This window comes from Hypanus sabinus, chromosome 20 (assembly GCF_030144855.1).
Source record: "Hypanus sabinus isolate sHypSab1 chromosome 20, sHypSab1.hap1, whole genome shotgun sequence".
Taxonomy (NCBI): Eukaryota; Metazoa; Chordata; class Chondrichthyes; order Myliobatiformes; family Dasyatidae; genus Hypanus; species Hypanus sabinus.
This window is the reverse complement of record NC_082725.1, coordinates 18,326,904-18,398,992: the sequence shown is the minus strand read 5'-3', so window position 1 is coordinate 18,398,992 and position 72,089 is coordinate 18,326,904. Positions and strand designations below refer to the sequence as shown.

The following is a 72,089-nucleotide window of genomic DNA, read 5'->3' as shown; positions in this document are numbered from 1 at the left end:
AAAAACAGAACTCTTCTTTAAAATCACCACCTCTTGCCTTAAAGCCAGTGTATTTCTTCTAGTATCTGACATCTCTACCCTAGGAAAACCACTCTATCTACCCTATTGGCCCTACCTGTAACTTCATAAAATTCTCAAATTCAGAAGTTTCAAAAAAAAACAAACTAACTTCTCCTTATAGCTAATACCTTCTAGTCCAGCCAACTCCTGGTAAATCACCTCTGCATCCTCTTCAAAGCCTCCATATTTTTCCTGTAATGGGGTGACCAGAGTTGCACACAGTACTCTAAATGTGACCAAAGCAAAGTTTTATATAACAGCAATATGTCTTTCAACTATATTCATGTTCTCAGTGTTATTTTCTGTTTGCACAATTTATTTTCTTTTGTGCATCAGTTATTCATCAGTGTATTTTTTTCAGAAATTCTATTGTATTTCTTTATTTTCCTATAAGTGTCGTCATAAAAAAGAAACTCACGGTAGTATATAGTATCATTTATGTACTTTAATAATAAATTCACTTTGACTTGATATTCAATGCTCTGACTGATGAAGATTTATTTATGCATTTCAAGGAGTTACAGAGGTTATGGATGTCGACCCTCCCTGAAATAGTCAAGTTTTACTCACTCCCTATTTGGATGAGGAAAAATCTCATAGATCCATTTTAGCAGTTATATCCCATCTACCTCCCAATATTGTAAAGAAATGCCCCAGTACAAAAGGCTTTTTGATGTTACATCCTCTTGTAATCTGCCTGCATATGTCTTCTGCTTTTCACTGTCTATTGGGAAGCCTATAGTATAACCTCATCAAAGTTATTGCCCTGTCTTGTTCTGACATTCCAGCCATATAGGATACAATCCCTCCAGAATATCGTACCTGATTACTCCTATACTGCCCTCCCTGATCAAAAGCTTTAGATTCAATCTACTTTTTCGCCCGCTTCGGAAACCTTTATATCGCAGATAATGGTCGGACCCTGTGGAGTCATGCAGAACAGAGGGACCTTGAAGTTCAGGTAAGATGAGCCCCTGGAAGTGGTGTCATAGGTAGACATGGTGGTGAAAAAGGTTTTTGGCACGTCGGCTTTCAGCAGTCAGGCAATAGAAGCTGGGAGATTATGCCACAGTTGTACTGGATGTTGGCGAGGCTGCATTTGGAGTATTACCCTGCAAAAGGAGAGATGTTATTTAAGCAGAACGAGTGAAGAAAATATCTGCCAGGCTGTTGTCAGGAATTGAAAGACCTGGTTATAGGAAGGGGTTAGACAGGATTGCACTTTTTCCCCCTTGGGGTGTAGGACACTGCGAAGAGATCTTATAAAGATGTATAAAGTCAGAATGGACATTGACTGATAGGATGAATGCACTCATAATTTTTCCCACGGTTGGGGAATTGGGCACCAGAGGACCTAAGTTTAAATTGGAAGATTACAGTTTCTGGTTTTTTAAAAACGATTCCACCTGTTTTACAGTGTCAGCAAACTGAGGCAGGACTTTGCCAGGTGTTGACATTGCTTGCCCTGTTTGTTCCATACTGCCAAAATGCTGGAAGCAAAATGTGGGTGTGGGTAAATTGATTTATTATGGTTAGATGTACCAAAGTACAGTGAAAAAGTTTGTCTTGGATACTGTGCGTAGCAATCAATTTATTGCAATGGTGCATTGAGGTTGTGCAGGGTAAAACAATAACAGAGTGCAGAATAAAGTGTTACCGCACAGAGAAAGTGAAGTGTGGGTAGACAGGAAGTTACAAGGTCACATCAGGTTGTTTGTCAGGTCAAGAGTCCAACTTCTTGGAAGCATTCGATGGTCATAACTGTGGATGGAAGCTGTCATTGAGCCTAATTGTCCATGCTTTCAGGCTTTAGTATCATCTGTCCAGTGGGACAAGGGTGAAGAGAGAAAGTCCGGGGTGGGTGTGACTTTTGATTATACAGGTTGATTCACTGAGGCGGCGAGAAATGTTGACAGAGTCTATTGAAGGGAGGTTGGCTCTTTGTGATGTGCTGAAGTGTGTCCCCAACTCTGCAATTTCTTGTTGTCACATACTGAGCAGTTGCCATAGCAAGCTATGGTCCAGCCAGAGAGGATTCTTCTATGGTGCATCAATAACAATTGGTGAGGGTCAAAATGGACATGCCAGATGTATTTTATGTATTTTATTGGTGCATAATTGGGATGGCCTGTTGCCAATCTGATTCTGTCGAAGAAATTTCATTCTCAGTATTGCAGAATTTTCAGGTACGATGGTAGAAATGTGAATATGTTATGTAACCTTGCATACAGTCTTGAGCAATGGAATGTAGTGCAATAGAATATGACTCAGAATAAGTAAGAAACAACAAGCTTCAACAAGTTTCTCTCTGATATACTTCTGACATGTAAAATAATATGCCAAGTTATGGTGACTGTGCCAATATAAACTGAAACTCTCAAATTAATCAGAAGCATTTTTTAAAAATATCTTTTAATATCCTACATCTCTCAATTTACTCAGAGTGAATGAAGTGACCAGTTGGTCACTGCACAATTCTTTACACAGTTGTCCTGTTAGAGGGAACCTAGTCCAATTTTCACTCTATCTGCAAATTGAACACCATTTAGTTGGTCAGCTGTCAAAGTTAAGAGCTGGTACCATCCATCAATGATGTATTAATGAGTGTGAATTATTTAAATGATGAATACGTTGGTGAGACTAGAAAAGAGTTTAATTCAGCAAGATATGGAATGATTACATTTGTTTATATATGACTATATTAAACAATCAGCAAAAAGGCAAATAGGTGAAAATGAATCATATGCAGCACAGACTGGAAAAGATGTTTTAGGAGTCAGGGTGTGGTCCTGGTACTGAACTAACTTGGCAAGTTGGTAAGAAGTCATTCTGTAAATCCTTTATACAAAGAAATCAGAAGCGTTAGTCAATCTTTGAAGGTGAAATATGACTGAAGTTGCACCAGGTACAGAAAGGTTCTACTTGTTTGAAACAGTGGAATGTGATTCATCTCAGGCCTTGCTGCTGTTCAATTCAAGGAGAGAACTTGACTTTATTTATATCATTGAGCATCACGTCAGCAAAGCAGTTAGTGTGACGCTATGACAGCTCGGGGCATTCCAGAGTTCAGAGTTCAATTCTGGTGCCTTCTGTAAAAGTTAGTCTGTCAGCTCCTCCACTGCAGGGAGGGGCAATAGCTTCCCTGGCTCCCTAACATGTGGAATCTCTCGGCAGGAGTCTCTCTAATGGTCGGGGATGACCACATTCACATTTGAGATCCTTAGTAGGATCATTACCCACCTTTTGCCTGTGTGTGTGCTCCATTTGTCTGTCCAGTTGTTGACAAATATACCTTGATATATCACAATGGTGTGATTCAGTGGTTACCCTCCCTTTCAGACCTGCAGCCCTGACAGCTGCCAACATGGTTAAATGCAGCAGGTGTGTTGAATTCATGAAATTACTTTCACTTGATATGGATTCTTGGAGATCTGGCTGTGTTTTCTGATTCTACCATTTACTCTTGCTCAAATAGCTCATTACCAACAGCAGAAAATACTTGCATTTGTGTCCTTTTCAGGGCTGGTTGTGCAGATGATTATACCACGAGAGGATTTCTAGCATACCATATCTGAATCACACAGCTGTCTCCTGTTCTGAAACAGTTGCAATGTCTCAGAACTTTAATACATTCCTTGTTCATTTAAGTTCCTAATCTTCTCCTGTCTGGCACAGTTGTTAATACTTGAGAACACCAATGCCTGCTCTCCACTCCCTGCATTTCATTTTTTTGTGCTAATGATGGTGGCATATTTAAAGTGAAGCATCAGAAATCAATCTTGGCAGGATTTTCAAAAATTACTTTTTTTTAATTTTCAGTGCCACAGAACAGAAGGTGTTGTCTTTGCCATCTGCCATTTTCCATCCTTTACCTTTTTTACTACCATCCAATGCAGGTGGCTTTCTTGGAAGAGGGCAGGACACCATCAATTTATTTTTTTGGCGATTTAACGACAAACTGGCTCTTCCGACTCACTGAGCCACATGGGCCAGCGACCCATCCATTTAACACCAGCCTAATTGCAGGACAATCTGCAATGACCAATTAAACTACTAACTGGCATGTCTTCAGACTGTGGAAGGAAACCAGAGCACTACAGGGAACACACGCGGTCACGGGTCAACGTACAAACTTTTACAGAAGGCACCGGAATTGAACTCTGAACTCTGGAATGCCCCGAGCTGTCATAGCGTCACACTAACTGCTTTGCTGATGTGATGCTCAATGATATAAATAAAGTCAAGTTCTCTCCTTGAATTGAACAGCAGCAAGGCCTGAGATGAATCACGTTCCACTGTTTCAAACAAGTAGAACCTTTCTGTACCTGGTGCAACTTCAGTCATATTTCACCTTCAAAGATTGACTAACGCTTCTGATTTACAGAATGACTTCTTACCAACTTGCCAAGTTAGTTCAGTACCAGGACCACACCCTGACTCCTAAAACATCTTTTCCAGTCTGTGCTGCATATGATTCATTTTCACCTACTTGCCTTTTTGCTGGTTGTTTAATATAGTCATATATAAACAAATGTAATCATTCCATATCTTGCTGAATTAAACTCTTTTCTAGTCTCACCAACGTATTCATCATTTAAATAATTCACACTCATTAATACATCATTGATGGATGGTACCAGCTCTTAACTTTGACAGCTGACCAACTAAATGGTGTTCAATTTGCAGATAGAGTGAAAATTGGACTAGGTTCCCTCTAACAGGACAACTGCGTAAAGAATTGTGCAGTGACCAACTGGTCACTTCATTCACTCTGAGTAAATTGAGAGATGTAGGATATTAAAAGATATTTTTAAAAAATGCTTCTGATTAATTTGAGAGTTTCAGTTTATATTGGCACAGTCACCATAACTTGGCACATTATTTTACATGTCAGAAGTATATCAGAGAGAAACTTGTTGAAGCTTGTTGTTTCTTACTTATTCTGAGTCATATTCTATTGCACTACATTCCATTGCTCAAGACTGTATGCAAGGTTACATAACATATTCACATTTCTACCATCATACCTGAAAATTCTGCAATACTGAGAATGAAATTTCTTCGACAGAATCAGATTGGCAACAGGCCATCCCAATTATGCACCAATAAAATACATAAAATACATCTGGCATGTCCATTTTGACCCTCACCAATTGTTATTGATGCACTATAGAAGAATCCTCTCTGGCTGGACCATAGCTTGCTATGGCAACTGCTCAGTATGTGACAACAAGAAATTGCAGAGTTGGGGACACACTTCAGCACATCACAAAGAGCCAACCTCCCTTCAATAGACTCTGTCAACATTTCTCGCCGCCTCAGTGAATCAACCTGTATAATCAAAAATCACACCCATCCCGGACTTTCTCTCTTCACCCTTGTCCCACTGGACAGATGATACTAAAGCCTGAAAGCATGGACAATTAGGCTCAATGACAGCTTCCATCCACAGTTATGACCAGTGAATGCTTCCAAGAAGTTGGACTCTTGACCTGACAAACAACCTGATGTGACCTTGTAACTTCCTGTCTACCCACACTTCACTTTCTCTGTGCGGTAACACTTTATTCTGCACTCTGTTATTGTTTTACCCTGCACAACCTCAATGCACCATTGCAATAAATTGATTGCTATGCACAGTATCCAAGACAAACTTTTTCACTGTACTTTGGTACATCTAACCATAATAAATCAATTTACCCACACCCACATTTTGCTTCCAGCATTTTGGCAGTATGGAACAAACAGGGCAAGCAATGTCAACACCTGGCAAAGTCCTGCCTCAGTTTGCTGACACTGTAAAACAGGTGAAATCATTTTTAAAAAACCAGAAACTGTAATCTTACAATTCAAACTTAGGTCCTCTGTTGCCCAATTCCCCAACCGTGGGAAAAATTATGAGTGCATTCATCCTATCAGTCAATGTCCATTCTGACTTTATACATCTTTATAAGATCTCTTCGCAGTGTCCTACACCCCAAGGGGGAAAAGTGCAATCCTGTCTAATCCCTTCCTATAACCTGGTCCTTCAATTCCTGACAACAGCCTGGCAGATATTTTCTTCACTCGTTCTGCTTAAATAACATCTCTCCTATTGCAGGGTAATACTCCAAGTGCAGCCTCGCCAACATCCAGTACAACTGTGGCATAATCTCCCAGCTTCTATTGCCTGACTGCTGAAAGCCGACGTGCCAAAAACCTTTTTCACCACCATGTCTACCTATGACACCACTTCCAGGGGCTCATCTTACCTGAACTTCAAGGTCCCTCTGTTCTGCATGACTCCACAGGGTCCGACCATTATCTGCGATATAAAGGTTTCCGAAGCGGGCGAAAAAGTAGATTGAATCTAAAGCTTTTGATCAGGGAGGGCAGTACAGGAGTAATCAGGTACGATATTCTGGAGGGATTGTATCCTATATGGCTGGAATGTCAGAACAAGACAGGGCAATAACTTTGATGAGGTTATACTATAGGCTTCCCAATAGACAGTGAAAATTAGAAGACATATGCAGGCAGATTACAAGAGGATGTAACATCAAAAAGCCTTTTGTACTGGGGCATTCCTTTACAATATTGGGAGGTAGATGGGATATAACTGCTAAAATGCATCTATGAGATTTTTCCTCATCCAAATAGGGAGTGAGTGAAACTTAACTATTTCAGGGAGGGTCCACATCCATAATCTCTGTAACTCCTTGAAATGCATAAATAAACCTTCATCAGTCAGAGCATTGAATATCAAGTCAAAGTGAATTTATTATTAAAGTACATAAATGTTACTATATACTACCGTGAGTTTCTTTTTTATGACGACACTTATAGGAAAATTATGAAATACAATAGAATTTTTGAAAAAAATACACTGATGAATAACTGATGCACAAAAGAAAATAAATTTTGCAAACAGAAAATAACACTGAGAACATGAATATAGGAGTTGAAAGTCATATTGCTGTTATATAAAACTTTGCTTTGGTCACATTTAGAGTACTGTGTGCAACTCTGGTCACCCCATTACAGGAAAAATATGGAGGCTTTGAAGAGGATGCAGAGGTGATTTACCAGGAGTTGGCTGGACTAGAAGGTATTAGCTATAAGGAGAAGTTAGTTTGTTTTTTTTTGAAACTTCTGAATTTGAGAATTTTATGAAGTTACAGGTAGGGCCAATAGGGTAGATAGAGTGGTTTTCCTAGGGTAGAGATGTCAGATACTAGAAGAAATACACTGGCTTTAAGGCAAGAGGTGGTGATTTTAAAGAAGAGTTCTGTTTTTTCAGCACTGAGAGTGGTAGGGAGACTGGAATGCACCGCTAAGGTGGGGTGGTGGAAACAAACACAACAGTGGTATTTAGAAAGAGGTGAACATGCAGGAATTGAAGTTATATGGATCATATTAGGCAAATAGGTTTAGTTGAAAATGGCATTATGGTTAGCACACATATTGTGGGCCTTCCTGTGCTTGTGTTAAATTCTATGTTAAATATATCACTGTTATATGTGATCTCTGTAAATAAACACCATAAGGAATCACTCATCTTAAATCTCTGACTCTCTGATCTCACTTTTTTCTCTTACTTTTCCTCTTCTCTCTTGCCTTCCACCTTCCAGACCATCTGGACACCTTTAAGACCATCTAGTCTTAAATCTTGCTCACTACCCAACCTCCATCTGTCTCCTCCACCCTTTCTCAGCCACTATCCATCATCCTCACTACATTCCCCCCCCCTTCCCCTGCCCTCCCACCCTTGTCCAACCCTGATGTCCTAATTCTCACACCCACTGCTATATGAGCGATGAATCAGCAAGCCACAAAACATGTAACAATACCTAAGCGGATCAGCCCTGATATGTGCTTGTCACTCTTCCATAGCATTGACTTTGTTGTAAAATACACTGGAAAGTCATTTCATTAATGGATGACCTAGTTAGGAAAAAGCAAGACAAGCAATGGTATTGTGGTGAACTACATATACCTGTCTGGACACCCCACCCCACCCCCCCGCCCGCTGACTACTCCTGTGGCTCCTCCCACTGACCATGGCAACTCCCACAGACCCCGGTATAAAGGCGATTGGGGCCTGAGCCCTGCCTCTCAGTCTCCAGGATGTAGCATGGTGGTCAATTGCTGCTTGTTCTTTCTTCCAGTCTATAAAAGCCAATATCTCGCCTCACATCTCGGAGAGTTATTGATGGTGCATCAGGCATGTTATGATCAAACAAATTCAAATTTGTTTTAATCCTGCCGCTCCAGTACTGTTCCTGGAAAAGTCTTGTTCGTGACTCTGTTGAGAGTCCTTATCAACACTGATTTTGAATACACAGAATTCAAGGACACTCACTAACTATAACCACCCAGTAATAGGAAAGAAAATTCAAGGAAGTAGTCAGCTAAAACGATCCACTCTATCACTCCAAGCAACAGCTAACAGTATCTCAATATGCCTTTCTATCTAGGAAAGGGAAATATTGTCATCATTCCAAACAGGTGCATTGAAAGGGAGAAAATGGACAGGAAAAAATAAAATTTAAACTTGACAAATGAAGTTGTTTTGGAAATCTAACTGCACACACACAGTCACCTTACGTGCAGCCTATCCTGTGCTTAGTGCTACTTTATGGTTATAAAATCAAACTATGTATATAAGCTGTCTTATGTATTTACATATATTGTGTTTTTAAAAGTTAATTAATTTATTTGTATATCTATTGATCCATCTACTTATTTATTGATTGATTGAGAAACAGTGCAGAATAGGTTCTTCCATGGTCGGCTTTATTGGGCTGCAACCTTGTTTCAGGCCACTCCAGCACTTTGATTTTACTTGTTCCAGGTTACGTCCACAGACTCTTGTGTCTCTGACTATCACAGCCACCACACTCACACACAAACATGAGTAACATTCTTCACATTCACGAGCCAGAGAAAGTAATGTGCAAAAGGTGAGTGAAGCAGTAAATGGTAAGGGAATCCTTTCTGAGCTCGTTGGTTTTGCATCAATGAAGGAGAGTCATTTGCAGTCATGTGCTGAGATGTCATAGAGCTATTGATTTCAGTGACTGCCAGAAGGGCTTTGGGGACACTCATATCCAATTTGCCCTCTCATTTGTAATTTCACCTCATTCCGCAATCTATTTTACCTGATAACATCCAACAACATCAAACAAACACCTTGTTTTTGCTCTCTCACTTCAACATGACTCACCCTCCTGAACTAACGTGGATAACTTCACTCACCTCAGCAATGAGCTGATTCCACAAGCCATGGAGTCATGTTCAATGGCTTTACAACTCCTGATCTCAGTATTATTTTGTTTTTGTATTTGCACATTTTGCCTTCTTTTGCCCATAGGTTGTAGTCACTCTTAGTGTGTGATTTTTCATTGATGATATTGCCTTTCTTTGTTCTACTATGGATATCTATATTAAAATGGATCTCAGGGTGGTGTGTGGTGATCTGTATGTACTTTATAATAAATTAACTTTAATCCAATTTAAGATGTGCAGGACCTGAAAAGAACTGAGGAGAAATTAAACAACGAGACATCTACTAGTTGTTCAGCTGGATAAATTTTGAGAAATGGGGTAGAATAAACCCTCAAGATGTTTGAACACAAATGTGAGACTTTTAAATAGATCATTGCCAATGAATTAATTCCACAATCCATTTATCCGGGTTGTAATGTGGACCATCAAATTCATGCACTTTAGCAACTGTGCTGAGGCTCCTTCACCAGTTCCTGCACATGCTGCTCCACTTCTCAGATGGCTAAGAGCTGCAGGTTGATTGGAACACCTCCATTTGCAAGTCACCCATCCATCCTGTCTTGGCAATATGTATCATCATCCTTCATTGCTAGTTGACTCTCGTTGCAAATGTTTTCATAATAGTTCTGTATTTTGATAAGAAAACATGATGTCCAGAAAATATGCAAGGAACCAATATCAAGAAACCTGATGATACATATCTCCTTTTACTGGCCAGCTGTTTTTATGGAGAGGAAACATTCAACATTCATCAAATAGAGGACAACTGTTGGACATATGCCTTTAAAAGCATAGTTAATGCATGAATTTAATGAACTAATTGGAACATAAAATATAAATTCTCTGTTTTATTTTCTGTTCCTCTGCCGTTGCTGACCTGGTGGTTTTGATGATACTCAATAAATCCGATAATAGAATCAATGGAAGACCCCACCAACTGGGCATACAACCAGGGTGTAAAAGACAACAAACTGCAAATACAAACAGAAAGAAGAAATAGTAATAATAATAATAACAACTAATAAATAAACAATACATATCACGAACGTGAGTTGAAGAATCCTTGAAAGTGAGTCCATAGGTTGTGGGAACAGCTTAGTGATGGAGCAAGGGAATTTGAGTGAAGTTACCCTGTTTGGATCAAGAGCCTGGTGATGGAGGGGTAATAGCTGTTCCTAAACCTGGTGGTGTGGGTCCTGAAGCTCCGATACCTTCTAGCTGATGGCAGCAGCAAGAAGGAAGTGTGCCCTGGGCATTGGGGGGTCCCTGACTTTGGATACTGCTTTCCTGTGACAATGCTCCGTGTAGACGCAGTGACTTGCTTTCTTTGTAGTCGCACTTACGTGCCGGGTCCAGGTCAGATACTCTGTCAGGAATTTAAAGTTGCTGACGCCTTTTTCTTTATCATTATCATATATTATTCTTTTTTGATAAGTTTTTTTTCCAGCTTTATTATTTGCATACTTATCAACTTGTTAAAGTTTTGTATCATTTTATGGCTGTAGAAGATTATGTTTCAATAAAAAGATTCTAAAAATGAAAAAAATAAAGTTGCTGACCCTCTCCTCCTCTTACCCCTCGATGAAGAGTGGGTGGTGGACCTCCAGTTTGCTTCTCCTCAGGTCAATTATCAACTACTTGCCTCTGCTGACATTAAGTGAGAGGTTGTTGTGGCACCAGTCAGCAAAGTTTTCAAACTCCCTCCTATATGCTGATTTGGCACCACCTTCGATTCAGCTTCCATCAGTGTGTCACCAGCAGACTTCAATATGCATCAGAACTGAACTTAGCCACACAGTGACACGTATAAAGTGAGTAGAGTACGGGACCAAGCACACAGCCTTGTGTGCATGAACCCATGAACACTATCTCATTATTTTGCTCCAACGGGATCCCGGTGTGGCCTTTTATATATTGGTGAGACCCGACACAGACTGGGAGACCGTTTCGCTGAACACCTAGGCTCTGTCCCCCAGAGAAAGAAGGATCTCCCAGTGGCCACACATTTTAATTCCACATCATTCCCATTCCAATATATCAATCCATGACCTCCTCTACTGTCGAGATGAAACCACACTCAGGTTCGAGGAACAACACCTTATATTCAGTCTGGGTAGCTTCCAACCTGATTTCTCTAACTACAGTTAAGGCCCCTCCTCCCCTTCTTACCCCATCCCTAATTTTTAATTTTTAACAGTTCTTTTTCTCTCTTTCTTTCTTTCTTTCTTTCTTTCTTTCTTTCTTTCTTTCTTTCTTTCTTTCTTTCTTTCTTTCTTTCTTTCTTTCTTTCTTTCTTTCTTTCTTTCTTTCTTACTTTCTTTCTCATAATAGCTCCTTGCCTGTTCTCCATCTTCCTCTGGTGCTCCCCTCCCCCTTTCTTTCTTCCAAGGCCTTGCATCCTATGATACTCCCCCTTGTCCAGTGTTGTATCCCTTTTGCCCAATCAACTTCCTAGCGCTAGGCTTCATCCCTTCCCCTCCTGTCTTCTCCTATCATTTCGGATCTCCCCCTCCCCCTCCCACTTTCAAATATCTTACAATCTCTTTTTTCCATTAGTCCTGACGAAGGGTCTCGCCCATGAAACGTCGACTGTACTTCTTCCTATAGATGCTGCCTGGCCTTCCTATAGATTTTGTGTGTGTTGCTTGAATTTCCAGCATCTGCAGATTTTCTCGTCTTTGCGTCATTATTTTGCTCTCATTTTGTACAATGTATTTATTTACTAAATACTTCTTATTGTAACTTATAATAAGTTATGTCATGCACTGTACTACTGCTGCAAAGGAACAAGTTCATGACATATGTCAGTGATAATGAACCTGATTGTGATCTGTTTGTTTGGCATGTAAAACATAGTACTTCACTGTCTTGTGGTACAGGTAAATCAATTGCCAATAACCTACATTGCACTTTCTCCGTAGCTACACTGTATTCTGCATTCTTGTGCTTTTTAATAACCTCAATATACTTATAGATGTCACACAAACAAAAGCTTTTCTCTCTATCTGTACATGTAACAAAAAAAGATACAATTCAGGTAGATGTTTCATTGAAAAGAAATCCCAGGCCAAGCAGAATGCTTCTTTACTGATCTGTAGCCATGTAAACTTAGACCAGAGTTGTAAGATAGTTGGATTGGGAAAATGTGGAGCTGTAGATTAAAGTGACAGAACTGCACAGCACAGAAAACACGTCCCTTGACCCAATTGGTCCATGCCAACCAATTGCCTCATTCAGTTGGTCCCATTTGCTAACTGATGCACCATCAATAACTCTGAGACGTGGGTTAAGGTAGGCTTTTATTGGCTGGAAGAAAGCACAAGCAGCAAGTGACCACCACACAACATCCTGGAGACTGAGGAAGGGGCTTTATGCCCCTTTATCGCCTTTATGCCGGGGCTTGTGGGAGGAGCCACAGGAGCAGTCAGCGGGAGGGGGGCGTGTCCAGACAGGTATATGTAGTTCACCACACTAACATCTGGCCCATATCCCTTTACAACTTCCTTATCCATGTACCAGTCCAAATGACTCTGAAATATTGACTCAAGAGGCTGGAAATCCAGAGCAATACACACAATGTGCTGGAGGAGCTCAGTAGGTCAGGCAGCATCTATGGATGGGAATAATCACTAGGAGTTTCAGGCCGAGAATCTTCAACTGGAAGGGTAAGGGGAAAAAGTCAAAATTAGAAGCTGGGAGGAGGGTTGGAAGAAGGTGGCAGGTGTTAGCTGAAACTGGGAGAGTGGGAGGGGCTGACGCAAAGAGCTGGCAAGTTGATTGGAGGAGGAGATAAAAAGAGGGAGAAGGGTGGAATCTGATAGGAGAGCACAGAAAACCATGGAAGAAACGGAAGGGGGTTGAGCTTAAAAATCATGACAGTTCCAACCTCTGTGTTAAAAAGTTGCCCCTCAAGGGTCTTTCTCCTCTCGTTCTAACCTATGCCCACTAGGTTTAGACTGCTATACTTTGGAAAAAGACTGTGGATATTCATCTTATGTCACCCCTTCAAGCTTTTATCAACCCCTAATGTCACTTCTCAGCTTCCTATACTCCAGGGAAGAAGCTCGTAGCCTATCCAGCTTCATCTTACTACACAGACCTTGAAATCTCAGTAACATCTTCATGAATTGTTCTTTCACCTTTTCCAGTTTAATGACATCCTTCCAAAAACAGTGCAATCAGAACTGCATGTGGTGCTCCGGAAGTGGCCCCACCAAAGTCAGCAGCCAAGTAGCCCACGTGATTTACATTCTACTTGGAATTACAACCATTGCAAGCACTGTCGTAAATTATCTTCTGGTGCACGTCAATAGGGTGATGTAATCGGGGAGAAATGTACATAATTTACAACCATTAACGCTGAGTTGGGGCTTCGGCTTCAGAGGCTGGACTGACATGATGACGTTACAAGGTTTTTAGCGCACTTTTGTTGTCTAGGTTTTGGAGTTCAATAAAATGTGTTACGGGTTTCATTACATATAAAACGGCTCACTTCATTTTAATTGTGGTACCCTACATTGGAGACGCAAATGCTCTAGGATGATTCTGGCATTATTGAATATGTTGGCCAACACAGTTGCTTTGAAACTGTTGTAGATTTGGGAGCAAAATACTATCACTCGGTTCGTACAAGCCAAGGCCCAGTTTATTCTGCGAGAAACCTCTGCCGACAAGACCAAATATTTCTATGTGGTAGCATCGCGAGCAATTCCACAGCTGCAAGAGCAGTGAGTCTACTAGAACACCCGCCTGAACACAATAAATACTGATCACTGAAAGCTCTCCTTTTACAGACTTTTGGACTACCAGGGTCTGAGCACACCAAACAGTTGCTCTCCTTGCCCGACCTCAGCGATGGTAATCTCTTGGAGTTAATGCTGGAGAGACATGTCTTGGAGAGACATGCTGTCTCTCCTGGGAAATCACCATCCTTGTTTTATTTTTTTAATTAACTCTTGATGCAGCAAACTGCTGAGCAAGGTCATATCGCCCTCACTAATACACCTGTGAAGGACTACAGAGAGCTCGTTAAAATGGCTGACAGTCTGCACTCAGTAGGGAACCGGCACATCATTCCTCCTCCTTTCTCTACTCCTATAAGCCCAATCAGCAAGGCCCCAACATAAAGACGCCCGCACAGCAGGGCTTCCGATGGCTGATGGACTCTGGATTAAAAAACTTTGATTTTCTTTTTGTTTACCTGGATGACATACTTGTCCCCAGTGCCGCCAAATCCGAACCCGTATCTCATCTCTGCACACTTTTTGAGCGCCTAAGCCAACTTGGGTCGATAATTAACCCTGCTAAATACCAGTTTGGGTTGTCAACCATTGATTCCTCGGCCTTTGCTTCTCCGGAGAAGGTGTGAAATCCCTCCCATCAAAGGTAGTTGCTATTATGGATTTCCCATGGTGCACCCATATCCATTCCAACTGATTCCTGATATTATGCTGTGGGTGCTGTGCATGAACAGCTGGGTGAAACTGTGTGTCAGCCACTTGCTTCTTCAGTCGACAGCTCTATCCCTCACCCCACCCCCCGACCCCCAAAAGGAAGTAGAGTACTTTTGACTGTGCGTTTCACGATCTCTGGCTATCCTTGGTCTGCACGGCAGCAACACCACCTGGCCTACATATCCAAGTTCACAAGGGATATACAACATGATTTTGTTTGAGGCCTCCATCACTCAGAGTTGACCGTGGATATTGCGTCCTCGCTGTCTAATTACACAAGCCTGGGCAGTATGGTATGGAGAACAAGCTGTTGCCCATGTAGTAAACTCCGCTTTGTCACTCATCTCATGAACCCAAGGGAATGACAGAGACCGATACAGTTTGATACCAGCAGCATCACAGGAGTTGTCAGTCAGCATTGAACTCAATATTGGACTGCCTTGGGGTCTCCAGCTCCGGATTTTCCCTTGGGGTTTACTGCCTGAGCCTTCTCCATAGAACATTACAGCACAGAAACAGGCCCTTCGGCCCTTCTTGGCTATGCCGAACCATTTTTCTGCCTAGACCCCCTAACCTGCACCTGGACCATATCCCTCCATACACCTCTCATCCATGTACCTGTCCAAGTCTTTTTTAAATGTTAATAGTGAGTCCGCATTTACCACTTCATCTGGCAGCTCATTCCACACTCACAGCACTCTCTGTGTGAAGAAGCCCCCCCCCAATGTTCCCTTTAAACTTTTCCCCCTTCACCCTTAACCCGTGTCCTCAGGTTTTTTTCTCCCCTAGCCTAAATGGAAAAAGCCTGCTTGCATTCACTCTATCTATACCCATCATAATTTTATATACCTCTATCAAATCTCCCCTCATTCTTCTATGCTCCAGGGAATAAAGTCCTAACCTATTCAACCTTTCTCTGTAACTCAGTCTCTCAATTCCTGGCAACATCCTTTTAAACCTTCTCTGCACTCTTTCAACCTTATTAATATCCTTCCTGTAATTCGATGACCAAAACTGCACACAATACTCCAAATTTGGCATCACCAATGTCTTATACAGCCTCACCATAACATTCCAACTCTTATACTCTGTACTTTGATTTATATAGGCCAATGTACCAAAAGCTCTCTTTACGACCCTATCTACCTGTGACACCACTTTTAGGGAATTATGATTCTGTTTTCCCAGATCCCTCTGTTCTACTGCACTCTTCAATGTCCTACCATTTACCTTATATGTTCTACCTTGGTTTGACCTTCAGAAGTGCAATACCTCACACTTGTCTGCATTGTCCACTCCAAGATTGGAGATAGCCAGAAGGCAGCAGAGGTTTGAGATTAGAGGTTTCCTTCTCCTAAAGGAGCTGCCAGCCACGGCTGACAACCCCCATCTGCCCAAACTTATCAAGGGGAAAAATAATGCCGTGGTTGATTGCCTCTCACGGCCAGTCATTGAGGCTATACGCATAAGGATTGATTATGCTGGCATGGCAGCCAACCAAGTTACTGACCCAGAGGTCCAGGCTTTCTGAACAGTTGTCAAAGGACTGCGGTCGGCTGACATTAAGTTCGGGGAAGCTGGGGTTTCTCTCCCGTGTAATGTTTCAACCGGTTGCCCTCGCCGCAAACTAGAGACAGTCTGTTTTCAACTTCATACGTGGCCTCTTGCATCTGGGCCAGAAGGCCTCACTGTCTGCACTGACGTTGGTTTGGCACGGCCTCAGAAAGGACTTGTGTGTCCAGACTGCAGATTGTGTGCAGGGCCCGCAGGCAAATATTAAGCATTAAGTTCAGGCACCACTGGCATCCTTCAAGGTCCCTGAGTGACGGTTTGACCACGTCAACGTGTACCTTGTTGGTCCTCTTCCTCGCACCTGCGGTTTCACACATTTTCTCCATTCTGTGGTGCTCCCATTAACCTGCTGCTCTTGTTCTTCTGGGAGGTCAAGCTGATAGGTAAAGCTGGTGGTGCACAAGGAGCCTGGCATGGTTGCTAAAGTGGGTGAATTTGATGGTCTACACAGCAATCAGGGTAAGTGAATTGTGGGATTGATTCATTTCAACATTTGCTTTAAATTTCTCACATTTCAATGTTCTGAGGATACGTTCTTTTCTACCTCTCAAAATGTCTTCTGTCAAACAATTGGTGGATAGTCATGAATGGCTATTTATGTTGTAACCTGGGGAAAAGTACATAATCAGGACAACTACTACTTTTTCAGGTTTTAATTCCTTTATCTGTTTTAGATGCTTAAGTGCCAGAAGAGAGTCTTAAAACTGTTATGATCCCAGCCCCCTCCTTTGTGAGAATCGCAAGAGCACCCGTTGAGGGGGGGGGGGGTCAGTAGACCCAGGAAGTGAGAGAGAGAGAAACGTGCCAAATTGCACGTCCCACCCGGGATACAGAATAAGACAACAGCGACTATTGTCTTATGGAGACCACGTGAAAAGCCCTCGGGCAAGGTGGGCTGGTTGAGAGAGAGATTGCATCATCCCAACCTGATTGACACCTGCGACCTCGTGAGGAAGTATAAAGGAGAGTCTCAGGGGGACAGCCCCTCAGACGCACCAAGAAGACACGAGAGAGTGTTCCCGCAGCAGCGGGAAGCCATTCTGAAGGAAGCCACGTGCGTTAGATTCCGAGATTGGAATTTGTGGCTGGAATCACAGAAAACCGCTTTTAACTAAGATCGGGGAGTGGAAACCAACGCTCCCCCGATTTCACAGAAGATTCATCGAGACTCGGCAAGTTCTTTCTCTTCTCCCCCAATCTCTCTCTCTCGGTCACCCCACGTGAAACCCAGCGACTTTCAAAGGGCTGAGGCCTGCAGACTTTCTGAGTGACTTTTATATTTCCAATGGACAATCTATTAACCCCTAGACAACAGCAGAGATCACTTCTTAATGATGATTATTACTATACCCGCGCTTTAGATTGAGTGTTGACGATGTGCACTATCTGAATGTATGTATTAACCCTACTTTTGTGTCCCTTTACAAATAAAACGTTTGAAAATAGTGACATCAGACTTCAACGGACCTCTCTATCTTTGCTGGTAAGTTCTCCAGTTATGGGATTCGTAACAGTTGAGGGGCTCGTCCAGGATTTGACACCAAATTGGGAGGCCGGTGAATCGGGCTTGTAAATCAAAAACTTGAATCTTGTTACGCGGGTAGCCAGACGGGAAACCAGCAAAGATGGAAGTGGGTGAATTTATGGAAAACCCGACGGTGGGGGTGCTAGAGGCGGCCACAAAATCAGACTTGTTAAATTTAGTGAAGGGGTTGAACCTCACAGAAGTGAGGTCGTCCATGAAAAAGCGGGAGGTACGAAGGGCCATAACTCAGTATGACGTTGAGAAGAATGTGTTTGTAGATGAGGTATTGGAAGATATCCCTGACAAAGTACCATCAAGTGGGACGGTTCAGTTAGAGGTAGAGAAATTAAAGTTGGAACGTGAAATTAAGTTAAAAGAGCTGGAAGCGGCTGAGAGACAGAGAGAAAGGGTTGAGAGAGAGAGAGAGAGAGAGAGAGGGAAAGGCAAGAGAGAGAGAGGGAAAGGCAAAGACAGCATGAAATTCATCTAAAGAAGCTAGAAGCAGAAGAGAAAGAGAGTGAACGGGCCGAGAAAGCAAGGGAACGGGCCGAGAAAGAGAAACAGAGGCAACATGACCGGGAAATTGAGAAGATGAGAAACGAGCGAAGAGATCAAGCGTTAGACCAAGCGGAGCGGTTTAATGTTAGTAGGGAGATTAGACTGGTGCCCCCGTTCGAGGAGACAGATGTCGATAGTTATTTCTTGCTTTTTGAAAAGGTAGCAGTAAATCAGAAGTGGCCAAAAGAGCAGTGGGTGGCATTGTTACAAAATATGTTAAAGGGGAAGGCCCAACGAGCATATGCGGCGTTGTCCCTGGAGGAGGGAGGAGCGGAGAATTATGATGAGGTAAAGAAGGCCATTCTCCAGACTTACGAATTGGTACCTGAGGCCTGTAGACAAAAGTTTAGAAATTTAAGGAAAGGGTGGAATCAAACGTATACCGAGCTAACCCATGAAAAGGGGGTGCTCTTGGACCGTTGGTGCACCACGGAAAGGGTGGACGAGGATTATGGGCGTCTCAGGGAGTTACTTTTGATCGAGGAATTTAAAAGTTGTGTTCCGGAGGAGATCCGGATGTATTTGAATGAGAAGCCGGATAAGTCCATATCAGAAATTGCTAGGTTTGCGGACGAATATGTCCTAACCCACAAGACAAAGACTTCCTCGAATAAAGGCCCCCAGAGAGACCGTGGGAACGATCGAGAAGGTCCGACGAGTGAGGCAGAGGTTCCACCAGGAGCTAGCGGTAAGGTTGAGGGGGAAAGGCAAGACGGCTGGAGGGTTCCGGGTTTGACCTGTTTTAATTGTGGATAGGAGGGGCACATTGCATCTCGACGCTTTGCTCCGAGAAAGGAGATAGGAAGAGGGAAAGCCGCAGTCCCTATCAGGTGTGCCGTGGTAATCAGCAAATCGACCAGAGAGCCGAGGGTAGACAGAGTACGAGAAGGCTCTGGGAGTTGTCTGTCACACGGAACCGTGTCTGTGATGGAGGGAGACACACCAGTTCCCGTAAAAATCTGGAGGGATACGGGCGCTGAACTATCCCTGGTTAGCCGTAAGGTACTAGAATTTGGTTGAGAAACGGGCCTGGTAATGGTGGAAGGAATAAATAAAAGGATAGAAATGGTGCCCTTATATAAGGTCATTCTGGATTGTGAGCTGGTGTATGGATCAGTTGAAGTGGGGGTGCCCTCAGAATTCGCGAGAGCTGACGTGGACATCCTGCTGGGGAATGACTTAGCAGGGGTAAGGTTTGGTCAGCCATGCTGACGACCTGGCGACCGGCGAGTATGGTGGCCCCGTCCCTAGCGCCCAAGGACCATCTCGCCGGCGCGGTCACTCGCAGCATGTCGAGAGAGAGAGCTGTGAACGAGAGCAGTTTAAATCTGGCCAGTTTTGATTTGGTCGAGACGTCTTTGCTGACCCTGTGCCGTGAGGGTTTTGAGGGTGGTAAGACAAAGAGTAGTAAAGTGAAAGGGCGTAAGAGAAAGGTCCTAAAGGTAGGAAATAAAGATGAGAAACAGATAAAGCTGTTAAAAGGTCCAGAGTTGGACATGGATGATCTGTCTGGTGTGGCAGAATTGTTTGAAGAACTTGAGAGTTCTAAAGGTGTTCCCGATAATGAGAGGAGGGCAGTCCTAGATGAAAAGGATACCCTTGCCTCAAAGGGATCTGCTGAAAGGGCCGAGGAGGTTGTTTCAGTTCGCAGGGTTGCGCCTTCCCCGGGTGGGAGCTGCCCAGAGAGTAACTAGGAGAATCGGGGAAAGTGAGAATTTGAAAAAGGTACGGGTGTTGAAAGCCTGGAAGAGGCCAATGTCCCGTTCGAGTGTGTCCGAGATGGGGATGCCCGAGGTGCTGAACCTGGTAACGGAGCTCAGAAGAAATCTGAGGTATCCGATTCAGTGGAACGGGGTGGCCGTCCTTGTGGGTCAGGTAGACTTGGTTCAGTGGGAAAAGGGTTAACCTTGGTAACCGGGGGAAGTGTGAGTTCCCCGGTGTTTGTACTCGAAGGTGGGTTCAAAGTTAACACCGAATTTAAGAATGGGGGGGTGAGGATTGTTAGCGAAGGAAACGAAAAGTCTGTAGTTTCCAAATCGAAGGAAGAAATCTTAAACCTGGCAGATCGCTCACAGAGTGAGCCGGGGAATAGCGGGGCCCCCCACTCTATTGTTATGCCAGGATGGGGTGTGAAAAGGCTGCCTTGAGCGAAGAGTTCGAATCAAACACCAATAGCCTGAAGGGGACTGATAAAAGGGCCAGCCACCTGGGTGAAATCAAAGAATTGGGTGGAGATGGTCTAAGTCTGGGGCATGGTGTTGCTAAAATAACCCCGATGAACGGGGCGGGTGGGAGTTCACCACGCAAAACTACTCAAGTTCCCCATGGGGGGGCTCGCCGAAAAAGAGGCGACGGTTAATGGGGATGCCCTTGTTAGACAGCCAAGCAGGTTGAACGGGTTTGTGCCAAAGCCTGTGAATAATAAAGACAGCCCTTTGGAGACCTGCCGGTTAAGTTAAATGACTGAAACGATTAGTATTCGCGTAAACTTTTGTAAATGCACCTAAGCTAAGGTCACACCTCCTTAGTTTTGTTGCTTAGGAGAAAAAAATAAATAGGTGGTTATTGAATTGAAGTCTGATGTACGGTTCGCAATGTTAAGATATTAAAGAAAGGGACACTGTAATCGTTAACTATTTAGATACTGACTTGAATGTATAACGGTAGTACTCTGTGAAAAGAAAAACTTGTGTATTGTGTTAGATTCAAAACTCCTGTAAGACTGTGTACCACTCCGTTTTAACCGCTGGTAAAAACGATTAAGAGGGGAGGTGTTATGATCCCAGCCCCCTCCTCTGTGAGAATCGCGAGCACCCGTTGAGGGGGGGGGGGGGTCAGTAGACCCAGGAAGTGAGAGAGAGAGAGAAACGTGCCAAATTGCACGTCCCACCCGGGATACAGAATAAGACGACAGCGACTATTGTCTCATGGAGACCACGTGAAAAGCCCTCGGGCAAGGTGGGCTGGTTGAGAGAGAGATTGCATCATCCCAACCTGATTGACACCTGCGACCCCGTGAGGAAGTATAAAGGAGAGTCTCAGGGGGACAGCCCCCTCAGACGCACCAAGAAGACATGAGAGAGTGTTCCCGCAGCAGCGGGAAGCCATTCTGAAGGAAGCCACGTGCGTTAGATTCCGGGATTGGAATTTGTGGCTGGAATCACAGAAAACCGCTTTTAACTAACATCGGGGAGAGGAAACCAACGCTCCCCCGATTTCACGGAAGATTCATCAAGACTCGGCAAGTTCATTCTCTTCTCTCCCAATCTCTCTCTCTCGGTCGCCCCACGTGAAACCCAGCGATTTTCAAAGGGCTGAGGCCTGCAGACTTTCTGAGTGACTTTTATATTTCCAATGGACAATCTATTAACCCCTAGACAACAGCAGAGCTCACTTCTTAATGATGATTATTACTATACCCGCACTTTAGATTGAGTGTTGACGATGTGCACTATCTGAATGTATGTATTAACCCTACTTTTGTGTCCCTTTATAAATAAAACGTTTGAAAATAGTGACATCAGACTTCAACGGACCTCTCTATCTTTGCTGGTAAGTTTTCCAGTTACGGGATTCGTAACAAAACAAAACGAATGACTGTACAATCAGGTGCTGTCGTTAAAATCTCCAATTAACCTTCGATCCACACACTTGTGTATCCACCAGTTCCGTATGCAGTATAAAAATACAAAGAAAACTGCACAAAGCTAATACAGTATTAATATGGTAGTGGCAATCCTGAAGAAACAAAATACAAACAACATTAGAATCCCCCCAACCCTGTACCTTACACACAGCAGTGGAAAATGTACATCTCATCTAAAAAGTCTACTACTCTTTAGTACACACGTGCTGAACGCACGAACGGAGACTGAACATTCACGTTAAGCGGTTACATGCACAATCAGTCATGATACAATAAAGTTAGACTAAAGGTACACTTTGGCACAACTTCTACAAGATATTGCCTGGCAGTTAAATTACAGGAAGACTGACCTGCTCGGCTGGTAAGGAACTTTGCAAGCCACGCTATCCAGCGTCGAGACCTTTACTCATGAAAATCTAAAGCGTCTACATGTAAAACATTTCAAATTACCGATACGCCCGATTCACCAACAAGCATAAACGAATTCACATGGATATTGTAAATTAATGCTCACCTTTCCTCACCATGCCCAGCATCCCTGGCAGGAACTTGATTCCAACGCCCTACCAGTTTCGGCAGCAGAAAGTGAAATGGTCTCTCCGCTATCCCGCACGAACATAATGACGTCACCATCTCCACTTAAAGGCACGGACAACTATTCTAGCATTACCTGGATGAGTGCCCAAGTACACTTTTAACGATACTGAATAAGATGCGACAGTCACCCAGTTACATTTATTTTCTCTGTATTCTGTAGGTCATGCCGGCACATCCCAAACTGTTAAAGACACGGGGTAGTGTTGTGAGGGGAGGGAGCAGACTATTGGTGTTTATTTGAAGCTATCAGGCAAAGGAAATTATAGGATGAGGGGAACTTGTAAAGTAAGATGGGAAATATCCAATTTGTCCTCTCATTTACTCTGAATGTCCTCAATATCCTTTCAGCAGTCACTGAAATCAGCAGAGCTCTCCAGCATCTCAGCACGATTTCAGATGACACTCTAGTTATGCAAAGCCACCGAGTTCAGAAAGTGTTCACATATTGCTCGTTGCTTCAGGCACCTTTTACGTACTACCTTTTACAGCATGTGAATGTGAAGGTATTCACCATGTGTGGTGGCCATGCAGATGCTGTAAACTGGATTTTATGAACTAAAAAATTTCTAGCCCACCACATCTGAATGAGACAGCTGCCTCCTGTTCTAAACCTGTTCCAATGGCTCAAAACTTAAGTATGTTCCTTTTTCATGTTAATTTTTCATTTGCATTCAGGTGCCTAGTCTTCTGCCCGTGTGGCACAATTGCTAATCCACAAGAATACCAACACCCGTTCTCCACTATCTGCTATTTGCTATACAGTTGAGGTAGTATATTTAATTGTTGCAAATCAATCTTGGCAGGATTTTCTAAGACATCACTTTTTTAAAATTTTCAGTACCATACCCAAAATTTGCGGTCTTTGCGATCTGGCATTTATCATCCTTCACCTACTTTTACTCCTCCCAATGCTGGAGGCTTTGAGGATGGAAACAATGATAGGAATAAAGTTCAGTTAACTTATCCTCACTAGTTTAAGAGACTGATGGAAGTTTGCAAAGTTTTCTTTTCTAGCTCAAGTTCCAGGGCCTCAGAAAATTATTCCTTACAAACTTGCGTTGTTGGTTTAGTAACAAGACCACACCCTGACTCCCAAACTATCTGGTGTCCTTTCAGCTTGTTATTTTCAGTTCATATGTCTCTTACTTAATTTTGTTGCTCTTTGTGTGCAGTGATATATTAACAAATGTAATTATCCTTCACCTTACTGAATTGAACACTTTTTTGCCTCAGTACTGTTTGCATTCTGTTAAATAACTTACTCCCATTAATATACCATTGGATGTTATCATCTTTTAACTTGGCCCAACTACTTGGTGTTCAATTTGAAGACTGGGTGAAAATTAGATTAAATTCCCTCCAAGAGGCAAAATGCACATGTATTGAACAGTGATCAACTTCAATCAGTGAGTGGAGAGATGCAGAATATAAAAAAAAAATGCATTTAAGATACACATCATAAGTTGACAGTTCCATGCTGATGGCACTGTCTAATAAATTTGTACATTATCTGGTCAGAAGCAATAAGATTTAGGATTTACGTCCTCTGAAGGGTCGAAATGTCAAATGTACTCTTTTCCATAGACGCTGCCTGGCCTGCTGAGTTCCTCCAACATTTTATGTGTGTGTTGCTAAGATTTAAGATTGGTTGGTTCTTGCATATTCTGAATCATTTTATTGCACAACACCCTTTCGCAAAACCACATAACACATTCACATTTCTAGTCATACCTGAAAATATTGCAGTATTTGCTGAACAGAATTTTCTTTCAACCAAACTGGATCGGTAACTGCCCATGCCAATGCTACACCCCATAAAGTACATAAATTAAGGAAGTATAAGTTAAGCAAATCATGAGATAATGGGTCTGCTTTTTTTCACTATATCTGGCTGATTTTAATGAAAACCACAGGTGAAATGTTATGCTGTGGCTTCAGATAATTTGGTGGATCAGCAGTGCAAGCATTAAAATTTGTAAAGTTACAAGAAGTAACTGTGTAATGTTGGATTGATAATTGTAGGAAGGGGCACATCAGAATTATGACTGCCCTTACAAATATATATTTGTGGCAGCATGAAATTCATTGATTTAAGCAGAAAAGAATGTTGATGGGGCATGTAACAAGTTGCTGTACATCTTTTGAAATGAGTAAACAGTTGACCCTTTGTGCCGACACCTCAGGACTGATGAAAGGTCTCAGTCTTAAATGTTTACTGTTTACTCTTTTCCATAGATGCCGCCTGACCTGCTGAGTTCCTCCAGCATTTTGTCTTCTTACCTTGATTTCCAGCATTTTGAGATTTTCTCTTGTTTGTGGTATATATATCTTTCTATACTTTGCCATCCAAGATGAACGTATTTCCATTAATTAATTAAAATTACAGGCACTGGTCAATTGATCTGAATTTCATCGTATGCTTGAAACTGGATGCAGTATGAAACACAATTGAGATTGAGGCTAAACACCAACTTCCATTTGACAGAATGTAAAATATTTCTGTTTTAGTGACAATTATTTCTGATGTTTAATCCAAGATGAAGTTATGCATTATTTCTCATAAACAGAATACAAGAGACTGTTGGAGAATATTGGATCTTTAACACATTCTAAATTCTACTATGTGGGCTTGGAGCACAATAGGTTTGAAGTGCTGGTATAAAAATCTTTAAAATGTGACACGTTGGGTTACAAGGCAGTCAACAACTTAGTATTCTAAAAGCAACTTTGAAGATGTTGGAATTTTGAAATAAAACTGGAATTTGCTGAAACAACTTAACAGGCCAGATAGCATTTGTGGGGAGAGAAACAGATTGCTTTTCAAGTTGATGTAAGAGAACCGGTAAGTGAACAACTATGGAGACAAATGACTGCAGATGCTGGAATCTGGAGCAACAAGCAACGCGCTGGAGGAACCCAGCAGACTGAGCTGCATTTATGGGAAGAAAGGAACTGATGTTTCCTGCCAAAACTCTGCCGCACAGTTTCAATGGTGACAAGTCCTTCTTTCTTCCTCATGTGCCGATCATGTCCCTCCTCCTTCCCTCTCTCCCATGGTCCACTCTTCACTCCTGTCAAAATGCTCCTCACCCCCATTACCCTTTCCACCTATCACCTCCCACCTTCTCATTTCATGTACGCTGTTTGTCTCTGTATCTGAAGAAGGATGCTCTTACTGCAGGAGTGCAGTGAAGGTTTACTAGACTGAATGCATAATGCGCAATGACTGTGGCGAGTTGTCAGGTTGGTACCTTTGTTAGATTCTCCGCCTCAGACCTGTTCCTGTAATCACAATAGGTGCCGCGGTTAGAAGTTAACACAACGCTATTCCAGGTCGGAATAGGTTCAATTGCAGCACCTATCTGGTAAAGAGTCTGTACTTCTTCCCCATGGAATGTGCGGATTTTCAACGGGTGCTATGCCCCCAGTCCAAAGGGTAGGTTAACTAACTGGTCATTGTAAATTCTCCCGAGATTAGCTTAGGGTTAAATCGAGGTTGTCGGGGGTTGCTGGTGCGGCGTGGCTAGAAGGACGGGGGGGGGGGGGGGGGGGGAGGGTCTCCTTCGTGCTCAATCGCTAAATTAAATAAAATCAGATGCTCTGGTGATTCCAGTCAAGTTTCTGGCTCTGAATGTTGAAGGTTAAGAGATTACTGCTAACACTGATGAAGACTTGTCTGAAGAAGCAAATGGGGCTTTGAGCATCAGTGAACAGCTGAACATTTGGCATTCTGGTAGGGAGCAGATCCTCGACCATTAATTACCATTTAATTATAATTTTTTTCCAGAGCCAAGGTGCAAAATATACACGGCGCAATTCCCGGTCATCCGCAGGCGAGCTGACTCACACAATTCAGCTTGCCATTCCACCGCTCGAACACTGGAGGGCAGCACCGATGAGAGCGGCCTTGCCTCCGAGCAAGTTTGAAGGCGGCCTTACACCAGTTCCAGCATCTGAACTCCTGTCGAGGGGAAGATCTAAACTTCTTCAGGGTAGGCATCCCTGGAAGCGACTTCGCAGTGTAGTAATCGGATCACAAACAGTGAAACCCTCTCTCACTGCCCCCCCCCCACCCCGTGATCTCTGCAGCCCTCTGACACTTTGACCCAGGCCCGTTACCACTGCCATGCCTTCCCTGCTCTTTGGTTCCGCCTTCCCCATCCCGGTTTCGCCTTTCACATTCTGTTTCTCCCTCCTCTCCCCCACCTTTTAACTCTAGTCCTCATCTTTTTCTTTCTCTGTTCCTGCTCAGGTGTCTTGGCCTGAACTATGGATTGCAATCTTTTCCATCGATGCTGCCTGACCTGTTGAGTTCCTCCAGCATTTTGTGTGCGTTGCTTGGACTTCCAGCATCTGCAGATTTTCTCTTGTTTGTGAGTGGACCCCTAATGAGGTGCTTGACTAGTCAGTGGACGTGACCAGGGCATTTGATGATACCAAACCAGTTCTTTCTAACTCGATGCTACTAGCACACGCTCCCAACGAAGGATGCCTCAGACTGTGCTGTGCATGAACAGTTAGTCAGAGGTGTGTGGAGGCCATTCACCTTCTTCGCCGGCAGCTCCGACTCTCTGAAAGGAAGTACAGCACTTTTGACTGTGAGCTTCTTGGTCTCCTCTGGCTGTGTGCCATTTTCGTCTTCTTCCAGATGGTCACCATTTCACAGCGTCGGTTAACCACCAACCCCTTGTGCTCGCGATAGCCAAAACATCAGAGCCTTGTCTTGCACGGCAGCAATGTCACCTGGCCTACGAATCCGAGTTTACAACTGATTTCCATCACACCAAGGGAAAAATAATGCCATGGCCGATTGCCTCTCATGCCCAGCCATTGAGGCCACACAAGTAGAGGCTGACAATGCCGCCAAGGCAGACGACCAAGTTACTGACCCAGAGGTCCAGGCTTAGCAAACAGCAGTCATGAGCCTGCGGTTGGCTGACATTAAGTTCAGGGAAGGTAGGGTCCTCTCCTGTGTGATATCTCAACCAGTTGCCCTCGCCCAATCGTGCTGTCAAACTGGAGTTGGACAGGTTTTGATTCCCTCCCTGGCCTCTTGCATCCGGGCCAGAAGGCCTCATAGAAACTGGCTGCACTAAAGTATGTTTAGCACAGCCTCAGAAAGGACTTGTGTGATTGGACTGCAGTTTGTGTGAAGTGCCAAAAGGCAAAAATTAACCATCATGTATGGCACCATTGATACCTTTTGAGGCCACTGAGTGACGGTTTGACCATGTCAATGTGTACCTTGTTAGTCCCCTCCCCCCTCCATGGTTTGACGCACCTTTTTACCATGGTGGACCGTACCACTGGGTGGCCAGAGGTTGTTCCTGTAGCATCGATGATGGCCACAGATGGGCTTGGACTTTGCTCAGCACCTGCGTTTCTCGGTTTGGCACCCCATCTGATATTTCCTCTGACTGTGGTCCCTAATTCATTTCAGACCTCTGGGTTGTGATGGCCCAGAACCTCGGCATTAGGATACACCACACCACAGCATATCACCTGTAGTCCAATGGCCTATGTGAACGGTTTCACCACTCCTTGAAGGCTGCTCTGAGAGCTTCCTCAAGAGATGAGCATTGGCGTGATTGTCTCCCATGGGTACTGCTGGGGCTTAGAACTGCTGTAGAGGAGGACCCGCAGTTGTCCATGGCTGAGTTGGTATATAGGCAGCCATTACAAGTGCCAGGTGATTTCATTCCTGATGCTGTGATCACCTGGTCAGCCTCTCAAGAGCATTCCACCCTTCTCAGTAAATGCAACTCTTTTTCACCTCTTCCTACTCTTATCAGGGTGTACAGCACTCTTGGGGACCTGTTGATCTACACTCCAACTGGTTTGTTTACGTCTGCCATGGCGCACACCAACATCCCCTTGGGCCCCTTATGATGGCCTTTTCCGTGGTTTGGAAAGGGGAGAAAAGACTTTTATCATGGTTAAGATGGTTAAACCTGAATGTATTTTGGCAGATCACCTTACAAAGGCAGTGAAGTATTTCACTGCTATGCCCCTCTGTTGTCACAAATATGACGGTGAGTGTGTTAATGCACTTCTGGACAAGCCAGAGGCACCTGCTGGTTCTTCCACCTATGGACACAGGACCTGAGCCAGGCAGCTTATCTGAGCTTCAGACAGGCTCACAATGTAAGTTTTAGTGAATTCTTGGGGGGGGGGGTGGAAAGAAGGGGGTTAACATAACTGAGAGAGAAGTACATAATTCACAACCACCGACATTGAGTTGGGGTTTCACTTTAGGAGGCTGGTCTGACTTGAGGATGTCGTTACGTAAAAGATTCTTACCGTACTTTGGTTGTATAGGTTTTGGAGTTCAATAAAATGTGTTACAGGTTTCATTAAAAATAAAGCATTACACTTTGTTTTATTTGTGGAAACCTACATGTCTGCCAAGCTCATGGACAGGTGCTTTGGGTAGTTCTACTGTGAGCCAATTCTATAGAGAAATACGACAGGCTGCTTTGGTGCAGATATTGTGCATGGGATGTATCTGGAAAAATATATCCTAATGTGTAGCTAGAATAAAATCCACAATATTCACTTTATTATTAAATTCAATTCTTTTATTCAATTATGATTGAATATTTTCCAAAGTAGTTCCAAAATCTTAGAGCTGTAATTTTTTTCAATTTCTTAATTTGAGTTACTGAACAAAATAATGTTCTGCAATTCATATTCGTGATAGTCCAAGCGTACCATTTTTAATCATCAAAATAGTGAAAGCAAAACATGCAGAAAGTTATTCACCTTAGAAGTGAGCTTAGAACTAAATTCCCAAAGAAACTACGAATATACAGCAGTCACCAGCAAGAGGATATTTTAAATGCATCATCCTAAGGTACATTAAAATGAGCCCAATACCAGATTGCCTCCATTCACAAATTGGCAACTGAGGTATTCCCTAGTGTGGCGTAATGCAATTATTTACTTGAAGCAGTAACTGGCTCTTTCCTGCTCTTGCTGTATCTATGTCTGGCTTTGGACCTGCTTTATCTGGCTTTGGATCTGCTGTGTCATGTTGCCTGTGTCCCGATTTTCCGCAGCATCAACCATTGGGTAACAGTATCGGCCAATGAACAAAATGTTTTGTGTTTTGTTGTGTTTGATGAAAAACATGAAGGGATGATCTGCTATAAAAGTTTTTGGTACAGAAGTGTTGCGTTTCATTGTTACTGCTGTGGCTGCAGCTGCTTCAGTCCCCTCTTCATTAACTTCCACGAAGGATTTATGAATAACCATTGACAGAGAGAGATTTTTCTCAAACATGCCAGAGAGATTGGCCTTTGATGGATCAAAGGCATCTATCATTCCCATTCCTGGAAGTTCACGTTCAAGATTAAACTGGTCCTCTATTTTAAATCTGGGTAGATGAACAGCAAGATTTATTTCCTCCATAGTTCCCAGCTTAATCGATTTGAGCAGAGTCTTGTTTGCAAGTGCCTTTTCAAGCTGTTCAAAAAGGGAACAGAAATGAACAAAATTGTTTATTGGACTGAATTGTTAGAACAAGATATCTTACTATTATACTGTACAATTTGGAGCAATTGCAGATGCTGAAAAACCAGAGTAACATCCAGAAAATGCTGGAGGAACTCAACCGGTCAGGCAACACCAATGGAGGAGTATGAACAGTTGAATAGTTGGGCTGGGGACTCTTCATCATGACAGGAAAGGAAGGAGGAGAAAGCCAGAAAAAAAGCAGAAAGTGGAGAGGAAAGACTACAAGCTGGCAGCTGATAGGCGAGACTGGGGGAGGGGGAAGGTGGGTGAGACTGGGGGAGGGGGATTGATGTGAGAAGCTGGCATGGGATTGATGGAACAGGTAAAGGGTGAAGTTAGTATCCCTCCGAGTCACATCAAATTCTGCAAATCTCTGGACACAAGATGGAAATAGAGGCTAATGCAAAATATTGGACGAACTCAGCAGGTGGGGGTGTCACATGATGATGTAGGCTCGAGACATTGGGAATCCAGCTCCCTCGTAAAAAGTAATGAAATAGGGTTTAAGTGAAGAGTTAACAAATACCTACTAGAAACTATTTATAAGCAACTCAGGATTATTTTTAGATATGGCTCATAAATCGAAATAGAAGAAAGCTACTACTTCGAAGACTGCGCGAATCGGTGGGGAAAAAGACCTAACCGTCTCGGCAAACCCTCAGACTCAAGTTGGATCTCCTCCCGGCGAAGTGCATGGCACTTCTGATGGTGTGGGACAGGAAGTTGCAGCAATGTCGGCGGTCTCCAAGAAGAAATGGCAAGAACAACGCATGCACGAAGAAACAAGTATGTATGAACATATCAACAAAACTACAAATCCCAAACTATGGCTGGAAGTGAATTGGAAGTGGAATCAGATTCTTTGGGAAACACAGATGAAGAAGAAGAGGAAAAGGAGGAGATTAAAGGAGACATAAGAGATATCCTGATTTATATGATGAATGAATTAAAAGCTATAAGAACAGATAGAAGACGAATGCAGATTACACTCGATAATGTGGTGGAAAAACAAAAGAAGATGGATAATAAAGTTAAAGAGATGGAAGTAAAAATGGAAGAAAACACTGAAAGAATAGATAAGATAGAAGACAATAATCTTGCCTGGACAACAGAAAGAAAACGGATGTTGGAAAAAATAGTTGCACTTGAAAACTCTAGTAAATGAAATAATATTAAAATTGTTGGTCTTATAGAAGGTACAGAGGGAGAAAATGCAATAAAATTCTGCCAAGAATGGATACCGTAAATTTTGGAAATGAAAGAAGAAAGTCAAGTAATTGAAATTGAAAGAGCACATGGAGCTTTAAGACCAAAACCTCAGCAAGATCAAAATCCAAGATCAATTTTGATATAATGCTTAAGGTACCAAGATAAAGAAATGATCTTGAAGGCAGCTACTCAAGGTGCTAAAAAGAGAAATGGGCCATTGATGATAGAAGGGAAAAGAGTTTTTTTTTAATCCAGACGTAAGTTACAATCTTCTGAAGAGGCGGAAGGAATTTAATCCAATGAAAAAATCTTTATGGGAAAAGGGCTATGAATTTTTATTGAGCTACCCAGCAAAATTGATAATTTTCCTGGATAATGAAGAAAGAAGATTTTTCGTTGACTACTGGAAAGCGGAGAAATTTGTACAAGAACTACCAGAATCCACGAGGGGGAGTAAAGAATTATAGAAATGAAGTGGACTAATGATGAAGACTGAAATAAGGTTGGACTTGACGGACATTTATAAGGAATAAGAAAAATATAGTTGAGGAGTATTAACTGGGAGTAGAGACATTAATTATTTTCTTTTTTTTTTCTTCACTAATATATTTTCTTTCTTTTTTTTTTGCGGGGGAGCTGAAGGAGCTCCTGATCGATGGCTGCGAGTTTCACGTGTACAATCATGGCGATTGCCATTACCCATAAAATGGGGGGGGGTAATGTTGTGTTTCCTTTTATTCACAACATTAGTGGGGGGTATTTTGTTTTTTTTTATATAGAATAGTTATCTTTCTTCTATTTTTCTTCTTTTTTGCCTGGATGGTTGGGGAGAGACTCATAGCAACATGGAGGATTTTAAAGAGTTCCCAAGATATTTTGAATGATTAATTTACTTAATTTTTAAAGTTTTAATGTTAATGGACTTAATGGACCTGTGAAAAGAAAGAGTTTTAACATATATTAAGAAAATGAAAGGAGATATAGCTTTTCTACAAGAAACACATTTAACAGAAACAGAACATAAGAAATTAAAGAGGGATTGGGTTGGAAATGTCATTGCAGCTTCATTTAATTCAAAATCGAGAGGAGTTGCAATTTTGGTTAATAAAACTTTACCAATTAAAATACAAAATGTAGTAATTGATTCTGTGGGGAGATATGTGATTATACATTGTCACATTTTTTTCAGAATTATGGACTCTTATGAACATTTATGCACCAAATGAAAATGTTGCAAAATTCATACAAGAAGTTTTTTTTTTAACTTGGCTGATGCACATGATAAAAATATTAATAGGTGGAGACTTTAATTTTTGTTTAGATCCAGTTTTGGATAGGTCAACTAAACTCGCTACAAAATCAAAAGTAATAAAACTATCATTAATGAAAGATTTAAACCTGATTGATAAATGGAGAAAAATTAATCCAAGAGAAAGAGACTATTCATTTTATTCAAATTGACATAATAAAAAAAATCAATCCTTGAATAAGTTTTATCAAAAAATATTCAGGATAGATTGAGAAGTGTGGAATAGAAAGCAAGAACACTGTCCGATCATTCCCCCTTGATAATGACAATGATAATGATGGATAAGGAGGAATTGATCTATAGATGGAGATTTAATTCAATTTTATTAAGACGTCAAGATTTTTGTGATTTTATGGAAAAACATTCAGTTTTTTTTTGGATACAAATTTACATTCAGCTGAGGATAAAATTGTATTATGGGAAGCAATGAAAGCATATTTAAGGGGTCAGATTATAAGTTATACATCTAAAATTAAGAAGGAATACATGGCAGAAATAGATCAATTGGAAAAAGATATAAAGTTAGAAAAAGAATCTCAAAGATATGACAGAAGAAAAACAAAGACAACTTGTTAATGAAAAATTACAATACACTCCAGATATATCATACAGAAAAAGTAATTATGAGAACTAAACAGAAATATTATGAACTAGGTGAAAGATCACATTAGATTCTGGCTTGACAGCTGAAAACAGAACAGGCTTCTAAAACAATTAGAACAAGTGCAAATAAGGTTACTTATAAACCTTTAGAAATTAATGAAACTTTAAAAAAATTTTATACTGAACTATATCAATCAGAATCACAAAATAAGATTGCTGAGATAGATAACTTTTTTATATCACAAATAACCCTTCCAAAATTAAATTTGGAAGAACAGAAAGGATTAGATATGCCCTTTACATTAAAAGAGGTTGAAGGAGCTTTCGGATCACTTCAGAGTAATAAATCCCCAGGAGAAGATGGCTTTCCTCCTGAATTTTATAAAAAATTGAAGATTTATTAATTCCACCTTTTATGGAATTAATATATCAAGTGGAAAGAATGCATAAACTCCCACAATCTTTTTTAACAGTGATCATAACTGTATTGCCATAAAAAAGATAGAGATCCTTTAAAACCAACATCATATAGGCCTATTTCTTTGTTGAATACAGATTATAAAATAGCAAAAATTTTATCTAATAGAATATCTAAATATTTACCAAAATTAATATGTATGGATCAAACAGGTTTTATTAAAAACAGACAATTAATGGATAATATAACTCAGTTACTTAGTATAATTCATCTGGCACAAAAAAAGAGGAAATGAGTGTGGCAGTTGCTTTGGATGCAGAAAAAGCATTTGATAGATTGGAATGGGATTTTTTATTTAAGGTATTGGAAAAATACGAGTTAGGAAAATCTTTTATACAATGGATTAAAACCTTAAATACTAATCCTCAAACTAAAGTAGTTACAAATGGCAAGATTTCAACACCATTTTGCTTAACGAGATCAATTAAACAAGGCTGTCCATTATCACCTGCTTTATTTGTATTGGCAATAGAACCATTAGCTGAATTAATTAGAACAGATTCAGACATTGGGGGCTTCAGAGTTAATCAAGAAGAATAGAAGATTAATTTATTTGCTGATGATGCTTTGATTTATTTAACAAACCCATTGCAATCTTTGCAAAGACTATCTTTTAGATTGGAAGAATATGGGAAAGTATCAGGGTATAAAGTAAATTGGGATAAAAGTGAAATTTTACCCCTTACCAAAGGGAATTACAATCAATGTCGATTAGTAACTCAATTTCGATGGTCAATAAATGGGTTAAAATATTTAGGTGTTAGAGTTGATAATGATGTAAAAAATTAATATAAAACAAAATTATTTGCCATTATTAAAAAACAAAAGAGGATCTCGATAAATGGATTCGTTACCAATAACATTAATAGGTAGAGTTAATGCTGTAAAAATGAATAATTTCCTAGATTGCAATATTCATTCCAAACTTTACCCATACAATTGCCTCAGAAGTTTTTTCAAGAACTGAATAAATGTAAGGAAATTTCTTTGGAAAAGAAAGATGTCAAGAATATCATTGGAAAAATTGACATGTAAATTTGATTTAGGAGGGTTACAACTCCCAAATTTTAAGAATTATTATAAAGCAAATCAACTTAGATTTATTGCGTCTTTTTTTGATGAAGAAAAACTGGCATGGATTAGAATAGAATTAGATAAGATAGGAGAAAACATACCAGAAGATTTTATATATAAATGGGAATCCAAATGGATACAGGAAAAAAAAGTATCTCTTATATTAAGACACTTGATTGATTTATGGAATAAGGTAAATATGGGCGATGAGATAAAGAAATCTTTATTAGCAAAAAGAACTTTAATTCAAAATAGGCTTATTCCTTTTACAATGGATAATAAACTTTTACATAATTGGTTCCAAAAGGGGATTAAATATATAGGTGATTGTTTTGGAGGTATATTGATGTCGTTTGATCAATTAAAAAATAAATATAAAATATCAAACACTCTTTTCTGTTATTTTCAATAAAAGGCTTATTTACAAGAAAAGCTGGGTCAAATAATGTTAATGCCAAAACCTAGTGAAATAGAAATATTAATTCAGAAAGGAAAAATTAAAAAATTTACATCCTGTATGTACAATTTGATTCAAAAACAGACAATTAAATCAGGAATTCATAAATCAAGACAAAATGGGAATCTGATTTGAATATTAAAATTGATGGAAAAAGCTGGTCAAGATTATGTTCTGATAGTATGATAAATACAATAAATGTTCGACTTAGATTAGTACAATATAATTTTCTACATCAATTATATATAACACCACAGAAAATAAATAGATTAAATTCAAATATGTCTGAACAATGTTTTCGATGTAATCAAGAAATTGGTACATTTTTACATTCTACTTGGTCTTGTTTTAAAATTCAATCATTTTGGATAAGTCTAAGACTTTTATTGGAACTAATTACTGGAGTACAACTCCCACATAGTCCAATATTATTTTTATTAGGAGACATTGAAGGGACAATACCGAAACTTAAATTGAATAAGTATCAGAAAAAATTTATAAAAATTGCATTGGCAGTAGCCAAAAAAGTTATCGCAGTTACTTGGAAATCTGATTTATATTTAACTATGGATCATTGGAATAATGAAATATATAGTTGTATTCCACTTGAAAAATTACATAAAATCTAAGAAATGAATATGGTATATTTTTGAAAATTTGGCTCCCATACCTACAAAAGATAGGATTAAATACATAGGTCCTTTGAAGATAAAATTATAAAGTAATTGGGGAAAGTAAAAATAAAAAAAATTCTTTTGAACACCATGGAGCATGTGGGGTTCCTCCGATATCCAGGCAATCTTTCTCTTCTTTCTTTTTTTTCTTTTTCTTTAGACAAGGGTTAAGGGGGGGAGGGATAATATTATTTTTTCTCTTTCTTACTATTTTATCATTACATTTATTCTTTGTAATTTTCTAAAAATTTAATAAATTAATTTAAAAAAAAAAGAACTCAGCAGGTCAGGCAGCATCTGTAGAGAAGAATAAAGGGTGGCCATATTGGGCAGAGGCCCTTCTTGCAGATGAAGGGTCTCTCTTAACCAGAAAGGTCATCTTTTTAATTACTGTCCTGAGATGCTGCCTGACCTGTAGAGTTCCTCCAACAGTTTGTGTACACGTTACTCTGAAAAATCTCTAAGGATAATTTACTTCATGCTTCCATTCCTGGTCTATTATCACCCATCAAAGTTTCTGTTGTAAGGATGTTCCTTAAGTTGATATACATCTTTTGCATCATGTTAATTCAACAAGCTGTGCTATCTGTGGTTAAGGGCCTCCATCATAATGTCAGTGTCATCTGGAGGAAAATTGAGTTCTTGCCTCAGACTTTGACTTGGAATGAGATCATCTGTTATAATGTCCCTGTTCATAGACAACTCATTGGGATTTTGATGTTACACATCCACCATTAGGTGACCATGGACATTGAAAGAAAGCACGAAAACCAAGGATAAAACTTTAGATTAAATTCTGTCTCCATATCTGGCATTTTTTTTAAAACTAAGATGTGCTCATGAAAGACATGCTGGTCCATCAGGTGGGAAAGCAACGCCATTTTGTATCTCACTGGTACAAACCGCTATGCGGACACCGTAAAAGAAGATAGAACTGGGAATAATCTGTGTCGTATATAGTATAATTTAGTGTTTAAGGGTTGAAGGTCACAATCAGACATAGGCTATTGGCTAATTTCTTCACCACCTGAAGCATCAGTGTTTAAATCCAAATATGAAAACGTTCAGGGCCTCCAAAACTTGCCTCAAACATATAACAATTTCAGCACGGAAACAGGCCATTTCGGCCCTTCTAGTCCATGCCGAACACTTACTCTCACCTAGTCCCGCCGACCCGCACTCAGCCCATAACCCTCCATTCCTTTTCTGTCCATATACCGATCCAATTTTACTTTAAATGACAATATCAAACCTGTCTCTACCACTTCTACTGGAAGCTCGTTCCACACAGCTACCCGAATAAAAAAGTTCCCCCTCGTGTTACCCCTAAAATTTTGTCCCCTAACTCTCAACTCATGTCCTCTTGTTTGAATCTCCCCTACTCTCAATGGAAAAAGCCTATCCATTTCAACTCTGTCTATCCCCCTCATAATTTTAAATACCTCTATCAAGTCCCCCCTCAACATGTGGTGCCACATACCACCAATCTTCAATTACAAAGTATGAAGTTATGTCTTTTGGTTAAAAAAAATTGATGAGTTGTGGGGAGAGGAATGGGGAGTAAGATAGGGTGATGAGGTGAAGGGATGCGTTTGACCATTGAGTGAGCTTCTTTGAGTGATGTCCTTAAATGAAAGTATACATCTCACCACGAGATGTCAAGGACTGAGTGCTCCACAAGGTTCCTCTTTAATTTTGTCACATCAGAGTTCACATTTATTGAAAAGACCTGTCCCTGCACAGGAGCCCCACAGCCTCTGTGGATCATGTATGTGCAGATGAACTTTGTGGAAATTCCATCCATACACCTGGTGCCATGTGTTTGAATCTCACTAAACATGATCAGATGCCTCTATGTATAAAGTGCCTCATATGAGCCAAGAACCCAAAAGGAACATCTACATCACAAACTATGCAGAAAACAGAACTTTTTTTTAATATAATATACACACACACACGCACGTTGAGCACAGAGAAATTGCAGTACACGTTAGAATTTCTACATCAAGGAATCCTATAAATACTGAAGAACATACTGGTCCAGTGGTCTTGATGAAATTGGATCAAAGATCATGCTGGTCATGATCAGATGGTGGGCAAATGGGACATTCCACTAGACAGGGTGCAGGAAAGAGTCTGGAATGGTGGTCAAGTCAGCAGAGCCAAAACAAAGTGATTTAAAGAGTTTAGAATGGGAGTGAACACCAAAGGACCTAGAAAGGTGAGAACATGCCTTTCGACACAGCTTTCCTTGTGTGGACTAAGAACAGCCTCTTAACTCTAATCCGTCTGGTCAATAACCTGCCTTGCTTTGATTGCTTGGCACTATCTGCAGATGAATGCCTAAAAACATATTGAGCTACTGATGACAATGTTTGTACCACCAGCAATTGACATTGAACATCTTGATGTTCTCCATAAATATATGCACCTGGATTAATATCCAGATGTGTGTGACCCTCACATTAAGAATCTGATTGCAATTTGAAGTTGGATTTGGATATTGCTAGTCCATGTACTTCTCTCAAAATTTCCCTCAAGCTCAAATATTCAGGCCTACGGAAAAAAAATTCAAAAGGGCTATTTGACTTCAGATTCTTAAATACACGATTGTAGTGTGGGGATCTGGCTGATTTGCCAGTTGAAAGATGTTTTCGTTGTGTCGATTGTGATTCATGAGTTTAAGAAGTGCAGCCACTCTTCTCATTGGTTGGCTTTTGTACCATGGTACCTGCATTCCAACTTCAAGCATCTCAGGGGTGTAAAGCATAGGACATAAGTGAGAGATTTGTTCTGTCTTCCTTTGTCTCTAAAGCACACTACACAGAACCTTTGGGAAGGTGTACTCTGTGTGCACTTTTATCTAACTATCTATTGAGCATTTAGTTCATGTAAATGGGGGGGGGGACTAAATATTTGGTCAAATTTTTTGCTGTTTGTAAATAAATGAATAAATATTTGCAGTCAGTTTTCTGTCTCACTCACTAAACCCATGAACGTACTTCAGCATTACAACATGTTAAGAATCCACCGATTAGAAACGAAGTGTTATTCAACCCCAGTTAGATAACACAAAAAAAATCAACTGTTTCTGAACATGAGATATTCAGGGAAATGTCTTGTTCTTGAGATATTGCATATGTATTTTCCAAAATGATCCAGAGACACCTCAAAGAAATTATGCAATCACTTCCTGATATTTAGAATTTAATGGAGAAAATTATTTTGATTAATAGAGATCAAAACTAGGAGGCACCATTCAAAAGTTCTATAGTTTTCAGAAGTTTGAAAACATTCCAACTGAAGACAACAGTATATATTTAGAACACACTTCCACAAGTTATAATTGATGGCTAATGATAATTTTAAATTTGAGACAAATAGCTTTGTTAACTATTAGTTTGAAAGGTACAAGGGTAACTGGAGTTCAGTTAGAGATGAGAGGTGCACTCATATTTCTATAATCTTTTGTATATTTATTTATTTAGCAATATGGAATGGAGTAGGTTCTTCTAGCCCTTAGAACCGCGCCACCCAGCAACCCCTGATAATCCCGATTTAATCCTAAACTAATCACGAGACAATTTACAATGCCCAATTAACCTACCCAGTAAGTCTTTAGACTGTGGGAGGTAACTGGAGAACTGGGGGAAAGCTTGTGCATTCCACAGGGAGGATGTACAGATTCCTTATTATGATTTTGGAAATGAACTCTGAATTCCAGCGTCCCGAGCTGTAATAGTGTTGTGCTAACCACTACGCAACTGTGCTGCCCACATTCCAAAGGTGTACGATTAAGGTTAGTGAGCAGTGGGCATGCTATGATGGTGTCACCACCGTGGCGACACTGGCAAGCTGCTCTGCACAATCCTCACTGATCTGTTTTGATGTAAACTATGCATTTCACTTTGTTTCGATATATGTGACAATGCTAACCTTCTTTAATCTTTAAGTTACCTTTTCCAATCCAGTTGAGTTGTCACTGATGTCATTGGGCAGAAAGATGAACATACTCAGATCCTTCTTTTCATAAGGAAGCTCAAGAACTTTGGTTTTGAATTCATCAATATAAGCAAAGTTAAAATTTCCCTCCTGGTGCATCATATTTACTGACGTGGACTTTTTCTAAGAAGAAAGTAATAATTAACATCAGTATGAATGTGACAGTACAAGAAGTGTAAAATATTGCAGGTAAATGCTTTATAAATGAACACACCTTGTTCATCTTGAACGTTGTTACATACGTGTTTTCTTCTTGAAATCTGTGGTTCCATTTTCCTTTAAAGTAGATGGCATTTACAAGAACAAGAACTGTGTTTGAAGTGATCGCACTCTCTGACAGTAAATCTTTGATTTTACCTAAATGATAAATCACAAATGATAGATTACAAACTCAAGGTCCATTAGCTAGTCCTGATTGGGGGGGGTGGGGAAAATCAGAGGTGGAGAGGGTCAGAAACTTAAAATTCCTCAGTGTTACCCTTCCAGAGCATCTGTCCTAGTTCCAGCACAGAACGGCCATTACAAAGAAAACATGGCAGAACCTCTAATTTCTTGGAAGCTTATGAAGATACAGCACATCTGAAATCTGTCGAACTTCTATAGATGCATGGTGAAGAGTATATTGACTGGTTGCATCACAGCCTGGTTTGGAAACACCAATTCTCTTGGACAGACAAACCTACAAAATGTAGTGGTATGTACCAGTCCATCATGGATAAAACCCAACCCACTATTGAGCATATCTACATGGAGCACTGTCAGAGGAAAGCAGCATCCATCATCAAGGACCCCCACCACACAGGCCATGCACTTCTTGCTACTACCATCAGAAAGGAGGTACAGGTGCCTCAAGACCCACACCAGAAGATGCTGGAACCATTATTACCCTCATCCATTAGGCTCTTGAACCAAAGGACCCACTGCTGAACTATGCCCACAATCTATCAACCCACTTTCAAAGACTCTTCATTTCACATTCTCGATATTTATTGCTTATCCATTTATTTATTTGTGTATTTGCATTGTTTGTAGTGTTTTGCATATTGGTTATTTATCCATTTTGAAGCAAACCTGGACCATGACTCTAAGGTATGGAATAGTGCTGCTAGAAAGACCATGAGCTTTGAACTGGGTTTGAGGACCATCTTAGAAAGCCTTGATCTTGAGTTAGACTCGTGTTGTATTGGCAATCTGCCTTCTACCAGTAAGCAAATCTTCTGTCCATATTGCTACCTTTCCTATAATACCATGGAAGCCTCTTGTGTGGCACCTTACCAGAGTCCTGTGAAAATCCTAGTAAAAAACATCCACTGACTTTCCTTTGTCTATCGTGCCTGTTATTTACCCAAAGAATTCCAATAGATTTGTTAGGCAAGATTTCCCCTTTAGGAAACCATGACTTGAGTTCGCCTCCAAGTATCCCGAAACTTCATCCTTAATGGATTATAACAGTTTACCAACCACTGAAGTCAGGCTAACTGGCCTATAATCTCCTGCCTCCCTTCCAAAAAGGTGGTGGGACCTTTGCAATTTTCCAGTACTCTTGGAACCATTCCAGAATCTAGTGATTCTTGCAAGATCATTACTAATGCCTCCACAATCTTTCCAGCCACCTCTTTCAGAACCCCATGGTGTAGTCTATCTGGTCCCAGTGACTTGCCTCGGTTCAGACTTTTCAGCTTCCAGTGCACCTTCTCCTTTGTGTTAGGAACTACACTCACTTCTGCTCCCTGACACTCAAATTTCTGCCATTCTGCTGGTGTCTTCCACAGTGAAGACTGAATCAAAGTACTTATACAGTTTGTCCACCATTCCTTTGTTCCCTATCTTTCCAGCATCATTTTCCATCAATATCCATTCTTGCCTCTTTTCCTCTATATTTATGAAAATACTTCTGGCATTCTTTTTTATTTATTGAAATACAGTGTGGAACAGGACTTCCCAGCCCTTTGAACCACACTACCCAGCAATTGCCCAATTTATCCCTGGCCTAATCACGGGACAGTTTACAATGACCATTTAACCTACCAACCGGTATGTCTTTGGACTGTGGGGGGAAGCCAGAGCATCTGGAGGAAACCCATGCAGTTACAGGGAGAAAGCCTTAACCCCTTATAGGCTGCATGGGAATTGGATCTGGATCACTGGCACTGTAAAGCGTTGTGCTAACCACTACAGCGCTGTGCCATCCTCTTTGTTCACTATTACTGACACTCCAACTTCATTTTCCATCAGCTCGATTTCCACTTTTGCCTCATTTATTCTATATTTCTGAAAATACTTTTAGTATTCCTTTATTATTGGAGAGCTTACCTTCATATTTCATTTTTTTAAAATTCTTCTCCTTATTCTTGAATTGCCTTCTTTTGGGTTTTATAAGCTTCCCCACTCTTCTAGTTTCTTACATCAGTTTACATGACTGTTTGTTCACCTTTTAAGACATTTTACTTTTAACCAACAGGGACTGTGGAACATTCAGTTCATGCTTGGCTGCCCTTAAAAATCTTTCCCCATTTTACATATACATGGTGGGATACAAGCTGCGAATCCACACTGGGGTTCCCCATAGATCTAGTCCCAGTACAGACTGGTGTCAAGCTGGGCCAAGTCATTGCTTCAACACTTTCATCAGTCTTTCCCCATGCAATTTTGGAGCTCACTTCCAATAAGCTCCCACTGGAATGGAGCAGATCTACTTGATGAATGGGAAATTAGTCAAATTGAAGTTAATCTCGGTCATTGAGCTGCAGTAAACCGATGGCAATCGCTCAGTGAAACTTATGTTAATAGGCCTTATACTAAACAGCAGTAAAACATGACCTCTACCAACCTGCCCTCACCATCCAAATCATTTTTATGAAGAGGCTAAAAACAAACGGGAAGAACATCTTGTTCTACTTAGGGAGCTTACAACTTTATGGTATGAACATTGAATTTTTCATTTTCCGATATCCACAGTCCTGGTGTTCTCAAAACATGTTTACCTCTCCACCTTATACTTTCCTCATCCATTCCCACCTCTTACCTACCAGCCTTTGCTTCACCCAATTTTAATATCATTAATTAGCAGAGTTTAACCAATTAACTTATGTCACCCGTACACATTTACATGGCTAACTGAAGTCTCATTGAAGTAATACTTTAATGCCAGAAGACAGCAATAAAATAATCTACAGAATGGACAAAATGGGAAAAAAAACCCTTTCAGTACTTGTTTAACCATCAGTTGTAATTTAAATTGTGTTCATACAGCAAATTAGGATTACAATTGATGTTGATGATCATTGATCAATGGTGACTGAAGAGTGGAGAACATAGTATTAAACCATAAAATGGATCTTACCTTCAGTCTTATTTTCTACATAAGTATTGATTTCATTCCTGACAGCATTTGGTTGTTTTACAAAACTGACTGCAGCCGTTTCTGCCTCATAGTATTTCAAGCTGGAGCTTTGAAATTCCTGCAGAACATTAAAAAAACCAAAGCATTATACATGAAGAAGAGAAGATAGCCCCTTAACTTCGAGTGGAGTCATCGGGACGCCATCGTGATGGCGTTGTTTTAGCAGGCTTTCTTGTTTTTACAAGGCCGAGTTGATAGCTCGATGCTCAACCCAGAAAGCGTGCAAGGGAGCCAGCTGGATTCGAACCCGGGAGTCTTTGCTCTGATGTCTGGCGCTGATGCCACTACGCCACCAGTCAGCAAAAGCATTATACACAGAGTGGTATGAAGTTTCTTTCCGCATAAGAGGGCAACAGGAGAAGTACAAGTTTGTCAATCTTACAAATGATTCTTATGCATTTAAAGAGCTTTTAGTGGAGAATGTGTGCACTTCTGCATTATGTTAAGGAATATGTGCACATGTTCATAACCTCAGTTAATATTTGTATTTGTTTTAAATTGACTATTGCCTTCTATTGGACCACGGTACCATGCTCACCAAACACCAACATGCGCTGGTTTTTTGATAATTAATTTAATCGGATTGATTTGAAATCTAGTATATGCATAAACTTCCATCCTGTTCTCAAGGAGATTTTCAACATTACCAAGTTAGCAACTACAGAGTAGAGAAATAGAACAGGAAAATTCTATATTTGAATTAATTAGTTGAATTCATGCATTAACCATATGCTTTTAAAGGCTGTTATGAGTGATGAACAGACCTGATGGACAATGGGGTACAGAGTTAACCATTCCCAACCTCCCGAGAACCACAAACTATTGCTGTTGCTATGCGGCTCATGAGAGAGAGAGAGAGAGAGATGGAAAACATGCAAGAACATCTGTTACAGATAAGAGAGGGGAAAAAGACTGTTGATTTACTGTATTATGACTTCTGCAAGGGTTATTTATCTTCTACTATTTTGCTCATTAACATTCCTCAGTGGACTGCAAAAGTGGGCTGGTTTGATAGACACAGGCATTCAGGATTGATGGTTAGCTGAGTCACCGTTAGTAGGAATAAAAAGACAGGTCTGGAGAACCACCCTCCAGACACGCCAGTGGACGCTGATTGAGTGTTGGAACCCACTAGAAAGGTGGGGGCTTCGAAGACTGAACCAGGAGGTCGGTCAGTAAAGCTTTCAGTGTAAAAGCAGGGCCGGTGGGGGCTTGGGTGCATGTCCACTCATGCCAGAGTGACGAGTCCACCACAGAAGAACGGTCCAGCAGAAGGATGGAGGGGTCACAGCTGAATGACCATCATAACAACGGTGCAATGGAATCAAAAGGCAACAGGAAGGTTTGCTGACTGCAACTGCTTAATCGCTTGCTCGCTCTCTCTCTCCCCAACGATTACAACTCAACAAGCATAACTACCTCAGCACTCATGAACTGAACTTTATACTTTTCTATGACAATTTATTTACCCCTAGACATCGACAGAGCTTGTTTATTATTGATTATTATTATTCCTACACTTTTAGGTTTATTACTGCTAACTTGTTTTATATGTATATTTGCATTATTGATATGGTTTTGCTTATTTTTATTAAGAAACACCTTTAGTTTGGTACCACCAGACTCCAACAGATTCTTCTTTCTCTGCTGGTTAGACACCCAGTTATGGGGTACGTAACAAGGCAAACAGTAGATCCAACAGTTGCCCCCTATTTGATCTTACTTGCAGAATGTTGAATGTTTTCTCTCCATAAATACGATTGGCCAGTCTTAAGAGATAAGAAGCGGCAGGTTCGTTGATATTAGCCATTAGTTCCTTAAATCCTGCATGGACATCAAGCTCTTTGTCAAAATGGAGAACCTGTTATGAAAACATTTACAATGAGAGTCAAATAACAAGGTAGCAGTTATGATACACATTGGCAAGACAGGACAGGTGGTATGTGGTGCTCCCATTAACCTGCTACTCTTGGTCTAGAAAGTTAAGTTGACAGGTAAAGCTGGTGATGAAATAAAGGAGCCTCAGCACCGTTGCTAAAGTGCATGAACTTGGTGGTCCCTATGACAACCATGGTAAATGGATTGTGGAATTAATTCATTGCAATGATATTTGCTTTAAATATCTCATATTTAATATTCTGACGATATGTTCTTTTCTATCTCTCAAAATTTCTCCTGCATAACAATTAGTGGATCGTCATGACTGGCTATTTACTTCCTCTGTATTCTGTAGGTCATGCCGGCACATCCCAAACTGTTAAAGACACGGTAGTGTTATGGTGAGGGGAGGGAGCAGAATATTGGTGTTTATTTGAAGCTATCAGGCAAGGGAAATTATAGGATGAGGGGACTTGTAAAGTGAGAGGGGAAATATCCAATTTGTCCTCTCACTTACTCTGAATGTCCTCAATATCCTTTCAGCAGTCACTGAAATCAGCAGAGCTCTCCAGCATCTCAGCACGATTTCAGATGACACTAATAATGCAAAGCCACCGAGTTCAGAAAGTGTTCACATATTGCTCGTTGCTTCAGGCACCTTTTACATACTACCTTTTACAGCATGTGAATGTGAAGGTTCTTCCTGGATTTTATGGACGAAAAAATTTCTAACCCACCATATCTGAATGAGACAGCTGTCTCCTGTTCAAAATCTGTTCCAATGGCTCAAAACTCCAGTAAGTTCCTTTTCAAGTTAATTCTTCATTGGCATTCAAGTGTCTAGTCTTCTCCTGCATGTCTGGCACAATTGCTAATCCACAAGAATACCAACGCCTGTTCTCCACTCTCTGCATTTCCCTTTGCTATGCAGATGAGGGTGGTATATTTAACTATTGCAAATCAATCTTGGCAAGGATTTTCTAAGACATCACTTTAATTTTCAGTACCAATACACAGAATTTGCTGTCTTTGCGATGGGCCATTTTCCATCTTTCGCCTACTTTTACTCCTCCCAATGCCGGAGGCTTTGAGGATGGAAACAATGATAGGAATAAAATTAAGTCACTCCATGAATTGAGCAGCATGAAGGGCTGAGGGGTGAATGGACGACTCCGATTCCTTTGTCTCAGACATTAACTACTATAACTGGCGGAACTTCAGTCCTATTCCATTTTCAAATGTTGACCCCCCCCCCCCCCCGTTGCATTGATTAACATAAAATTTATTATCAAAGTACTGATCACCATATGGAACCCAGAAATTTGTTTTCTTGTGGGCATACTCAGTAAATTCAAGAACCATAATAATCAGTAAAAGACCAACACAACAGGGCGGACAAATGACCACTGTGAAAAAGACAAAAAACTGTGCAAATAAAATTAAATGAACAAACAATAAATAGAGAACATGAGATGAAGAGTCCCCAAGGGCGAGTCCATAGGTTGAAGGAACAGTTCAGTGATGAGGCAAGAGAAGTTCAGTTAATTTATCCCCACTGATTCAAGAGTCCGATGGAAGTTTGCAAGCATATTTTTCTAGCTCAAGTTCCAGGGCCCCAGAAAATTATTCCTTACAAACTTGCGTTGTTGGTTTAGTAACAAGACCACATCCTGACTCCCAAACTATCTGGTGTCCTTTCAGCTTGTTATATTCAGTTCATATGTCTCTTACTTAATTTTGTTGCTCTTTGTGTGCAGTGATATATTAACAAATGTAATTATCCTGCACCTTACTGAATAAAACTTTTTTTTTTGCCTCCGTATCGTTTGCATTCTGTTAAATAACTTGCTCTCATTGAACTTTATCATCTTTTAACTTTGTCCAACTACTTGGTGTTCAATTTGAAAATGGGGTGAAAATTAGATTAAGTTCCCTGCAAGAGGAAAGTTGCATAAGTAATGAACGGTGATCAACTGGCCACTTCATTCAGTAAGTGGAGAGATGCAGAATATTAAAAAATTACATTTAAGATACACGTCGTAAGTCGACAGTTTCATGTTGGTGACACTGTCATAATAAATTTGTACATCACCTGGTCAGAAACAATAAGATTTAGGATTTAGGTCCTCTGACGGGTCGAAATGTCAAATGTACTCTTTTCCATAGACGCTGCCTGGCCTGCTGAGTTCCTCCAACATTTTATGTGTGTGTTGCTAAGATTTAGGATTTTTTGGTTCTTGCATATTCTGAATCATTTTATTGCACAACACCCTTTTGCAGAACCACATAGCATTCACATTTCTAGTCACACCTGAAAATATTGCATTATTTGCTGAACAAAATTTTCTTTCAACCAAACTGGATTGGCAACTGCCCGTGTCAATTCTACACCCTATAAAGTACATAAATGAAGGAAATACAGGTTATTCAAATCATGGGATATTGGATCTCTCCCCCCCCCCCACCCCGGCATATCTGGCTGAATTTAATGCAAACCACAGGTGAAATGTTAATCTGTGGTTTCGGCTAATTTGGTGGATCAGCAGTGCAAGCATTTAAAGTTTGCAAAGTTACATGAAATAGCTGTATGATGTCAGCTTGATGATTGCAGGAGGGGGCACATCAGTACTATAACTGCCCTTACAGATATATTCTTGTAGTAGCATCAAATCCATTGATTTGAGTAGAAAAGAATGCTGATGGGGCATGTAACAAGTTGCTATATATCTTTTGAAAAGAGCAAACAGATGACGTTTCAGGCCGAGACGTCAACTGTTTCCTCTTTTCTATAGATGCTATCTGGCCTGCTGAGTTCCTCAAACATAGTGTGCGTTATTTTGATTTCCAGTATCTGAATATTTTCTCCAGTTAGTGCTATATGACTTTGCCATCTAAGATGAACATACTGGTATTCCATTAATTTAAATTACAAGCACTAGTTGATTGATTTGAATTTCATCAAATGATTGATACTGGACGTCGTAAGGAATACAACTGAGATTGAGGCTAAACAACATTTTCCATTTGAAAGAAAGTAGAACTTTTCTGTTTTAGTGACAATTATTTCTGATGTTTAATCCAAGGTGATTAAAGGGAATATGGGAGGGGGCTTCCTCACACAGAGTGTGGAATGAGCTGCCAGATGAGGTAGTAAATGCGGGCACACTTTTAACATTTAAGAAAAACTTGGACGGATACGTGGATGAGAGGTGTATGGAGGGATATGGTCCAGGTGCAGGTCAGTGGGACTAGGCAGAAAAATGGTTCAGCACAGCCAAGAAGTGCCAAAAGGCCCATTTCTCTGCTGTAATGTTCTATGGCTCTATGAAGTTATGCATTATTACTACAGAATATAAGAAGAAAATAAGAGAAAATCTCCAATTCTCTTATTGGAGAATATTGCATCTTTAACACATTCTAAATTCTACTATTTGGGCTAGGAGCACAATAGATTTGAAGTGGTTGTGTGAGAAATTTTAAAATGACAGGTTTAGTTGCAAGGCAGTCAATAATGTAATATTTTGAAAGCAACGTTGAAAGTGTTGAGATTTTGAAATTGGAATTTGCTGAAGCAACTCAACGAGGCCAAGCAACATTTGTGGGGAGAGAAACATTGCATTTCAAGTTGATATAGCAGAACAAGCAAGTGATATTAAATTTATGAAAAAAAATGGGGACAAACAAGCACAGATGCTGGAGTTTGGAGCAACAGACAACCTGCTAGAGGAACTCATTAGACTGAGCTGCATTTATGGCAGGAAAGGAGCTGATGTTTCCTGCCAAAACTCTGCTGCACAGTTTCAACCCAAAAAGTTGACAAGTCTGTTCATCCCCCAGATGTTCCTCTACCCAAGTCTTCCAGTAGGTTGTCTGTTCCTTATCCTCTTGGGGTTGGGGTGGAAATAAGCTTGCAGCAGACTTGCGGCTAAACTGTTGCCTCGAAAGCCCAGGCCATCAGTTCTTGTAAATAAAATACTACAGTGCTATTACAATTAAATTAGAGCAATATTTTGAAATAATCTGTAAATGAACAAACTGATAACCCCAAACAAATGAAGACCAATTCAAAATTTTCAGGGAGTCTATTTAACGTAGTTTTGATTAATTTTTTTGGAATGAGTGGTTTCCGGTCCAGGCTGCATTTTTTGCCTATCCTTCATGATCCTCGAGAAATTGGTAGTGAGGCATTTTCTTGAATTATTCCAGCCCTTTTATGTTACTGACAGACAATTTGAAGATTCAGCCGGCAACAATAAGGGACTAGAAATTTCTTTCAAATCCAGGGTGGGTTGTTTCAAGTTGACAGCATTCTGTCTCTAAAAATTCAAATCGAGTGTACAGAGTGACCAGATAATACTGTGTACAAGTACAAATCTCTCGACCACGTAAAATTTATCCTTTGACACGATATTTTTGCCATCCATCACCTCTCACTCACCTTGGCTATTTGATCCGCAGTGTTGCCTCTTGCTCCAAGATACACCATGCCCAAAGCAACTGAGACGCTCAATGGAGACAGAAATATGTTCTCATAAATTTTTTTCTCTGTTATCTTTGCGTAGAGATCAAAGGCAAAGCTGGCATTTGCAGTACTCAGAGCATCCATTGGAAAATCTAGAAAAGAAAATGCTCAGAAGCAAATTCGTGACAAAATATTGAAATAATGATACATTTAATTTCATAATTATCTGACAGTTATTGAACTTATAGACATATGTCTGAGGAGAAATAATAACCATTTGATAAACTTCTGGAGGGTAGGGAATTTGAAAAATGTTTTTAACATAATACTTTTGGAAGTCAGAAATAAAAACAGTTCAGGCAGCATCTGGAAAGAAGCAATGTTTCAGGTCAGTGATTATGCATTTGACAAAATGCCCTTTAACACGCGCACTATAGCTACACGAGACTTATCTTCAAAGTTCCTTCTCTCATAGCAGGCCCTGGCCCACACAACAGCTGCTCTGCTTGACGCAAACTTCTTTTATTAGCTGCTGATTAGTTAATTAGTCAATCGCGTATTAACTATTGACTTGCCTCTTACATTTCTGTGAAGTGAAGAAGGTGATTAGATGAATTAAGAGTGTCTTTTTGTCGGATGGAGACAAAGAATGTTCGATTTCAGGATGACTGGGAGCTGGCTGGAGGAAGAGACTGAAGGTGGAGAGGAAGGGTGAGATGCAGTAATTGAAGAGGCCCCGCCGGCTGGTTTGAAATGGGCACCAAAGAGGGAGTGACGTATTGTTTAACGTGAACGGCCGAGGAGGAGTGAATGATACAGGTTTTTGGCTACAGCTGGTTTCCAATTCGTCAGGAGCCTTATCCCTGCATCTTCACTTGGATTGTATAGGTTGTGAATTGCGCAAATGACCTAACCCGTCACCAGGTCTTCCCATTTCCGTGACAGTCGTTTTGGGCTAGTGAATCGATATTGGAATATTGTTGTCCCTATGTATTTCCTCTTCCACTCCCCCCCCCCCCCCCCACACACTTTCTTAATCACGACAAGGATTGGGAGTCGAGGTTTAGAGAACAACACTTGGGTGATGTTCTGAGTAAACGCGGTCTGGGAGTTTTATAGGCTGGAGAAGAGGAGAGAGCACTCCGGGTCGCTGCTTCTCTTCTCGGGCTGACAAGGAATCCGCTCCGTTCAGCGCTACTTTAAGGAGCGCTAAACTCCAGGTGCATTTAATGATACTGGATTCAGTTTCATGTTTTGTTAGGTGATATTGGGAAAGCACTGCCTAGTTGGTGGCAGTAGGGCACCTTTAAGGTGGATTGCTAAACTCCATTAAAAGACAGAAGCTGTTCTCAGGCAAGTAGCGACAGTCATCTCAAACCATCCTGCACTCACTCCATGTCCTGAGTCCTGTAAAGAGAAACTGCACTGCATACAGTGAGATTAGCCTCTTTTAAACTCCCGGCCTCACTCCGAATCCCGAGTCCTGAAAGTGATACGCTCCTGCAAAAATGGAAATCCAAAGATATCATTTTGCGTCGTAAACATAGCAAGATTAACATGCAAACCCGTGGACAGACAAAACACTTTTTGGGCGCCACCATTAGCATTGATTTGATTGCTTTTTCTGCTTGTTTCGCGGTTATTATTACCTACTGCAATACCATCTCTAGCAACCTCGGCCCTGTTTACTATTCGTAGGATGACTGCCACCGTTTGACTTCTTTTACCTGTATTTTCAATAATCTGTTGGCGAGATTTGAATCTGCTCCTGGTTCTGGATAGCTCCTCGCTTTTGGATTTGTTTTTAAGTACTGTCGTTTCAAGGGGCCGTCCTTGATGGAAGCAGCTGACAGGTGATCAATGGGACCCAAATTTATAGAGAAGCACTATCTTCTTGGTTCGCTAACTTCCTGACTAGTTTGCAAGTCACATTAGTCGGACATGTAAAGACAAGACAAGACAATAAAATCATAACAAGCATTCAGGCTTGTCTTTGTATTTAGAATGACTATCCCGTCTGCCCATGTTAGAGTTGTAGATTTGTGTAGCATGAAATGGGTCTTTCAGCCCAACTCTTTTATGCAAATATTAGTGTCCGTTTACATTAACTCATCTGGAGATATTCGAGTGTATCCTTTGATACCTTGCCTATTTAAATCTCTGAATGTCTTTTGTAGTTGTACCTGATTTCACCACCACCTCCAGCAATGTGTTCCAGGTATTAACTACTTCCTGGCTAACGGACTTTCTTCTCAGATCCCCTTACACTCCTTTCTCCCACCTTAAATGTATGCTCTGTTGTTCTTGATATCCCATACCACGGACACAAGATGTCGTCAATCTGCACATATCCATGTCTCTTGTAATCAAGCAAGGGCTCCGGCAGTATAGTGGTTAGTCTGACACTTTACAATAGCGCTGATTAAGGATTCAGTTCTGCTCCGTTTCAGACCTGACATAGATTGGGGCACAGCTCTGGGCAGGATTTCCTTGTCAATAAGTTGGTCCATAGCTTTCTCTCGGGTTGGAGGAGCAACACCTTGTATTCTATCTGTGGAGTCTCCAACCTGATGGCATGAACTTCAACTTGTGGTAACTTCTATCTCCTTTTTCTTCTCTTTCTCCCCCTCCCCCATTCTCCTTTCTAGCTCCCCTCTAAGCCCTTCTTTTCTCCTCACATGCCAATCATTTCCCTCTGGTGTTCCTCCTCCTTCCCCTTCTGTGGTCCTCTCATTGCTCCTGTCACAATGTTTCTTCAGCCCTTTGCCTCATCCACGCATAACCTCCCACCTTCTCACTTCATGACCCTCCCCCACCTACCTTAATTCTCACCTGGGTTCAACTATGACCTGCTAGTTTGAATTCCCTCCCGCCTCCCCCCACATTCTCATTCTAGCTTCTGCCGCTTTCCTTTCCAGTGCTGAAGAACGGTCTCAGCCTAAAGCTTTACTGCCTGATTTCCAGAGTTTCTCCAAAATGTTGTGTGCTGAAAGTAAATGTTCAGGTGTAAAAAAACAAAGGTGTTTTGTAAAGGATTAGAATACAGGAGCACAGAGCGTTGCTGAGATTCTGTCTGGAGTTTTGTATGCAGTTTGTCTCTGTACCTGAGGAAGTATGTTCTTGCCACAGGAATGCAGTGGTGGTTTACTAGACTGGTTGCAGATATTGGAATGACTTTGGATAGTTGGCAAATTAGTCCCACTGCTGGATCCTCAGCCTCCGATCTGTTCCAGTAAACAATAGGTGCCACGCATAGCAATTAGCACAATGCTTTTACAGATCAAGGTGTTCTGAAGTTCAGAGTTGAAAATCAGAACTGTTCCATAAGGAGCCTGAACTTCTGCTCCATGAATTGTGTGAGTTTTCAACGGGGGCTCTGGTTTCCTCCCACAGTACAAAGACATGTTGGGTAGGTTAATTGGTCAGTTTAAGTTGTCCCATAATTAGATTAGGGTTAACTCGAGGTTGTCGGGGAAGGTGGTGTGGCATGGCTCAGAAGGCCAGAACCTTGGGCTCTATCGCTATATAAAATAAAATGTTCTGGTGACTCCAGTCAAGTTTGAAGGTTGGGAGCTTATTAATACTAACCCTAATGAAGATTGGTCTGAAGAATTGCAAATGGAGCTGTGAACATCAATGAACAGCTGAAGATTTGGCATTCTGGTAGGGAGCAGATACTCACGGAGAAGTTAAAATTCAAGTTCAATTACCATTCGACCATACTTGAATACAGCTGAACATAATAGTATTCATCTGGGACCATGGTGCAAGCTACTGTATACACAGCACATGACACAGACAGCACATCCAAGGTCACAAGCAAACATTCACACAAAAATGTAGATATATTTAGATCCCTGGACCTTGAGTAACATATCCTGAAAATTGGTGGTGCACTTCCTGGTAGTTTGTAGCTTGCCTACCACTAATCAAACACTGGTGGGCAGCCCCCAACCAAGCATGAATGCCACCCTACACCACATCTGGCATTTCCACTTCTGGACTGCAGTTGACTAGATTTTGGAGAGTGTCTTCGAAGAGCTCTAGCTGCAGTCGTACTATCCCCTGTGGGAATGACATTCATAATAGTGAAATACAACAAACAGCAAGCCACATTCAGCTTGTATGTGGTTAAAAACAGGAGCACTAGCTGTGGGGATGTGATTGGCTGACACAACTGCAACTTGACAGGAGATCCATCCACTATTTGTAATAGAGTCAACAGAAAGTGAATTTAAAAGAAGTTACTTGATGCTACAGCTCAAACATATGAAGGGTAAAATAGTGTTAAATGAAAATACCACACCCGATTTTTATAAAGCTCGTCCAGTTCCTTTTACCATCAGTGATAAAGTAGTCAGTGAGCTAGATCGCATGGAGGCTGAAGGAATTTCTTCTAAAGGTTGAGTGGAGACCATAGGCAATGTCAGTGATCCCAGTTGCAAAGAGTCTGTCAGAATCTGTGGTGATTTTAATCTCGCTGTCAACCCAGTACTGAAAGTAGAATGATAACCTCTGCTGAGGATAGAGAATATATTTGCGAACCTTTCTAGAGGGAAACACTTCACAGATGGAGATGGAAGAAGAGTCTAAAGTGTGTCTCACCATAAACACTCACAAAGGGCTTTAGTGCTATAATAGGCTTATTTTTGTAGTAGCATCTGCACCTGTACTCTGGCAAGAAGTTATGGACCAGGTGCTGCAAGGCTGTGCAGGCACTCAGTGTTACCTGGATGACATCATTGTTACCTGTGAGGATGACAAAGAACATCTTCAAAATCTCAAGACAGTTTTAAAAAAAAAATTTGAAGATTATGGGCTCAGAGCACGACGCAACAAGTTTGGATTCCTTAAACCACACATCACTCACTGTGGTCACACATATTGACGCACAAGTGTGAGAAAATTCACTTAGTGGTGGATGCCCTATGGCCAAAGGATGTGTCATGGTTGTGGTTCTTTTCAGGATGTGTCAATTACTGTAACAGGCTCCTGCCAAAGCTGGCTAATGTGATCCCCTCCTTGAACTCATTACTACAGATCAGGAAGAAATGGCAAAGGACAAAGCAGTGTGAGGTGGCTTTGCAAAAAGCAAAGGAAATGGTGATGCCAGACACTGTACTTGCACATTATGATCCACATCATCCAGTGAAGCTTGCCTGTGATGCCTCACCAAATAGAAGGGGTTCAGTAGCATAAAAAGGTTTGGGAAGCCCTGCCTTATGGTATAGGTGTAGTCATGTCACATGGAAATGAATGGTCCACAGCCTTTGCATCACATTCCCTTACTGCTGCAGAAAGAAATTACATACAGGTCGACAGAAAGGCCTTGAGTCTGGTTTGGAGTTTAAAATGTTTCAACCGATACAAGTATGGGAGAGAATTTATCCCTGTTATTGATCATCAACCACGTGTCCATTTTCAATCTACAGAAGGGTGTTCCACTAACAGCAGCAACACAAATGCAGAGATGGGCTCTGTTTCTTGGAGGACACCATTACAAGATCAAATTCAAGAGGACAGCTGATCTTGAAATGCTGATGGACTGTCTCATTCACCTTCGGAAAAGGAAATACTTGAAAAATGTACAAAGTAGAACACTAAACTTGATGTATTCTCCCTAAAGCAAATCAAAAGTCTCCCTATTGCCACAGAGATGATCCAAAGGAAAACCAGAAAAGACCTCACATTCAAAGAAAGTCTGCAGACACTGGCGATGCAGAGCATCTCACACAAAATGCTGGAGGAACTTGGAAGGCCAGGCAGCATCTATGGAAAAAAGTAAGCAGTCAAAATATTGGGCCAAGACTCTTCTTCAGGACCAAAAGGAAGGAGCAAAGTCGGAGACCTCACACGACTCAGATCTTCATGGCAACTCAAAATGGCTGGAATGTGCAGCGGAATGTCTGGTTTCCCCCATTTTTACCAGCGCTGGGATGAATTTGCCCTTGATGGAGGTTGCCTTGTGTGGGGATTGAGAGTTGTTGTACCATCCAAGCTGAGCACTAAAGGGTTGGATGGTAATGCACATGCCATTGACCTAGGTGTGCTCAAAGCGAAAGTGTTGGCTCAAAGCCTCTTCTAGTAGACTGGGATAGATCAGCAGATTGAGCAGCTCACCCTGTACTGTTTGTTATGCCAAGAAATCCAGAAGATGCTAAGAGCCATGCCTGTCCATTCCTGGGAATGGCTTGCATTGCCCTGGCAGAGGTTTCATGTGGGCCATTCATGGACACAAATGTAGCTTTAAGTGGCCTGGAGGGTTCCAAATGGCCTCCATTACAGTCTCACATGCTGGTATGTTGAGAAGGCCTTTCTCAAGGGTGGTGTTCCAGAGCAATTAGTCAGTGAAAATGGATCATTGTTTGTTACAGAACACTTTCAATCATTACTGAAAATGTATGGAAGGACTCAGCAGGATAGTCAGCTGAGTCAAGCTGAGGGCTGTGCAAACAAGGAGGTTTGATGCTTCACTCCTGGACAAGCATTCCTGGTGAGAGACTACAGTGGAGACTAAAAGTGGGCATTTGGAAAGCTTGAGGACAGAACTGGATCATTCTTCCACGCAATGGTGATTGTGTTTGATGTCATCTGGAGATGGCATATCGAACATTTGAGGAGAGCAGAGTCAATTAATGGGGAAGAAAGGTGTCCAGAGCTGTCAGAACCACTTACTACAGTCCCAGAGTCAACTCCTACAACCACTGCAGTGGAACTTGAGATTGTTTCACACCACAAGTCTCACCTGCCAAACCAAGTGACTCCCCAACTCCAGTCAGGAAAATCATTATCCGTCAAGAGTAAGAAGCCCTTCATAGCAATTAAACCTTTAGATCAGAATGGGAAAATTTAAAATGTGCAATGCTGTGAATGTCTATATAGTTTGCATATTGTATAGTATGCAGTGTATATAGCTGAGATGCATTCTATATGGAGTTGGCATTTATAGCTAAGTAGGGAGGAGTGTTGTGTATTTGATATTTAAGTAATAATATTTGAATAATATTGTAAATATTGTTTGATTATACATTACTTGTTCGTTTAAATATCTCATTATGGGTTATACGACCTCTCCTTCACATGTTCTACCAGTGTTGTTGCCAGTACAATCTTCTATGCGGTGGTGTGCTGGGTCGATGGCTGAAACAAGGGTGATGCCGACAGGCTCAATAAAACCAATGAGAAATTCTCACTGTGTTGCAGGAGTTAAACTGGACACACTAGAGGCTGTGGTTGATTGGAGTACTAGGCAGAGGCAGTCGAAGTAATCCCATGCAGGTCTGGCGAAGAGCTTTAAAAAGCAGGAAGTTTTTTCAACAGGAGTCATTGAATGGACTATTGCACAGATGCAGCAGAAGTGTTTCTGCACAAGTTTGGCGAAGACCCTTAAAAACCCAGTCTCTGTAAGAGACGGGCACGTACTATCTCATGGAGTGGTTGTTGTCAGACTGATCTGATTCAGAGTGGTAAGTTTTTGAAAGACTCAACAGGGCTTTAGTGAGAACAGGCGGAAGCATGTTAAGTAGGTAAGTTCATTCTTTATTTTTTTTATTTTTTCTTATTTAATTCTTGAGAGAATAGGGGGTATGTCTTCAGGGCCAGTGTTATGTTCTGGATGTCAGATGTGGGAATTCCTGGAGACCAACAGCCTCCCTGACTGACACATCTGCACCAGGTGCATTGAGATGCAGCTTGTTAGAAAAAGTGAAGAGGTGATAGACAGGAGCTATAGGGAGGTAGTCAAGATAAAACTACAGGAGACGAAAAGACAGGTGATTGTCAGGAGAGGGAAGGGAGAACATCAGAGAGTGGAGAGCACCCCTATGGCCATCCCCCTCAACAATAAGTACTGTTGTGGGAGGGGGGGGGGGGAAACCTACCTACCTGGGGGAAGCAACAGCGGCCGTGTCTCTGGCACTGAGTCTGGCCCTGTGGCACAGAAGGCTGGGGAATCGAAGAGGATGGCAGCAGTAATACGGAACTTTATCACGGGACAGGTAGGCGATTCTATGAAATCAAAAAAGAAACACGGATGGTAGTTTGCCTCCCAGGTGCCAGGGTCTGCCATGTATCTGAACATATCCACAATATCCTGACAAGGGAGGGTGAGCAGCTAGAAGATGTAGTACGCATTAGTACAAATGACATGGGTAGAGAAAGGGAGGAGGTCCTGAAAACACAATACAGGGAGTGAGGAAGGAAGCTCAAAAGCAGGACGTCATGGTTAGTAAACTTGAAATTGCTGCCTATGCTATGCAACAATGAATATAGGAATAGAATGAGGTGGCAGATAAATGTGTGGCTGAAAAAATGGAGCAGGGTACAAGGATTCAGATTTCTGGATAATTGGGATCTCTTATGGAGCAGGTGTGACCTGCACAAAAGGGTTAGGTTACACTTGAATCCAATATTCTGTTGGCAGATTTACTAGAGCTGTTGGGAGTGGTTAAAACTAATATGGCAGGGGGATGGGGACCAGTATGACAGAGCTGAAGATGAGTCAGCAGGTTTATGAGTACATGATGGATGTAACATGAATGTAAGGAAGGACAAGTCAATGATTGGGTACAAATGCAGACAGAGCTAAGAGTTTAAATTGTACCTCAGAGGCAAAATTCAAAAGGGTGAAGAATGCAGGACTGAAGATGCTGTATTTTAATGCATGTAGCATTCGGAATAAGGTGGGTGGGTGAACTTGGTGCAATTGGAGATTGGGCAGTATGACGTTGTGGGCATCACTGAGTTATGACTGAAAGAAGGCCATAATTGGGAGCTTAGCATCAAAGAATATACTTTCTATCAAAGGACAGGGAGGAAGGCATAGTTGGTTGTGTGGCTTTGTGGGTAAGAGATGGAATTAAATCTTTAGAAAGAGGTGATCCAGGGTCAGAGAATGTTGAATCCTTGTGGGTGGAGTTAAGAAATTGCAAGGGTTAAATATCCATTATGGGAATCATACATAGGCCTCCAAATGGTAGCCAAGATGTGAGGTTGAGATTGCAAAGAGAGCTGGAAAAGGAATGTAGTAAGGGAATGCCTCAATTGTAATGGGGACCTTCAATATGCAAGGGGATTGGGAAAGTCAGGTTGGTGTCAGATCGCAAAAGAGGAAATTTGTTGAATGTTCTATGAGGTGGCTTTTTAGAGCAGCTTGTGCTTGAGCCCACTTAGGGAAAGGGTATTTTAGATTGGCTGTTGTGTAATAATCCAGATTTTATTAGGGAGCTTAATGTAAAGGAACCCTTAGGAGGCAGTGATCATAATATAATTGAATTCATACTGCAATTTGGGAGGGAGAAGCACAAGTCACATGTATCAGTATTGCAATGGAATAAAGGGAACTACAGAGGCATGAGAGAGGATGCTTTCCCAGGTGGATTGGAGGAGAATACTCACAGAGATGGCTGAAGCTTTTGGGAATAGTTCAAAAGGCACAGGATAGATATGTCCCACAGAAGATGATGTTCAAAAATGGCAGTGATAGGCAACTATGACAAGGGAAGTTAAGGACTACGTAAAAGCCAAGGCAAGGTCAAAAAAGGCAGCAAAAGTGAATGGAAAGTTGAATGATTGGGAACCTTTTAGCATCCAACAAAAGGCAACTGAGAAAACTATAAGAAAGGCAAAGATGAAATATGAGGGCAAAGCAGCCAATAATATAAAGTAGGTTACTAAGTGTCTTTTCAGTGATATAAAGAGTAAAAGGGAACTGAGAGTTGATATTGGACCACTGGAAAATTTTGCTGGTGAGGTAGTAATGTTTTCATTTTACATCTTGGAGTTACAATACATGACAGTTACTTAACAGGAGTTTAGACTTGTTATCATCTTACCAAAGTGGATTTTGTCAGCTTGATATAATTTCTGTTGTTGAGTACATGCCAGTGTTGTTATTTGGTTCAGAATATGGTGAGTTCTGATGCACAGATCTTCAGCATTAAGGATCTTGTCAATGTGAAATCATCTGCTCTGTGGGACCTAGCTAGTCTTTCCTCAGTTCAGTTTCTGATAATCTAATGTCTTTTCACAATATATGAAGCAAAATAATAAATTGTTTATCCAAAAGTATAATATATCATAAAACAGTGACCCTTGCAGCTTTGCATGGTTAAGAATTTGAAGTTCAGACGGTATTTATAGAGTTGAAACTGATAAAAAGTGACTTGCTAGTTAGTTGAGTTTTTTAAAAAGCATATTTCTCTTTTATTGATGCTGAAGGTGTTAGGGATTATTCTGGAGTTATGGAATTGTGTGAATCGAGCAGATATTAATTCAAGCAAGAAGCAGTCATTAGTTCTTAATGTAGATTGCAAACAGTAATCAGTTTGAAGTTAAAAATACAGCTTTGCAAACAACATTGTCTGCAGAGCAGAGCAGGGATTAGATGCTAAGAGATATGGACCATGAGATGTTCTTGTTTGCATCAGCCAAACGTAAACCAATAGGGTTGTGTCTATCACAATAAAGCCGTTGTTGAGTGAAAGAGCTTCCTTATCTAGCAAACTAACCCAAACTAATTGGCCTGCATCAAACCAGGCAACACAACCTAGATTACTTTTTATCAGTGTGATTTGAGTTTAGTCTGGGACTCCAGATTAACTTTGTCACTTGGCACATCAAGCATAGTAAGAGGAATAGTTGACCAGTCAGTGGCTGGGATAGCTGTGTATTCAGAGTCAACCCTGACAGCATTAATTAAAGGTGACCGAGTTCTCTGTTCCCAAAAGCTTTTTTGTGAATTGCTTTGCCCCAGAAAGTGTGTTTGAAATTTCTGAGGGTATGAATTTACTGTGGCGAGCATTTGGTCTATAATGATAGATGAGGAAGCTCTTTCACTCAACAATGGCTTTATTGTGATAGACACAAAACAGACAGGCACCGTGACCCAGAGAGTGAACTCAACCAGTCTCACACCGACAGGGGAGGTGACCATCACCCACCCTGGTTACAGTTCGGGTGACCCACAAATACACAAGCAAATAACTGTATAACCCAAGCTAAAACGTAACAATAAACAAACTGGAACTTCCCACCATAATCCCATAAAAACGTTTTAACACAAGAACAACAAACAGTGCTGGTCATTAGAAACACAGGGGTGGGCTGTCGACCACACCCCCACCCAGAACATCACAATATGATGTACTTTTAGTTTGGGAGACTCTAAAAAGAGGGTATCCAGAAGAATTCCTGCATGTCATAATGAATAATAACCTTTGTACTCAGTGACTCCTGTACACTTGCTTGTTAATGCACATATCTAATCTGCCAAGCATGTGGCAACAACTCAATACATAAATGTGTGCAGATGCAGTCAACAGTTTAATCACTCAGACCAAATGCCAGATTGGGGGAAAAATTTTGATCTTAATGACTTTGACTGTGGAATGATTGATTGTGTCTGAGAGGGTGGTTTGAGTATCTCAGAAACTGATGTTCTCCATGGATTTTCATCGTCGGCTGTCTCTAGAGTTTATAATGGTGCAGAAGACTATAAAAACACCCAGTGAGTGACAGTTCTGTGGAGAAAAACACCATACTAATGTATGGGACAGTAGTCCTTAGTGAGGGACAGTAAGATTGGTCTTGGGCTTTTTTTCTTGGGAGAAGATGCTGGGGAGAACCGGTCGTAGCGTACAATCTGTGGGAGACCTGTTTGTTCAAGATGGATGGCAAGCGACATTCAGAAGGTGTTGTGTACTTTCACACAAACCGAGGGCCCAGCACATGACTGACAGAGAAGTTCAAGATGAGCTCCAACTTGTGCACATTTGACTGTTGAATTAGAATGGGCCCTTTTTTTGTTATTCTTTACAAACCCTTAAGTTAAGATTCATAAATATAATTCCTTTAATCCTATACAGTGGACTGTCTGTTATTTCGTGGCATTAATGTGTAACAAGGTTGCAAATTACACAGCATCCACACAGTGGGGTTTGAGGTGGGACGAGCCGACTCGATCTCACAAGTTTGGCGGGACTTGAGAGTGTCTTCCCTGGACTTACACAGCCAAGGAAACCAGGGTGTTTTATTAATGTGAGAGGTCAGTGGAGAATGGCCAGACTGTATCAAGCTGACAAGGAAGTTGACAGAAACTCAAATCACCATGTGTTAAACAGTGGTGTGCAGAAGAGCCACCTTCTGGCTAAAGAAATTATTTCTCATCTCCGTTCTGAAGGGAAATCCTTCTTTTCTGAGGCCATGCTGTGTGATCCTAGTCTTCCCCAACTATAGGAAACATCCTCTTCACATCCACTCTATCTAGGCTTTTCAATATTCCACATGTTTCAATGTGAGCCCTCCCGCATTCTTCTAAACTGCATTGAGCACAGGCCCAGAGCCATCAAAAGCTTCTCAGATATTAACCTGTTCATTCCCAAGATCATTCTTGCAAAGCACCTCTACCATGTGGGAAAACTTCTTTTTAAAAAAAAAAATCACCCGGGCTTGGGTAAAGTGCAGAGTCAGTTGTGTAGCAGTTAGTGCGGCACTATTACAGCGGAGTTCAGAGTTCAATTCTGGCGCCATCTGTAAGGAGCTTCTGTGTTCTTCCTGTGTCTGTGTGGGTTTCCTCCAAGTGTCCGGTTTCCTCGCACTATCCAAAAATACACTGGTTAGCAGGTTAATTGGTTATTGTAAATTGTCCTGTAATTAGTCGAGGGTTATATGGGTGTGTTTCTGAGTGGCATAGCTCGTTGGGTTGGAAGGGCTTTTTCCATGCTGTTTCTCTAAATAAATAAAGTTAGGCTGGCGGAGTGGGAAAAGCCACAAATCAAGATGTCTACTGAAAATATACAATTGATTACCTGTAAGCCAGTGTACGTTACTTGGTTGGTGTGGGCTTGTACAGGGTAGCCAAGCTGTAGTCCAGTCAGATGAAAGTTAAAATGCACCGGATAAAATCTAATACTGTGAAAGTGATGGAAATATGCATTTGTCACACTTAATGGCGTAAGCTGATGTGTAAAAAAAATCAAGATCAAACGAGCTATTGTTGTACTGGAGATTTCATTTTCACTTTTGAATGTGAGGACCTGTTCAAATCCAGAGATCTGAGCAAGGTGTCTCGGCATGTCAGAGATGGCATCTTTTCGAGTCGAATTGTCTCCCTTTTCTCTCTGCACATGTAAAAGGTCTAATGAAACTTTATTGAAAAAGAACAAGAGAGTTCTCAGGGTCCTGTTCCAAACTCATCCATCAATCAACATTCTTGGAAGTGAGAATCTGATCCTTAAAATGCTTTTTTTCTCAGAAGGTCCTTGCTGTGCTAAAAATGTCCATTGCAACTGTAACTACGCTTCAACATTTCAGAATCAGCTTTATATTACTGACTTATGTTGGGACTTGTTGGTTTGCTATGATGGTACAATGCAAGACAAAAAATTACTATAAGTTGCAATAAGAAATATATAAAAGATTAATAAGTAGTGAGTTTCTGGTAGCCACCTATCTCAATTCAATTTCCCATTGCCATTCCAAGCACGTTGGTCCATGGCTGCCCCTGTTGCCATGGTGAGGGTACAATCAGGATGGAGGACCAGCATCTAATATTCTGTCTGGATAGCCTCTAACCTGATGGTATGAACATTGATTCCTCTAACTTCTGGTAATTTTACCCCTTTCCTTTCTCTCTTACATTACCATTCTGGCTTGCCTTTTACTACCTCTTCTCCTCACCTGCCTATCATCTGCCTCAGGTCCCTCTCCTCCTTCCCTTTATCCCTTGACCCACTGTCCTCTCCTGTTTAGCCCTTTATCTCTTCCAGCTTTCCACTTCATCCCCTCTCATCTGGTTTCCCCTATCACCTGCCTGCTAGTACTACTTCCCCCCCCCCCACTGCCTTCTTTCTCTTTCCTCCCCTATCCTGATGAAGGGCCTCAGCATGAAGCATTGATTATTTAATCCACCTCCACTCCCTAGCCTGCTGAGTTCCACCATCATTTTGTGTGGGATGCAAATAGTGGGGTAGGTTCATTGGCTGCTACAGACTCTTTGTGATGCTTTAACATACAGGAAAAAAAACTGTTTACAGACTTGGAAAATGAAAGGATCTTTTGGTGCTGTAAATCTAAAATGAAAACAAATTACTGGAAACACAGTGGACCAGGCACCATCTGTGTAAAGAAAAGCAGTTAATCTTTCAGGTAACACACACAAAATGCTTCAGGATGAAGGATCTCGTCCCAAAAAGTCAACTATTTACTCTTTTTCCATAGATGCTGCCAGGCCTGTTGAGTTCCTCCAGCATCTTGTGTGTGTTGCATATATTTCCAGCATCTGCAGATTTTCTTGTGTTTAAACTTTCAGGTACACCATTTTTCAGTTTCTAGCTGACCTGCATCAGTGATATTTTATTGTCACAAGCTGAAACACATATCCATGATGTTAGGCAATTTATTACTGCGAAATTACATGATTCTATCATAAACACAAGAGATTCTGCAGATGCTGGAAATCCAGAGCAGCACACAAAATGCTGGAGGAACTCAGCAGGTCAGGCAGCATCTATGGAGAGCAATGAATATTTGACATTTCAGGCTGAGACCCTTCATCAGGACTACTTCTGGGGAAATAGTGGCTGTAGGGTGAGAACTTTAACTAATTGAATTAATGTAATTGATGTAGAAAAATCATATTCTCCTGCAATAATCTTTTTCACCACTCGATGGCAGAGCAGCACTTCTTACCAATTTCAGTAGCGTGCGAACTTTCTCCTGTGGGACACCTACTGGTTGCTGCAACTGATGGCCCAAAAATATTATCACTGTGAACCACTGTCAGTGTACCACAAATTTAAATCGATCACTTAACATGTTATTAAACCTTATTTTACATTACTGTAGAAAATAAATCTATGTTATATTCTTAATTATTGGGTTCATTATCATTTACTAAGTGTGACAATAGTAAAAGTCATACTTCCTTCATCTATTTTGAAAAACCTAAACAAGACATTTTTCAAAATTTGGATATTGACTACATTTTGAATTGAGGGATTGGAGGAAACTGGAAAATTAAAGTTCTTTGTTCAAAGTCTGAAGAGTAACATAGTGGATTTTACTGCTAAGTACAAAGATTTGAAATGAAATTGGTAGGATATCTGTGCTGTTGTTGAAGTCCTGAACTCAAGTAGTGTTACACCACTAATCACAGATCTCCAGTAAGAGAGGTACTATTCTCTGGCTCTCCTGCAAAGCCAATGCCTATTCCAATTAACTGCCTCATGTTGTTTGCCAAATCACTGAACCTTCTTGATCAACCTCCCATGTGGGACCTTGTCAAAGGCCTTGCTTAAGTCCATGTAGACAGCATCTCCTTCCTTGCCTTCATCAACTTTCCTGGTAATTTCCTCTCTAACTACTGTAAGGTTGGCTATACATGACTTAGCACATACAAGCTCTTGTTGGCTATCCCCACTCTGTACCAGTCCATCCAAATACTTATAAATCAGGTTCCTTTAAACACCTTCCAATCACTGACTGTGGAAGTCAGGCTCACCATCGTATAACTGCCTGACTTGTTCTTGGAGCCCTTCTTAGACAATGGAGCAACATTAGCTATCTTCCAATCTTCCAGTGCCTCATCTATGGCTAAGGACATATTCAGTATCTCTTCTATGGCCCATGCAGTTTCTGCACTAACCTCTTGTCAGGCCCTGGGGAGTTATTCACCCTAATTTTTCCTCAAGACAGCACCACCTCCTCCACTGTGACCTGTATATACTCCTTGACATCACTGCTGCTCTGCCTCACTTTTATAGACTCTGTGTCTGTCTCCTGAATAAATTCAGATGCAATAAATTAATTTAAGATCTTTCCCATTTCTTTTGGCTTCATGCATAGATGACCACTCTGATCTTCCAGAGGACCAATTTTGTCCCTTGCTGCCTTTTTGCTCTTAATAAACTGTAGAAGTTCTTTGGGTTCTTCTTTACCTTCTTTTAGTCCTTCTGATTTCCTCTTTTAGTGTTCTCTTGCATTTCTCTCTTCCTCAAGCACCTCATTTGCTCCTTCCTGCCTATACCTGCTATGCACCACCTTCTTCTTAGCCAGGGTCTCAAAATCTCTCAAAAACCAAGGTCCCTCAAATCTGTTTTCCTTGCCTTTTATTTTGACAGGAACATACAAGCTCTGTACTCTGAAAATTTCACTTTAAAGGCCTCCCACTTACCAAGTACTCTTTTGCCAGAAAACTAACCTGTCCCAATCCACACTTGCCAGATCCTTTCTGGTGCCATCAAACTTGCCCTTTCTCCAATTTGGAATCTCAACCCAATCTCAATCCTTCTCCATGATCATCTTGAAGCTAATGGTGTTATGATCACAAGCTGGGAGGTGTTCCACTACACAAACCTCTGTCACCTGCCCTATCTCATTTCCTAATAGGAGATCTAGTATCATGCTTTCTCTAGTTGGGATGTTTATATACTGATTAAGGAAATGTTCCTGAACACATTTGATAAACTCTATCCCTCCCTGGCCTTTTATAATATGAAGGGCCCAGTCAACGTGTGGAAAGTTAAAATTACCTACTATCGTAACCTTAAGTTTCTTGCAATAGCCCATGATCTCTCTATAAATTTGCTCCTCTAAATCCTATGGACTGTTGGATGATCTATAATATAATCACATTAACGTGATTATCCCTTTCTTATTCCTCAGTTCCACCTATATAGATAAGCTCTCCAATCTACCCTGTCTGATCACTGCCATGTCATTTTCCCTGACCAGTAATACCACACCCCCTTAATCCCTCCTGCTCTATCATGTCTAAAGCAACTGAACCCTGGAACATTGAGCTGCCAGTACTGCCCCTTCTGCAGCCAAATTTCACATGTGTCCACAATGCCACAATTCCACATGCTGATCCATGCCTTAAGCTCATCCACCTTTCTCACATTGCTCCTTGCATTCAAATATACATAACTTAGAACGTTTGTTCCCTTTATGCTCTAGCTTTTGATTCCTGAATTTGTATGTAGGCGTAACAACATCTATCCCCAGTACCACTCCACTATCTACTCTGGCACTCTGGTTCACCATCCCCCCCCCCCCCCCCCCATCCTTCAAATCCAGTTTAAACCCGATCGTTCAGCATTTGCAAACTTTCCCACAAGGATCTTAGTCCCCTTTAAGTTCAGGTGCAAACAGTTCTTTCTGTATAGGTCCCATCTTTGCTGGAAGAGAGCCCAGTAATCCCAAATTCTGGAGCCCTCCCTCCTGTTATCTCCTTACCTATGTGTTAAACTGTATGATCTTCCTATTTCTGGCCTCACTAGCACATGGCACAGATCACAACCTTGGAGGTCCTGTCCTTTATCTTAGCACCTAATTCCCTGAACTCACTTTGGAGGACCTGTCCCCTTTCATACTCAAGTTATTGTTACGGACATGTCCCACAACCTCTGGTTGATCACTCTTCCACTTAAGGATGCTATGGACTTGATCAGAGACGTCCCTGACCCTGGCACCTGGGAGGCAACATGCTATTCAGGAATCCCATTGTCATCCACATAACCTCCTGTCTGTTCCCTAACCAATGAATCCCCAATCACTACAGCTTGCCTTTTTCTCCCCCTTCCTTTCTGAGACACAGAGCCAACTCAGTGCTAGAGATCGGACCATTGTGAATTTCCTCTGCTGGGTTATCTTCCACCCCCTTCACCCCAACAGTAACTAAAGCAGTAAACCTGTAGTTGAAGAGAAAGCCCGCAGTGGTACTCTGCCTATCCCCTTTCCCCCTATTGACGGTCAACCCTTCAGCCTCCTGAAAGATCTGGAGTTCATTCAGCTCCAGCTGAGATTCCTTAACACAGTCTGAAGGAATCTGCAGTTTGATGCTCTTGCAGCTGTAGTCATCAGGGACATTGGAGATCTCCCTGCCTTCCCATAGCCTGCAAGAGGAGCATTCCACCACCCTGCCTGGAGTTCCCACTGCTCTAATTGTGCAAAAAGAAAGAAAGAAAGAATAAAAACAGAAAAGGAGTCTACCTATCGCCTTCATCTCTCCTTGCCAGTAACTCGCTCTAGGCATCTATCACTCTGTGTAAAAACAAAACTTCCCTGCACATCTATAAACTTTCCATCTTTTATGGTAAATGCATCCCATTTTTTTAAAAAACTTATTTCTGCTCTGGGAAGAAGATTCTAATTGTCTACCCTATGTATGCCTCTTATAATTTTATGAACTTCTATCTATTCTCACCTCCGTCTCCAAGACTCCAGAGAAAACACTCTTAATTTGTCTGACTTCTTCACTTGGCCAGGCACTCTCATCTAGGCAAATTCCTGGTGAACCTCTTCTGCACCCCCTCCAAAGCCTCCACATTACTTCCTGTGACTGGGTGACTAGAACCCAGCATCTGCAATCTCGGGTGCATCCATTTATTGCTTGAGAAGGTGGTGGTGAGCATACTTCCTTCGACAGATACATTTCTTCCAATTAGCACGCTCTCCTGATGCTGCTGGACAAAGTCTTCCAACACTTAGACTTAATGATGAGAAAAGAAATGAGCAATATCTTTCCCAGTCAAAATGGTGCTTCGTCAGGAGGGGAATCTGCAAGCGGCGGTGTTCCCTAGGATGGCTGCTTGTGTTCTTGGTGATGGAGGTTACAAATTTGGTAGATGCCAATAGAGTAGCCTTGTTCCGTGACTGTAGATTTTGTAGATGGTGTTTATGCCACCATTGTTTCTCAGTGATGGAGGAATGAATGCTTAGTCTGGTTGATCTGGTGCCAACCAATCAATGATTTTTATTCTACATTGTGCTGAGATTCCTATAATTTGTGACAGCATCACTCCGAATCAGAATCAGGTTTATTATTACTGACATGTCTTGTAAAATTTGTTGTTTAGTGGCTGTGGTACAATGCAAGATATAAAAAAAATTACTGTTAAAATAAAAAATGCAAAAGAGAAATAGTGAGGTAGTATTCACGGGTTTATGGACCATTCAGAAATTTTATTTAGGAGGGGGAGAAGCTTTTCCTAAAACATTCAGTGTGCATCTTCAGGTTCCTATATCTTCTCCCTGTCTGATAGTAATGAGAAGGTGCCATGTCCTGGATTCAAAGTATGTTTCTTACCAAATTATGTATACAAATTTCAAATCTGAGATTCGTCCTCCCACAGGCAGTCACGTAACAAAGAATCATCATGGGACCCATTCAGGAAAACATCAAACACTCGACATGTTTAAAAAAAAAGAACAATTTGTGTGCAAAAAGTGAACAAACAACTCTTGAAAATTAAACATCAAAGCAGGAGTTGGTAGTATTCAGTTTAGTTCAGTGCCACGTTGCTAGCGTGCTGGAGTGCTTCACTGAAACGCCCAGTCCAGTCACTCGCCTTGATTAAACCACTCAAATGCAGCAAAAAAAAAAGTAGCCAGAATCTTGAAATGAATACTCCTTTGTCAGCAGCTAGAGAGATGGAGAGGACGACTGGTGAAACACACCCAGATGGTGCCGAACACCCACCTGTCCTCCACTCCTGTCCTTGTCAACCTCAGCCTTACTCGTGCCTCAGTCAGAGAGAAGCAATGGAGTCAGTTGTGGGCTCATGTCCTGTCTGCAGGCTTTCGGGTAAATCCTCACCCTCAGAGACAGCAAAGTTCCAGATCACTCTATTGGCCCAAAAACACACCGTCAAAATGTAAGTCACAGGTTCCAATCGCAAGTGGCTTAGTAGTGGAATCATTTCTGAAAGAAAAAGCATTAGCTTCATGAACTGTCTGTAAGATGTCGCCGTTGGACATGTTGTTCACTGCTGTCATCTTTACAGCCTTTTGGATGGTGAAACTTTTAATGATCAATACTCAACCAGACAAGTGGAGGATATTCCATCATGTGCCTTGTAGAATGTAGACTATTAGGAGGTGAGTCAACTGTTCCAAAATGCCCAGCCCTTTACCTGCTCTTGTAACCTCTGCTTCTAGACTGTCCCACTATAGGAAACATTCTCTCTACATCCATTCCATCAAGGCCTTTGAATATTCAATAGTTTCATTGAGATACCCCTTGTTCTTCTAAACTCCAGCCAGTATAGCCCTAGAGCCATCAAACACTCCTCGTACATCAACCCTTTAATTCCAGGGATTGTTGTTGTGAATCTCCTCTGGACCTTCTCCAATACCAACATATGATGTTATTTAGATAATGGGTCCAAAACTGCTCTCAATATTCCAAGTGCAGACTGAATAATAGCTGTATCAGGTTTGATTCCTTCTTGCTGGAGATAGTGGTTTTCCCCCCCCCCCCTACTATGAATCTAACTTGCTTCTTATCAGCTTATTCCCCAATGCTTTCTGGCTCTTGTTGAATTCATCGATAGACTGAAGTAGAACTGTGTAATTATCAACACACAACCCCAACTTGGATGTCAAGACAGAAGGAAAGCCATTCCTGCTGCAGCTAAAGATGCAGGGGCCGAGGACCAAGTCCTGAACAACTCCTGCACTGCTGTTTAGGGTTGGGATGATGGCCCACCAACAGCTACAACCATCTTGTTTGGTGTCACTGGAGTACTTGACTCCAACCATTAATGTTTTCCCATTAATCTTACCTTTAATGCCATATTTTGTTAAATGCTGCCCTGATGTCAAGCTTCTCACTCCTGATCTCTAAAATCAACCACTTTGCTGAAATGTAACACAAACAGGCACCAGGAGGTATATTTTTTAAAAACTAATTCATAAAAAAATTTACCAAGGAATTGACTATATGCAGGCATTAGCTCATTGTTGTTTTGAAATAAGTAAAGTAATTTTAAAATCTGGTTGCTGTCAGGACAGCCACATTGAAATGCAGACACCTGATGATTAAATGAACTGAATTAATATAGCTGTGGCAGGAAAGTCTCATTAAGTATATTATGAGCCTTTTTTTTTGTTGGGAAGAAAAATAAACAATTATGTTGGACCACACGTTCATCTAAATCCTGTTAATCCTGAGCAGATCTTTCAGCAGCAACCTCTCCCCAAAGATGGCTCCAACCTTTTCACTGACAACCTGCACTGCACAGTGGAGAGTGTAAGTTTTTCACTTACAGAAGGCACTAGCAAGACCTCATCTGAAGTATTGTTTTTAACTTATTTATAGATGGATATTTATACCTTGGAAGCAGTTTGAAGATTATTAGACCACTATCTAGAAAGGACATGTTGTCTGAGAGGCAAGTGTGGTAGTGACAGGAATTTAGAAGAACGAGAGGGGATTTTGACTGAGGCACTGAAGATCCCAAGGACTGAATGCCAGGGTGAATTGACAGGGTGAATCTGAAGCATGTCTCCTTCCGCAGGCGAATATGGAACTATAAATCTATGCTTGAAGTTCCCTGTTAAACATAGATGACACTTTTTTTTTCTCCTCAGTAGGCCATGTGTCATTGGTGGAAGCAGTCTTCGCTTATTTCAAAAGCTCGGTGGAAAGTTCTTGATAAGCAAGGGAGTGAAATATATCTGGGACAGGTTACCATGCCAAATTGAGATTCCATTAAAATCAGTCATGATCTTATTGAATGATGGCGCAGAATTGAAGGGGTTGAATCTGTTCCTAATTGTTAATGGTAATCCTATGGTTGCCTTTGTCGTGGTGTTCTGATAGTCCTCAGTTCCCACCACCCATTCCCCTTGCTGCTTTCTTTCCATTTCTACAAACTAAAACTCATCATATCCTCTGTTGCTCAATTCTTATTCTGACCATGCGCATCTTACCTCTTGCACATGTCTTTGCTGATGTGTGTTGACCCTTGTTATCATAGAACTCCAACAGAATCCTCAGCCTGTGTTAGAGTCTGATTCTGGCCACTCCTCTCACTGTGATCTGCTCCTGTTCTCCAGCTTCTCCATTTCTCTCAATCCATCCATATCGGCCTCACTCGCCTGATGTCAATCCTAGAAAAGCCAACTCCAGGTATCTGGAGCAATGAACAATCTAGTGGAAGAACTCAGGAAGTCAAGCAGCATCTGTGAGAGGAATGGAATTGTTAGAGTTTCATATTGAAACCCTGCATCAATCTAAGTTGCTTTTCTGTAGTTCTTGCCAAAATCCAACAAAACTTTGTACAATTCCTTTATCTTTAACCGTGTTATAGCGTAGTCTTCTTGATAAGATAAAATTCAATCTCTATGACATGCCTGGGAATGGTAAACCACATTAAAGTGTGTTTTAATTTTGTTATTTTGTAAAGCTGCTCTGCAGACCCTGCAGAGAAACTTTTGGTATTTATCTGATAGATACAGATTTTTGCCAGGCCCTGAGGTTTTAGCCAGCCCAAAAATAGTAGACAAGGCTTCCATGTCTCTGGGAGCTGAACGTCCAAGGATACACGGTGTATCGGAAGGATA

General features: G+C 41.2%; 1 protein-coding gene across 1 annotated transcript; it reads right to left on the bottom strand.

Annotated features, from left to right (window-relative positions):
* Window positions 1–29,291: 29,291 nt before the first annotated feature.
* LOC132378663 (leukocyte elastase inhibitor-like) lies at window positions 29,292–51,497 on the bottom strand. The gene is made up of 7 exons (XM_059945768.1): window positions 51,470–51,497; window positions 49,719–49,894; window positions 45,126–45,263; window positions 43,343–43,460; window positions 40,214–40,356; window positions 39,955–40,122; window positions 29,292–30,142 (listed from the first exon to the last, which is right to left on the bottom strand). Exons 2-7 carry the CDS (start codon window positions 49,884–49,886, stop codon window positions 29,660–29,662), a joined length of 1,218 nt encoding a protein of 405 aa, XP_059801751.1. The 5' UTR covers window positions 49,887–49,894; window positions 51,470–51,497; the 3' UTR covers window positions 29,292–29,659.
* Window positions 51,498–72,089: the final 20,592 nt, after the last annotated feature.

Coding starts and splice junctions, on each gene's coding strand:
- LOC132378663 (XM_059945768.1), bottom strand. CDS start 49,886: ATGGATGCTCTGAGTACTGCAAATGCCAGCTTTGCCTTTGATCTCTAC. Junction 45,264..49,718: donor CTGCGGATCAAATAGCCAAG/GTGAGTGAGAGG, acceptor TTTTCATAACAG/GTTCTCCATTTTGACAAAGA. Junction 43,461..45,125: donor AAACATTCAACATTCTGCAA/GTAAGATCAAAT, acceptor AATGTTCTGCAG/GAATTTCAAAGCTCCAGCTT.